This window comes from Engystomops pustulosus, chromosome 6 (assembly GCF_040894005.1).
Source record: "Engystomops pustulosus chromosome 6, aEngPut4.maternal, whole genome shotgun sequence".
Taxonomy (NCBI): Eukaryota; Metazoa; Chordata; class Amphibia; order Anura; family Leptodactylidae; genus Engystomops; species Engystomops pustulosus.
Genome location: NC_092416.1, coordinates 19857579 through 19929667, shown reverse-complemented (window position 1 = coordinate 19929667; position 72089 = coordinate 19857579). Strand labels below are relative to the sequence as shown.

Here is a 72089-nt window from a genome sequence, read left to right as displayed (position 1 = left end):
TGCCAGAGACAGACAGTCACTCAAAGAGACTGCCAGAGTGGACAGTCACTTAAAGAGACTGCCAGAGTGAACAGTCACTCAAAGAGATGGTCAGTGACAGAGACGGTCAGTGACAGAGACAGTCTGGGACTATCCCAGGCATTGCCAGGAGCTACAGCTAGTAAATATATTATATATAATACACAGGTATACCTGTTATATAATAGTAACCCATAAGTATGTATGGAGGCTATACAGAGGAATCTACTACCAGCCTGTCCCCATTCCGGAGGGATTACTCATCTCCCATGTGCATTACTCTCTAGGAATAAGCGACGGCTCAGGATTTTATGAGTGATACATAAATGGTAGAAGCACGCTGCGGGCTGGACATGACGGGACACGCTGACATACATAAAAGTGTCACCTCTCATCCTCCTAACTACACATAGCAACGACTGCACCAAACAGCAATCTACTACAACAGCAGCATCATACAACGCGTGAGAAAAGAACACGTAACACACCATACATCTGACATCCAGCGCGTGGGAACCTTCTATCTATATATCATCTTATATCTATATCTATCTATCTATCTCATATCTATCTATCTATCTATCTATCTATCTATCTATCTATCTCCTATCTATCTATCTATCTATCTATCTATCTATCTATCTCCTATCTATCTATCTATCTATCTATCTATCTCCTATCTATCTATCTATCTATCTATCTATCTATCTATCTATCTATCTATCTCCTATCTATCTATCTATCTATCTATCTATCTATCTATCTATCTATCTACATGTATCTATCTATCTATCTATCTATCTAGGAATGAAAAAACGGCAGCACTCCATATAGTGAAAAGAAATGTGGTTTTTATTCCACCTCGTGCGACGTTTCGGCTGTTTCCCAGCCTTTGTCAAGCCAATTGTGTCATGTTATACAGAGATATTTATAGTCACATAGTGATGACATCATAGTATTAGTAAACAAACATAAGTGATCAGTATATACATATAATACAGTGCATATTCTGTTGTGATCCAATGTATAAGTACAGCATATAAATTCACCTTAGTGCAGCGGTATTGCTCATAAGCGATCATATAATCATTACATAAAAATTACAGATAATATCAGGAAAGTGCTCTAATGGTTCACCTGTATGGGTACCTCCTCCTGGTGTAGTCTAACACATGGACGCTATTCGCGTCTATAAGGCGCTACTGCGCATGTCTGTGAAAAGTCAAGGAGAGCAGATGCTGTAATGCGCATGTCGCGCATGCGCACAAGCATAACGGCATATGGAGACGCCATCTTAGAAAAGGGTATGTGCCAGCACAGCCAATAGTTCTCATAAAACATAGGAAAAACCTGACTAGCATAGGATAAACAGATCACTGCTTGTTCACCTAATGGCTGTCTTTGTAGCGAACTAAAGATGAGTGTGACAATAACATTATATCGCAGCAGACCGAATCGTGGGTCATAATTAGGTATGTTCTGTATGGCAACGGTACCGTAGTCATAGTACCAGGCTAGTAACTTGCTAACCACAGAGTGTGGGCTACCTAGACATGTCAAAAAAAAGTAAAAAAAAAGTCTATAGAGAATACCACCAAAGTATGTGGGTTACAAGCCTCAGGCACTACCCATGGATGGGCAGAACCCAGGTTCGTATGGAGTATATGCAGGTCCTAAGTGGAAATGTATCCATCCCCTACCAAGGGCACTGCGAGTGACTCCCCCACTAGTGGAGAAACTGAAAAAAGCCCTAGCAGTTATACAAGTACCTATATATAATCAGAACTGTAGTGCTGCTATAAGTGAGTATTATCACTAGAAGAAAACGATCTGTGCGGCATCGAAGAATATGTATGTCTCCAAGGAAAATACTGCATCTCCATTGTACTTAACACAAAAAATATGGTTTATTGGACTAAATATCATACACAAATAGTCAAACGACAAAAGAAATATTGAGATTCCAGGAGGGGTCCTCAAGAGGTGTCCAATGCAAGGTGATTAAGTGATATGGTGACATGATGTGATCTAAAAGAAAATAGGAGAAACATAATTAATATCTTTTGGTAAAAGACACCATAACCAACACAGAGAATCATAGTCACAAGGAATGCGAGTTGCACATTGTTAGGAGTCACTATTCAAAAGATGCCACTCGTTTTGAAGTCAACATTGAGACCTCCTGGTTTCAATGTATTTAATTTATAAATCCATTCCAGTTCTCTTTTTTTCAATAATTTGGTCCTGTCACCCCCTCTCCTTAGTGGTTACTAGCCTGGTACTATGACTACGGTACCGTTGCCATACAGAACATACCTAATTATGACCCACGATTCGGTCTGCTGCGATATAATGTTATTGTCACACTCATCTCTAGTTCGCTACAAAGACAGCCATTAGGTGAACAAGCAGTGATCTGTTTATCCTATGCTAGTCAGGTTTTTCCTATGTTTTATGAGAACTATTGGCTGTGCTGGCACATACCCTTTTCTAAGATGGCGTCTCCATATGCCGTTATGCTTGTGCGCATGCGCGACATGCGCATTACAGCATCTGCTCTCCTTGACTTTTCACAGACATGCGCAGTAGCGCCTTATAGACGCGAATAGCGTCCATGTGTTAGACTACACCAGGAGGAGGTACCCATACAGGTGAACCATTAGAGCACTTTCCTGATATTATCTGTAATTTTTATGTAATGATTATATGTTCGCTTATGAGCAATACCGCTGCACTAAGGTGAATGTATATGCTGTACTTATACATTGGATCACAACAGAATATGCACTGTATTATATGTATATACTGATCACTTATGTTTGTTTACTAATACTATGATGTCATCACTATGTGACTATAAATATCTCTGTATAACATGACACAATTGGCTTGACAAAGGCTGGGAAACAGCCGAAACGTCGCACGAGGTGGAATAAAAACCACATTTCTTTTCACTATATGGAGTGCTGCCGTTTTTTCATTCCTATATTTCGTGGACTCTGCATGGGGAGAGTGCAGGATAGCACCCATAGTTCAATCTTCTCAAAGTGACTGTGCTGCTATTTTTTCTTGAATTTTATCTATCTATCTATCTATCTATCTATCTATCTATCTATCTCCTATCTATCTATCTATCTATCTATCTATCTATCTCCTATCTATCTATCTATCTATCTATCTATCTACATGTATCTATCTATCTATCTATCTCCTATCTATCTATCTATCTATCTACATGTATCTATCTATCTATCTATCTATCTATCTATCTATCTATCTATCTATCCCATATCTATCTATCTATCTATCTATCTATCTCATATCTATCTATCTATCTCATATCTATCTATCTATCTATCTATCTATCTATCTATCTATCTATCTATCTATCTATCTATCTATCTATCTCCTATCTATCTATCTATCTATCTACATGTATCTATCTATCTATCTATCTCATATCTATCTATCTATCTCATATCTATCTATCTATCTATCTATCTATCTATCTATCTATCTACTTTCAGATAATTCAAACAGCACACGTTTTTTGGATAGTGGAGAAGACCGGGCTCCAGGTCCTCCAAGTAAATAGTAGCACTCCAAGGCGTAGATGGTAAAGTTGAAAAATTAGTGTTTTATTCCATGTTTTTAAGAGTACAAATACATGTACAGAAGCAACGTTTCGACTCCTAAGAGTCTTTGTCAAGCCTAGTGACATGGGTGAACAGCAATCTTATATGGCAAACAAATGTGATCACATGATCAAGATGATCCCACCCCTTTAAATTAACATATTTCATCCTATCGTAAAAAAGAACAATGTGATAATACAAAATGGAAATTTCATTATATATATGCATACAATTAAAGTGCCAGTGCTTTACAGTATGTTTACATGACATTATTGGGAAAGTTAAACATAAAGACAAAGTGACGAGTGCTTACAATATTTGTATGTGCCCAAATCTACATTAAGTCCATTGGGTCTTAGAGTGTTTAGGGTGTATAAGACCCAATGGACTTAATGTAGATTTTAAATTACACAATGTATAAATGTAAGAAATGCCTCTGCGTTACTCCGGCTACTGTCGATTCTCTCTACCTCCCACAGACGCATAGGTTTATAGTGATATACTTTTGTTTAACATATCTTATGATTAATACACTATCTCTTTTCTGCTCCGCAGACTCATCATTATATACCGAAGCCGAATCCGGACTGCTCTCACCATCTTTTCCATCCGTCCTTCACACCGACGCTTCTCTTTTTGACCGGATTTTGTTTACATGAACGCTCTTTTTCTTCACATTTTCAGTACCCTGTATATGGTTTGACTTTGACAATGCACGATCACATTTTGTGCCATGGGAGTGGTTGTTAATGCTAGTATACATGTTTGGTGGGGACCAGAGGTTATACTTTACTATTCCTACATTGACCATTTGAGGTTATACTTTAACAATCCTGCACTGACCATTTTTGGCCATAGGGATACAACTTCTTTATAATTAAGCTACTATGTTTCCCCTGACTCGTAGGGGTTAATATTGATTGATCCTCCTACGTCCCCCCACTCGACATAAACCTCTCTATATCAATTCAGTCAGCTATATACATACCCTCCGCTGTGCCAGTGATCGACCATGCTTATCTCTCCCTACTACGATCATCTTGCCGTTTCTACCTGAGAAGAGTACGCTATGCATCCTGGTGACGTACCTTTGTGTATCTGTAACGCGACTGTTGCCATGGACACTCAACTCTTTCCGGTACATGCGCAGTATGCCATTACTCCGCTTGCGTTCCACGTGCGGGTCACCCCCGCGATCGGTCAGCGTCTGCCGCTTACAAGCTCATTTTTGTGCGGGACCGTTGGATTAGGGTGGTGAGACTCCAGTCATGTTGTTTTTAACCTTAACACATCACATTTGGGCACATACAAATATTGTAAGCACTCGTCACTTTGTCTTTATGTTTAACTTTCCCAATAATGTCATGTAAACATATTGTAAAGCACCGGCACTTTAATTGTATGCATATATATAATGAAATTTCCATTTTGTATTATCACATTGTTCTTTTTTACGATAGGATGAAATATGTTAATTTAAAGGGGTGGGATCATCTTGATCATGTGATCACATTTGTTTGCCATATAAGATTGCTGTTCACCCATGTCACTAGGCTTGACAAAGACTCTTAGGAGTCGAAACGTTGCTTCTGTACATGTATTTGTACTCTTAAAAACATGGAATAAAACACTAATTTTTCAACTTGACCATCTACGCCTTGGAGTGCTGCTTATCTTCTACTATCTATCTATCTATCTATCTATCTATCTATCTATCTCCTATCTATCTCCTATCTATCTATCTCATATCTATCTATCTATCTATCTATCTCCTATCTATCTATCTATCTATCTATCTATCTATCAATCTCATATCTATCTATCTCATATCTATCTATCTATCTCCTATCTATCTATCTATCTATCTATCTATCTATCTATCTATCTATCTATCTATCTATCTCCTATCTATCTATCTATCTCATATCTATCTATCTCATATCTATCTCATATCTATCTATCTATCTATCTATCTATCTATCTATCTATATATCTCATATCTATCTATCTATCTATCTATCTATCTACCTCCTATCTATCTATCTATCTATCTCATATCTATCTATCTATCTCCTATCTATCTATCTATCTATCTATATATCTCATATCTATCTATCTATCTATCTATCTATCTATCTATCTATCTATCTATCTATCTATCTACCTCCTATCTATCTATCTCCTATCTATCTATCTATCTATCTATCTATCTATCTATCTACCTCCTATCTATCTATCTATCTCCTCTCTATCTCATATCTATCTATCTCCTATCTCTCTATCTCCTATCTATCTATCTACCACCTACGCCTTGGAGTGCTGCTTATCTTCTACTATCTATCTATCTATCTATCTATCTATCTATCTATCTATCTATCTATCTATCTATCTACCTCCTATCTATCTATCTCCTATCTATCTATCTATCTATCTACCTCCTATCTATCTATCTATCTATCTATCTCATATCTATCTATCTATCTATCTATCTATCTATCTATCTCCTATCTATCTAATATCTATCTATCTATCTATCTATCTATCTATCTATCTCATATCTATCTCATATCTATCTATCTATCTATCTATCTATCTATCTATCTATCCCATATCTATCTATCTATCTATCTATCTATCTATCTATCTATCTCATATCTATCTATCTCATATCTATCTATCTATCTATCTATCTATCTATCTATCTATCTATCTATCTCCTATCTATCTCATATCTATCTATCCCATATCTATCTATCTCATATCTATCTATCTATCTATCTATCTATCTCCTATCTATCTATCTATCTATCTATCTATCTATCTCATATCTATCTATCTATCTATCTAACTATCTATCTATCTATCTATCTATCTATCCATCCATCTATCTCCTATCTATCTATCTATCTATCTATCTATCTATCTATCGGGAAAACGCGAGTAGGGCCTTTAGTAAATGACCTCCATTAAGTGTTATCTAAAGTGTAACTAAATATCTAAGTGTTTGGAAAGGGGTCATGGGTGCTAAAGGTAAACATGCTTCTTCTTAGATAATCATGTCCTGACCTACCAGCCAACTTTGTATTATTTTATGTCTACTATTAACTTATAACCAGTTCCAACTCAAAAAACTGTAACCCACATATGGCTTGTCTTCCTTGTGGACCTATGTGATTTTTCTGGAACCAGAATTGATGTACTGTATGGATTCCACAGAACATACACTAGAACCTTCTAGACATTGGTCATAGTTACATCACCCATGAGATACAAACTGAACTACTCACCATGAGCAATGTGAAATGTAATAATTAAAGTGGGTGTCTTCCCAAGTCTTTGTGGTGCCGGAGAAGAGCTATTTTTAGTTTGGTCCCATCTCTCATTACTTGAGTAATTCATGTCTAGGAAGACTCATAGTTATAGTTTTCATGATTGGTTCCACTACTACTGCTCATTCCTAGAAATAAGGGAAGAAAATACAGAGTTGTGAATGAGAATGACATCTTTAAATGATAGGAAGAGAAAGTTAGTAATGAGTTTGAAGAAAAGTGACGTGGGAATCTTTGACGAGATGAGCTGTAGAGCAGGGGCGTAACTACAGTGGTAGCAGCCATAGCGGCCGCTATGGGGCCCACAGTGTCAGGGGGCCCCATCATCCAAGCTAACACTTAAGAATGGAGGATGTGCACCATACACATTGTACAGCATAATATGTATATAACATATATGTGATGTATATATGCTGTAAGTCTGTATATGTGTAATATGCATATTTTAAAGTGGGAAGGGGAGCCCCATTCAGGAGTCTGCTGTGGGGCCCTGTCTTTTTCTAGTTACGCCCATGCTGTAGATTCAATACGCGAAGGTGTCCATAGAAGTTCTCAGATGTTTCGTTTCTGATTTGATTCTGGAACAAGAGGTATCCTAAACCAAATCATTGGTGGGAGTTAGAGGGAAGTGAAACATCCATGATTCTCATTGCTAAATATGCGCCAACTTTTCTAAAGACTAGTTTGGGATCTGAAACTCTTGGGTCCAAACCGACTTTGTTTCTGTTATCCTGGAAATTGAAAGAAAAGATTAAGCTCCAATTTAGTGTCTTAGAATTGGCAGATTCAAGCCTAGATGTGTTGCTCATAGTTGGGGTCTTGAGTATTTGACACCCACTGATGTCCAGTGTGGCACACACTGACTGCTATTTCTTTCGAAATTGTTCTAATTTTAGGTTCTCTTCTTCAAACGAAGAAGATGTGACATCCAAAGCCCAATATATTTTAGTTGAGGATCACTCATTCACAATTATTTATGCTGTTTACCCAATCTACCCAATTGAAAAACCCAAAGTCAATGACACAGTTGTTGATACTAGACATTAGGCTCAAAAAATTCCACTTTCATGCCCATGACCGCTTTCATTCCAGACTCTTAAAAGAATGTAGTAAGAGGTTGTTTCCTATTATGTTGGAGAAAACCCAACCAAAACTGTTCTTCGAGGAGCAAAGGATATGGATTTCCAAATATTCTAATTTATTTATTACATTTTAAGGCCAGAATCTTTTGAGGCTTAATAAAACGGATTACCATATATACTCGAGTATAAGCCTAGTTTTTCAGCACAAAATTTGTGCTCAAAAACCCTAACTCGGCTTATTCCAAAGTCAACTAAAAAAATAAAGTCAAAACTCACCTTTCTGACGTCACCCGTAGGTCCTCTTCGGTCTCCGATGCTCAGGTGCCAACTCGAGCATCAGAGATAGAAGAGGACCTACTGGGGACGTCTGAAAGGGGAGTACAGTGTTATTTTTTTCCCCTACTACTGGGGCTGGGCAGGATATATGCTACAGGAGATGGCAGACTATATAGTACAGGGGCTGGCAGACTATATACTACAGGGGCTGGCAGACTATATACTGGGAGGCTGTGAACAATGCATTTCCCACCCTTGGCTTATACTCGATTCAATAGGTTTTCCCATTTTTTGTGTTGAAATTAGGGGTCTCGGCTTATACTCGGGTCGGCTTATACTTGAGTATATACAGTAAATCTTTCAAATTGTACCATAACTTGTACAATTAAAAGAAGATATTGCATCAGGTTCTTTCAAGATAACTTCATCAACTGCACATGTTATCTCGAAGGTTCCAGTTGTATCTCCAATTGTCTTTAACGCAGGTTGACTTGGTTATGCAACTTGACATCCAATTAACTTGCAATTTCTATACGTCAGAAACATCAAAACTTTGATCACAAGTAGTTTGATCCTCCCTGTTCTCCGGAACATACCAGTTCCCGAGAAGATTCATTGAAAGGATTTCACTAAGTTCATCATGATGACATTCAGTCCTCAAGTATGTGTCTGCTTTGTCCCTGGGGTTTACTCATCCTACTCAAAGGGAATCCCTCCCAAATACTAGGGTAATGCCAAAAATGTTGTCACATGTTCTGAATGAAGCGGCCCATTCAGCTTCACGTGTCTCAAGTATGTATTGTTTACTTATACTAGCAAAATGGTCAGCCATATGGATTTACTAAAAGGTCACACGTCTCAGTGTGTAGATGGGAATCTATCCAAAAATGTTGTATTGTGTTTTATCATTATGCATGGTACATCTTTTAAGAATCACTTTATCTCACAGTTGACCTGTGTTTGGTCAACCATTATTATAAATATTAGATAACAGTATCACAATGGTTGTTCACTCACTATCACACCTTACTTATTTGGCTTTGGGCTATTGCCAAGATGGTTTTAGCCCCTGTTCAGGGATATAAACTCCACTGCCATAAGGTCTGTCTCCAGCAAAGTGTAGATAATAGTTGACCAGGGCAAAGCAACATGGTGTAGATAATAGATGAATAACGCAAAGCAACATGGCAGTAGTAGTCAGAAACAAGCAAGGGTCAGGGGAGCCAGCAATGAACCGTAGTAAAAAAACAGCCTAAGGTCAGGGCAGGCAGCAGGGGGTTATATTTAGGACCAGTCACAGTCATCACAGCAAAACAATAATTAATTTATAATCAATTTGGCATGATAAGTTGTCACTTGGATCATATCACCCTTGTTCAGACTCGAGATTCAGCCAGCTCTCACCGGAGTCGGTTGTTAAATTTACACCCAAATTTGTGTGCTGGGGAGAAGCCAAGCTGCAATCCAACTCCATACCCCAAGTGGGGCGCAGATCATAGAAGTCTGTAGTTCACTGCTCTACCGCTTCCTACTATTCAAGCTGAAGTTTGCTTATGACCTGGGGAGCTGTCAACCTCTGCCTGCACAGTCGGTGCAATCTAATCATGTGACTATAGAGCCTATCGTCAGAGGCTTGTTACTATATTGGCTAATGTGGGGGCATTGTTGGAGACTGAAACTTCATTGGCTACAGTGGGGCACTATGACTTGGCTAATGCAGGGCACTGTGACTACTGACTACTGCAGAGAACATGACTATATTGGCGACTTTGAGGTTCATTGTTACTGTATTAATTACTGTGAGAGCAATGTTACTATACTGGCTACTATCTTTCTATTAAAGTGTTAACAATTATTATTGCCACAATATAGTGGCTTCTCTGGGGCACTGTTACTATATTGGCTACTGTGGGTTACTAGTATTTGACTACATAGGCTAATGTGGAGTTACGGTTATTATATTGGCTACTGTATAGGACCTGCTACTTTACTGACTACAGTGGGGAATCTGTCCCTTTATTGCATACTGTGGTGCCCTACTGCTATATTGGCTACAAAGGATGCTCCGTGACTATACTGGCTACTGTTTTTGACTATATTTGCAACTGTTGGGGAATTGTTACTATATTGGCTACTGTGGGGTTCTATGACCATATCAGCTACTGTGGGATACTAGTTTGTGACTATACAGGCGGTCCCCTACTTAAGAACACCCGACTTACAGACGACCCCTAGTTACAAACGGACCTCTGGATTTTGGTAATTACTGTGCTTTAGTCCTAGGCTACAATAAACAGCTATAACAGTTATCACAGGTGTCTGCAATGAAGCTTTAGTGTTAATCTTGGTTCTTATGACAATCCAACATTTTTAAAATACAATTGTGACAGGGACTCAAAACATTTTGGCTGGGGCTACAATTATAAAATATACAGTTCTGACTTACATACAAATTCAACTTGAGAACAAACCTACAGACCCTATCTTGTATGTAACCTGGGGACTGCCTGTATTGGCAACTGATGTGGAACTGTTACTATATTGGCTACTGGGGGAGCACTGTTACTATATTGGCTACAGTGAGGTCCCTGTTAGTTTATTGGACACTGTTTGGGCGTTTTTACAATTTTTTTTACTATGGGAGAACCATTACTATATTGGCTATTGTCAGGGTGGGTCATGCCAATCAAACTCAACATCTGTGTACAAGCATATGGTAGGTGCCTGTACTACCCATGAGCTCACAATTCTGCTGCATCTCCCCTATGTAGTGGTGTTGTTTGTTATATATTTTTATGTTTGTTATATTTTTTAGCTACCGTCAGGTTGTTTCATGGCCAGAAGAAGCTGACATGGTGGTCTAGGTCTTAGAAGAAGATGAAAGAGACTCTCCCAATAAAACCCAACATCTGTGATGTTCACCCGATTTACAGCAAGGTCTTGTATTACACATGAGCTCACAATTCTGCTGCATCTTCTATATGTAGTGATTTACTCTATTGTGGTGGGGGAGGAGTTGTCTGGAGACTTTTGTAATACATTTTTCTTGGTTTTGTCACACTAAGGGGGGTGATTTATCCTATTTTTTTCTATTTTGCGTTTTTATTCAAACCTATTGGACCAGATGTATCACTGTTCTGTGCATAAGTGAAGTTGTTCTGCCCTAATTCTGGTGCATTATCACAAGCTACAACCATCTGTGATGAGCTGAGTTTTTTCCTCTTACTAATCACTTTACATTATGCACAACTTTAGATTTGGGCAGGTACATGTGAGCCTCCTACAAGCTCCTCTCTGCTTCTCTCCTGCACCCCAGCATGAGAATGACTCTCACAGCAGCACACAGGTGTGTGACACCCAGCACCCAGTGACCTCCTCAGCAGGGGCTTCTCCTGGAGGGGATCCCCCAGTGCTGGTCTCCTGCTACACCCCTGTAATTCTGGTCAGTATCCTCCTCAGACACCAGTGTGGTCATCCTGCTACACGGGGGACACTTATCTGTACTATCTGCATCTCTTGCACACTTCTCTTCTATCCTGCTACACTGGGACACTTCTCTGTCCTGTCTGCAGCTCCTATACACTTCTCTTCTATCCTGCTACACGGAACACTTCTCAGTCCTATCTGCAGCTCCTAGACACTTCTCTTCTATCCTGCTACACGGAACACTTTTTGGTCCTGTCTGCAGCTCCTAGACACTTCTCTTCTATCCTGCTACACTGGGACACTTCTCGGTCCTGTCTGCAGCTCCTAGACACTTCTCTTCTATCCTGCTTGACTGGGACACTTCTCGGTCCTGTCTGCAGCTCCTTTACACTTCTCTTCTATCCTGATACACGGAACACTTCTCAGTCCTATCTGCAGGTCCTATACACTTCTCTTCTATCCTGCTACACGGAACACTTCTCAGTCCTATCTGCAGCTCCTATACACTTCTCTTCTATCCTGCTACACGGAACACTTCTCAGTCCTATCTGCAGCTCCTAGACACTTCTCTTCTATCCTGCTACACGGAACACTTCTTGGTCCTGTCTGCAGCTCCTAGACACTTCTCTTCTATCCTGCTACACTGGGACACTTCTCGGTCCTGTCTGCAGCTCCTAGACACTTCTCTTCTATCCTTCTACACTGGGACACTTCTCGGTCCTGTCTGCAGGTCCTAGACACTTCTCTTCTATCCTGCTACACTGGGACACTTCTCGGTCCTGTCTGCAGCTCCTTTACACTTCTCTTCTATCCTGATACACGGAACACTTCTCAGTCCTATCTGCAGCTCCTACACACTTCTCTTCTATCCTGCCTTGAGCTGCTGCTTTTGCAGATTGTTTGTAAATAGAAGCTCATGAACTGTAAACAGAGGCTGCAGATAGTGTAAACACTGGCTGAGCTCTGCTGCTGTATTATACAGAAGATACATTGCTCTACTGAGCTCTGCTGCTGGGGATAAGCTGTTCTGTAGAATAGATCAGTGTTTGCCTCCCTGTTTTTGCTCCTAAATTGCACCTAAATGAAGAAGTTGCTATAGATGAATGATTATTAGGAGCAGTAAAACAAGTGATACATCCGGCCCATTATCTCTGTTTTACACCATATTTATCTAATGTCAAAATTTGGTTAGATAGATGTGCTCGTTTTCGGTGGCTTATTTTTTAGACTTTTTCATCATTTTTGCAACTTTTTGAAGTCTTTTGAAGTTTTTGAAAAGTCTCAATGAGAAAAAATCCAATAAATAAGCTTCAGCTGACATCAATCTGCTGGCAACATATAATCATACAATCATTTAAGATTTCGGAACATTCTTCAGACTAATTGGGGGTCTTACTTGCCCCTTTCTCTGAGCTCTTTTTGCGCCTTTTGTGAGTCTATTTTTTGCATCTTTTTTGCAATTTTAGCAAATTTGTTGCGCAAATCATAGCATTGTCTTTCCTAAGCACGGTCAGGACTGGCCTGTTATTGCGCAATTATTTGTGCCCATATAGGGGCAATAGTATAAATAATTATATATAATATATAACAAACATCTGTAAAGAGACGGAATGTAATGACAAATAGGGCGCAACAACACGCAACGAATTGAGGTGTAACATTAAAAAAAAAAACGCAAAATAGGCGCAAAGCAGCCATTATGCATCAAAAAGGCGCACAGACACCAACGGCAAGGGAAAAAAAAAATGATAAATTACCCCCATAGTATTTGGGGGGGGGGGAGATTTGTGTACGCGATTTGGAAAAAGTCATGTAGACAATGGGGGTCATTTACTAAGGGCCCAATTCGTGTTTTCCCGACGAATATTTCCGATTTGCGCCGATTTTCCATGAATTGCCCTGGGTTTTTGGCGCACGCGATCGGATTGTAACGCATCGGCGCTGGCATGCACGCGATGGAAATCGGGGGGTGTGGCCGAATGAAAACCCGACGGATTCGGAAAAAACGCCGCATTTAAAACAAAAAATTGGTCGCACGGGCCATACTCACATGCACCAGAAAGAGATCAGTGAACTCTGATGCAACTCGGCGGACCTTGGCGCAGCAGCGACACCTGGTGGACATCGGGTGCAGGACCTTCATGAATCGCTGGAAGACGCGAACGCTCGTCAGAGAAGCCGCCGCTTGAACGCGAATGGACCGGGTAAGTAAATGTGCCCCAATGCGTTTTTTTCTCCTGGGAAATTGTGGATCGGTGCGGAAAATAAAATAATGATCCTGTTATTTTTCTTGTGCTTCCTTGCAGAGTTTTGCAGGATAATTTTTTTACATTGAAGTCTATGGGAGAGTGAAAATCTGCATCAATGTGCAATTTTAATGTAGAATCCGCTCAGCTAAGATGAATAGGGAAAAAAAAACAGAGGAAAAAAATGGATGCTAAAAAGCTGCATGAAAACTGCACATATTGGATGTGCAACATATTACAGATTATCTAACACACAGGAATTTTTTTTCCCCCTGGATTTTAATACCAAAAAAAAAAAAAAAAGTTGATTTATCAACTTTTTTTTTTAGACATTTTTAAAAAGTTGCATATCAAAAATTAGGAAAAAATTCATTTGAAAAGTCTCAAAAATGTCTCAAATTGTCTCATAATCCATTTACCATATGTCCAAAGTCTGTATTTTAACTGGAAATGCTGGATGTCGTCTTGTACGCAGGGATATACGCTATCTATTATTTAATAACCTGTGCAGGTAGGTACGTGAGGAATGTTATTCATACTTAGCTAAATGTTTCTTATAGATCCAAAAGGAAAAGTCCATTGAAATATATTATTATGAAAATCATTATAAATTTTGTAATTTCTTATTAGACGAGGTATTTTCCTTCCCACGCTGCATTACAGAGGAGGCTTCCCGCTCCCAGAGTAAGGAGCCACTTGTCAAAAATTTAACCCCCACTCCTGCCCTTGTTTCAACTCATCAATTGAGATTTCCAAAAAAAACCATGAAGGGGTCGTTCACTCTAAGCACATTCCAGCAAATGATTGATATTGTTTGTGTAATGAAAATATATGCAATTTTCCATTATACTTTCTATATTAATTCTTATTGGTTTTTCTAGATCTCTTGTTGCTCATGCAACAGGAAACGTGATTCTTTACTTCCTGTAGATAAACACCGCTCCACGGTCATGTGATGTCACACAGGTGCACGGCTCATTATATCCATGGTCATGTGATGTCACACAGGTGTACGGCTCATTATATCCCTGGTCATGTGATGTCACACAGTTGCACTGCTTGTTATATCCCAGGTCATGTGATGTCACACAGGTGCACAGCTTCTTATATCCCTGGACATGTGATGTCACACAGGTGCACGGCTTGTTATATCCCTGGTCATGTGATGTCACATAAGTGCACGGCTTCTTATATCCCTGGACATGTGATGTCACACTGGTGCACGGCTTGTTATATCCCTGGTCATGTGATGTCACACAGGTGCACGGCTCGTTATATCCCTGGTCATGTGATGTCACATAGGTGCACAGCTTGTTATATCCCTGGTCATGTGATGTCCCACCGGTGCACGGCTTGTTAGGATCACAGAGAGTAATCAGCGCTGTGTGATATGTATGACACGCGCACCTGACCATGGACCGGTGTTTATCTACAGGAAGTAAACAATAAGTTTCCTATTTCATGACAACAACATCTAAAACTCCGTAAATAATTGATACAGAAAGTATATAGGAAGTTTGTATAACTTTTCTGTATGCAAACAATTTCAATTATTTGCGGAAATGTGCCTTCAACTCCTTAAAGGGTTACCAGGTTTAGAAAACCGACTTTAAAAGATACATTAGGCCCCGTGCACATGGACATGTAGAGAATATATTAAAAGGGCTGTATATACAGCTGTATATAGGGCCGACATATGGCCCCATGCATTCCAATGGGCAATACGCCCATCCATATACATGGCCGTATTTTCCACCATACTGTACCGTACCATGAGCGGGACGTATAAAAATATAGAGCATGTCCCATTTTCCACCATATTTCCATTTCATACGGCCCATAGAAATAAATGGGAACATACAAAAATACGGGCTGTATACGTGCTGCATAAGTCTCAGCACCGGATGCTGCCGTATATATACATGGAGTAGCCAGAACCAGTGGGAGGAGCATTCTATCAGCAGAATAAAGCTGTATATATAGAACAGAAAAGATCATACAGTTGTGTGCATATATATAAGGTTCCATTCACATGACTGTATGGGGGGCGTATGTACGGCCGCAAGCTTGTGTCCCCCATAAATGTCAATGGCGCGGATCACTGGTTTGATGTATTCTGATTTGACTTCTTGTGCAGCCGCACAGGATACCTGAAAGCTGTGCAAGATAGAAGATCGCGCGCATGCATGACAATTCCAGACAGTCGGGTGACGTCACCAGCTGTCCGGCCGGGGAGAGCCATGGGAGCGGTGCATGACAATGAGGCGGGGGCATGGATCCATTAGGTATCGGAGGAGCCAGAAGGCACTCGTCCAAAGGGACCCTGAGCACCTCAGGCTCATTTGAACATTTTTAAAGGCTTATATTCTCTCTGTCATGGAGGCCCCAGCGGAAGCGAAAAGACGTTTGGTCATCCCCTACAGGTAATGAGGGTGCAAGAAAATGGTGGTAGATCTCCTTTAAGTTCAATTGAGTTTTGTTCTATTCATTTATTTATAGCATGATGGGTTTTTGTAGCAGGCGTTCATATTCCCAGAGTACCCCTTTAACGTTAATGCTCAGGGGAAACGTGCCATTTACAGCCATGGACTATAAAGGAAGGCCGGGAGAAATTATTACTATGGGCGCATAGAGCTTTTATAGGTGCAGATGGTTCTTAATTTTCTACGAGATAGCAGCCATGAACAGAGCAGCCAACCTAAATAGAGAAGTAAAAAACAGGTGGGTAGCCATCCCTGCAAGGTCCAACAGTGCTTGGCATGAACCATAGAATTGGTTGGGGCCTTAAACTTTTCCACTGGATAGGGGATGTCTGAATTGGGGGAGTCCAACTGTCGGGCATCTCCGCAATCAGCAGAATTGGAGACGGCAACTCTCTTTTATATATCTACAGGAATAACCATATGGCTTGCTGGTCGAGCCGAGATCGAAAGTTCATAATCAAATGTGTCATCAGTCCAGTGAATCTGTGCCTATTGTTAGACGGTTTGGGCAATAACCAAGGGCCCAAGCCTCCGAGGCTACCTGTGGTCACCAAAACCACTCACCAAATCTGATACTAAGTAGGACCTGCACCCATGTAATCCTGGAACATCTCTTCCTCCTCTCAGGACACAAGCTCTCAAAACACATGAAGGTCCTGAAACCAGAGAATGAAAGAGTCAGAAGGGACACATCCTCCATTCCCCAAGGGGCTCTAATATTCATACAGCCCAGGACCCATGGTCTTAATCCAATCCTACCTACTCTGCACCCAACTAGAGCCTGAGCTGCGTCCTTCAAGGTCCGGCCATAGTCTACTATAGCTTGTCAGCTGGGTTCTAAGAGTCACATTTTATCTGATCAACTACTAATGGCATTTCATAGGATTAAAAGTTTTTGGCTGGAAAAAAAAGTAAGTTGCTTTTATAGGATGCGAGGAGGCCGGTAGATGCTTCAGACGTTGCTTCCCAGCCTCCGGTTGCTGTGGACAAGCACGTAGTGTTTGTAAACTACACAAGTATTTATTGTCCTATAAAGACCTCCGAATAATCAGTCACCCAAGCTCCCATCATCTCGTCTCAGGCGTGTTCAGGATTCTTCTCGGATTCTCTAGGGCAAGATTTTTTTTTCATCTGTAGTAGTAAAGTCTTTGGGGATTGAACAGAACTGGAAGATGATGTCACCAGCCGCCTGCGTACTTAGACAAATCTTTGTCATTTAATGAGGTCCACCACCCACATCTCCTCAGACTATAAGTATCTGAGTCCTCCAAAGCCTTCAAACCTGAAACCAAAGCATCAATAGAGCTACAGACGACGGAGATCGAGGCTTCAGAGAAGGTGAGGTGTTACATAACCAGACACTTCCATCACCAGACGAAGAAGACGTTGTAACAAATCTTCTGCTTCACAGGTCAATATGATGAACCGAGTTGGAGTAAAGGTTTTCCTCCTACTGGGTAAGTAGACGACCTACATCAAATATCCATGAGACGTTGTGGTCTGCAGTTTTTAGCAGAGTGGAATTTGCTATCTATCATAACTTATGGTGATCTGGGAAATGTATGTAGACGTTGAGGGCAACATCTTGTATAATGAAGCCCCGTAGTGTCTCCGGTGGAGCTCGGTGGGAATTGGTGGTTGTGCATCGTAATAACTTACACTAGATAAGATTGTAAATCTGTAAGTATCTACGGCATCTGCCCCTTCATCTTTCTATCGTAAAAGTTATAACTTGGTTTATTTACATATTTTCAATTGTCCTTTCGACAATTCTTTAAAAATCTTGCATTTTCCATTGGAGATGAATCACATAATAATGATAATAGATGAAAAGTAATTTCCACATGTTTGTCATATTTGACAGCTGTAATTTAGCCCTGAGACAAGTCTAACAATGAGTCACCTGGGCGCGAGTCGGAGGGATCTGTCATCTTTGATGGGTTTAGCTTTAGGACTTCAACTCTTAAAGCACAAAAGAAATAAAGAAGATGATAGAATAGAAGGAGTTAATCTCATCTATCTACATGTATCTATCTCATATCTATCGATCTCATATCTATCTATCTACAAAAAGATAAACCAAGCAGCACAGAAATATAAAAAGAAAAAAATGGGTGCACACTAACCAGGGCCGGGCTTCTGGTCCTCCAGCTGCCGAAGGCTCCCACCTTGACCTGAAATGTTGCTTTGAAAATTGAATAAATCCACTTATCTTTTTGCACAATTATTATCTATCTATCTATCTACCGTATATACTCGTGTATAAGCCTCGGCTTATGCATTAGTCAATAAAAAAAAATTTACTACTTACCCTCCGCTGCCCAGATCCCTGGCAGTGGCTCCCAGCGGCTCCCGATTGTGAACCCGATGTTAAGCACATTAAAAAAATAATCTTAATACTCACCTCCCGGTGATAGTCAACCCGATCCTTGCGACTTCTATCTTCTTTCTTCTCTTGCCGGCGGAGTCGCGTCCATGCGATCTCCCCACATCCGCTCACTTTGATGCGGCGGTGTCGCCGCTTATATTTTTAATGTGCTTAACATACAGGGGGCAGGCTGGCTGTATACATAAGGGGGCTGGCTGTATACTACATGGGGCTGGCTGGCTGTATACCACTTGGGGATGGCTGTATACTACACCCTCGGCTTATACTCGAGTCAATAGGTTTTCCCAGTTTTGGTAGTAAAATTAGGGGTCTCTGCTTATACTTGGGTCGGCTTATACTATATTCTTTCTATCTATCTATCTATCTATCTATCTATCCATCTATATAATCTCATATGTATCTCCTATCTATCTCATAACTAACATAAGTATCTATGGGCCACATGTATCACTCGTTTTTTTATGTTGTTTTTGCGCCTTTTCATTCAAGTGTCCCCCATGTAATTCTGCACAGTATCTGAGGGGGATACTGTGCAGAATTAGATACTCTGCAGACACTAGTACAGATAATACAGACATTAGATACATTGCAGACAGGAGCTGCAGACTCTATTTACAGTTCATCACCTTCTATTTACATAACATTCTGCAGAATCCTCAGCTCAGAGGAGAACATTGCAGAATGTTGCAGATAGTACAGACAAGTGTCCCCCATGTAATTCTGCACAGTGTCTGAGGGGGATATTGTGCAGAATTACAGGGGTGCAGCAGGAGACCAGCACTGGGGGATCCCCTCCAGGAGAAGCCCCTGCTGAGGAGGTCACTGGGTGCTGGGTGTCAAACACCTGGGTGCTGCTGTGAGTATTATCTTCATTCTGGGCTGTGGGAGAAGCAGAGAGGAGCTTGTACCAGGATCACATGTAAGTGCCCGAATCTAACATTGCACCTAAACTGCGCCAAAATTGCACCTAAACTGTGTTAAAGTAAAGTGATTAATAAGAGGCAGAAAATATACTTATCACAGATGGTTGTAGCTTGTGATAAATCTGGCAAAACAGTGCGCCAGAATTTAGGCGCAACTACTACACTTAGGCGCACAAAAGTGATAAATGTGGCCCCTATGTGTCCTAATCTAATGTCAAATTGTCTATATGTTTCCTTTTATATCTTATCTACCGGTAACTACTGTATATATCTTCATTAACGTGAAATCTCTCCAAGTCCACTCACCTAGACTAAAGTTTTATGGATTTCAGATCCTTCTCTCAAGACCCTTTTGGGATGTCTCAGAAAAGCTTCACTGTAAACAATTTGAAAGTGTTAAAATTTTTAACCAAAATTTACTAATGCACTGAAATGAAAAAAGAATTGTGATTTTTTTGCAGAGCTTTGTGTTGTGTTTGGGTCTTCACAGGAGATAGCAGCTCTACAGCCAGGTAAGGATATTTTTGTTGATACTACATTGCTTCCATGTCCATAAAAATAACTACTATAATACTGCCCTCCATGTACAAGAACATAACATAACTACTATAATACTGCCCCCTATGTACAGGAATATAACTACTATAATACTGCCCCCTATGTACAGGAATATAACTACTATAATACTGTCCCCTATGTACAAGAATATAACTACTATAATACTGCCCCCTATGTACAGGAATATAACTACTGTAATACTGCTCCCTATGTACAAGAATATAACTACTATAATACTGCCCCCTATGTACAGGAATATAACTACTATAATACTGCCCCCTATGTACAGGAATATAACTACTATAATACTGCCCCCTATGTACAGGAATATAACTACTATAATACTGCCCCCTATGTACAGGAATATAACTACTATAATACTGCCCCCTATGTACAAGAATATAACTGCTATAATACTGCCCCTATGTACAAGAATATAACTACTATAATACTGCCCCCTATGTACAAAAATATAACTACTATAATACTGCCCCCTATGTACAGGAATATAACTACTATAATACTGCCGCCTATGTACAAGAATATAACTGCTATAATACTGCATCCTATGTACAAGAATATAACTACTATAATACTGCCCCCTGTGTACAGGAATATAACTACTATAATACTGCCCGCTATGTACAAGAATATAACTACTATAATACTGCTCCCTATGTACAAGAATATAACTACTATAACACTGTCCCCTATATTCAAGAATATAACTACTATAATACTGCCCCCTATGTACAAGAATATAACTACTATAATACTGCCCCCTATGTACAAAAATATAACTGCTATAATACTGCCCCCTATGTACAGGGATATAACTACTATAAAACTGCCCCCTTTGTACAAGAATATAACTACTATAATACTGCCCACTATGTACAGGAATATAACTACTATAATACTGCCCCCTATGTACAACAATATAACTACTATAATACTGCCCCCTATGTACAAGAATATAACTACTATAATACTGCCCCCTATGTACAAGAATATAACTACTATAATACTGCCCCCTATGTACAAGAATATAACTACTATAATACTGCCCCCTATGTACAAGAATAGAACTACTATAATACTGCCCCCTATGTACAAGAATATAACTACTATAATACTGCCCCCTATGTACAAGAATAGAACTACTATAATACTGCCCCCTATGTACAAGAATATAACTACTATAATACTGCCCCCTATGTACAAGAATATAACTACTATAATACTGCCCTCTATGTACAAGAATATAACTACTATAATACTGCCCCCTATGTACAAGAATATAACTACTATAATACTGCCCGCTATGTACAAGAATATAACTACTATAATACTACCCCCTATGTACAAGAATATAACTACTATAATACTGCCCCCTATGTACAAAAATATAACTGCTATAATACTGCCCCCTATGTACAGGGATATAACTACTATAATACTGCCTCCTATGTACAGGAATATAACTACTATAATACTGCCCCCTATGTACAAGAATAGAACTACTATAATACTGCCCCCTTTGTACAAGAATATAACCACTATAATACTGCCCCCTTTGTACAAGAATATAACTACTATAATACTGCCCCCTATGTACAAGAATATAACTACTATAACACTGCCCCCTTTGTACAAGAATATAACTACTATAATACTGCCCCCTATGTACAGGGATATAACTACTATAATACTGTCCCCTATGTACAAGAATATAACTACTATAATACTGCCCCGTATGTACAAGAATATAACTACTATAATACTGTCCCCTATGTACAAGAATATAACTACTATAATACTGCCTCCTATGTACAAGAATATAACTACTATAATACTGCCCCCTTTGTACAAGAATATAACTACTATAATACTGCCCCCTATGTACAAGAATATAACTACTATAATACTGCCCACTATGTACAAGAATATAACTACTATAATACTGCCCCCTATGTACAGGAATATAACTACTATAATACTGCCTCCTATGTACAGGAATATAACTACTATAATACTGCCCCCTATGTACAAGAATATAACTACTATAATACTGCCCCTATGTACAGGAATATAACTACTATAATACTGCCTCCATGTACAGGAATATAACTACTATAATACTGCCTCTATGTACAGGAATATAACTACTATAATACTGCCCCTATGTACAGGAATATAACTACTATAATACTGCCTCTATGTACAGGAATATAACTACTATAATACTGCCCCCTATGTACAGGAATTTAACTACTATAATACTGCCCCCTATGTACAAGAATATAACTACTATAATACTGCCCCCTATGTACAAGAATATAACTACTATAATACTGCCCCTATGTATAAGAATATAACTACTATAATACTGCCCCTATGTACAGGAATATAACTACTATAATACTGCCCCCTATGTACAGGAATATAACTACTATAATACTGCCCCCTATGTACAGGAATATAACTACTATAATACTGCCCTCTATGTACAGGAATATAACTACTATAATACTGCCCCCTATGTACAGGAATATAACTACTATAATACTGCCTCCCATGGTCAAGAATATAACTACTATAATACTGCCCCCTATGTACAGGAATATAACTACTATAATACTGCCCCCTATGTACAGGAATATAACTACTATAATGCTGCCCCCCTATGTACAAGAATATAACTACTATAATACTGCCCCCTATGTACAAGAATATAACTACTATAATACGGCCCCCTATGTACAGGAATATAACTACTATAATACTGCCTCCTATGTACAGGAATATAACTACTATAATACTGCCCATATGTACAGGAATATAACTACTATAATACTGCCTCCATGTACAGGAATATAACTACTATAATACTGCCTCTATGTACAGGAATATAAGTACTATAATACTGCCCCTATGTACAGGAATATAACTACTATAATACTGCCTCTATGTACAGGAATATAACTACTATAATACTGCCCCCTATGTACAGGAATATAACTACTATAATACTGCCCCCATGTACAAGAATATAACTACTATAATACTGCCCCCTATGTACAAGAATATAACTACTATAACTACTATAATACTGCCCCCTATGTACAAGAATATAACTACTATAATACTGCCCCCTATGTCCAAGAATATAACTACTATAATACTGCCCCCTATGTACAGGAATATAACTACTATAATACTGCCCCCTATGTACAGGAATATAACTACTATAATACTGCCCCCTATGTACAAGAATATAACTACTATACTACTGCCCCCTATGTACAAGAATATAACTGCTATAATACTGCCCCCTATGTACAGGAATATAACTACTATAGTACTGCCCCCTATGTACAAGAATATAACTACTATAATACTGCCCCCTATGTACAGGAATATAACTACTATAATACTGCCCTCTATGTACAGGAATATAACTACTATAACACTGCCCCCTATGTACAAGAATATAACTACTATAATACTGCTCCCTATGTACAAGAATATAACTACTATAATACTGCCCCCTATGTACAGCAATATAACTACTATAATACTGCCCCCTATGTACAAGAATATAACTACTATAATACTGCCCCCTATGTACAAGACTATAACAACTATAATACTGCCCCCTATGTACAAGAATATAACTACTATAATACTGCCCCCTATGTACAGGAATATAACTACTATAATACTGCCCTCTATGTACAGGAATATAACTACTATAACACTGCCCCCTATGTACAAGAATATAACTACTATAATACTGCCCCCTATGTACAGGAATATAACTACTATAATACTGCCCTCTATGTACAGGAATATAACTACTATAACACTGCCCCCTATGTACAAGAATATAACTACTATAATACTGCTCCCTATGTACAGGAATATAACTACTATAATACTGCCCCCTATGTACAGGAATATAACTACTATAATACTGCCCTCTATGTACAGGAATATAACTACTATAACACTGCCCCCTATGTACAAGAATATAACTACTATAATACTGCCCCCTATGTACAGGAATATAACTACTCTAATACTGCCCCCTATGTACAAGAATATAACTACTATAATACTGCCCCCTATGTACAAGAATATAACTACTATAATACCGCCCCCTATGTACAGGAATATAACTACTATAATACTGCCCCCTATGTACAAGAATATAACTACTATAATACTGCCCCCTATGTACAGGAATATAACTACTATAATACTGCTCCCTATGTACAAGAATATAACTACTATAATACTGCCCCCTATGTACAGGAATATAACTACTATAATACTGCCCCCTATGTACAGGGATATAACTACTATAATACTGCCCCCTATGTACAGGGATATAACTACTATAATACTGCCCCCTATGTACAAGAATATAACTACTATAATACTGCCCCCTATGTACAGGAATATAACTACTATAATACTGCCCCCTATGTACAAGAATATAACTACTATAATACTGCCCCCTATGTACAGGAATATAACTACTATAATACTGCCCCCTATGTACAAGAATATAACTACTATAATACTGCCCCCTATGTACAAGAATATAACTACTATAATACTGCCCCCTATGTACAAGAATATAACTACTATAATACTGCCCCCTATGTACAAGAATATAACTACCATAATACTGCCCCCTATGTACAGGAATATAACTACTATAATACTGCTCCTAAAATAACAATGTCAGTTGATTCTTGCAGATTCCTTCTGTGAGCCCAATAAGATATTCTATCCATGTAAGCCGTGCCCGAGGACATGCGGTAACCAGGAGGTTCCTTGTCTGAAGATTTGCCAGCCTGAGTGTTACTGCAAACCTGGCTACGTCCTGGCATCGCCCACCTCCAACAACTGCATCCCCGAGGCTCAGTGCACATCCTGCGGAGCCAATGCCAGGTTCACTGACTGCAACTCTCACTGCCAGGACACATGCGAGAACTACATGCAGATGGGCAGAGCCTGTGCCATGATGTGCCAGCCCGGCTGTGTCTGTGAGAAGGGTTACGTCATGCACAATAACCAATGCATTCGGCCTATTCTCTGCCCCAACCGGATACGATCTGTGAATCCAATACTAATTCCCCTATTAGCCGGCAGAGCTTCCAATGCCACCATCTGACCCCCCATCGCTCCTTTACTTCATTTAATATTTAAGTGCACTTTATATATATTTTTATTTACATGCTTTGAATAAAATGAAAGTATTTACGTTTTTTAATTTGTTTTTTGGAGTCTGGAACATTTGATCCCTACTACCTATGGTGGCATCTTAAGTCCACTTGTCTATGTCTCCTTCATTATCTTGGTCCCTCACGACCGTATTTAAAGCGGATCTTTACCATCTGTACTAGGTGCTCTCCCACCAATTACAGTCCTGATTTTTTTCCCCAGCCCCCTCCATTCCTGCGCAATCAGGGTCATTAGCAGGGGCATAATGATTGCGGTCTGCGGGATGTGACTGCGACCGGGCCCCGGGAAGGGGAGGGCCCGAGCCACAGCAGTCACATTTGCATTCCAGGCCCTCCTGCTAAAAGCACTACTGGCCGGCGATCACTGCTTGGGGAAGGAGGCTGTGACAGCTCCTGCGGCCTGGCCACCCGATGTGCGGCCCACCCACCCGACATGCATCCTGTCCTGCCAGACATGCCGCCATGCCCTGTCCGGCCATCCCCCTCACCTACGTCCACCCACCTCCACTGTGGCCTTTCCAGTCCACACACCTCACCTGCGGCCGGTCCATTCCACACACCTCCACTGCGGCCCGGTAACCTGCCCCCCTCTCCTGTGCTGTCACCCACCACCACGTTCCAGGATGAGTGACATCGATGAAGGTGGGTGAGTATAATTGAACTTATGTAAATGACTGTATACGTGTTTGTATATATGTGCTGTATATATTGTATATACTGGATGCATGTGTCTTTATGCTGTGTATGTGTGTGTATGCTGTATATGTCTGTATATGCTGTATATGTGTGTGTATGCTGTATATGTGTATATATGCTGTATATCTGTGTGTATGCTGTATATGTGTATATATGCTGTATATGTGTGTGTATGCTGTATATGTGTGTGTATGCTGTATATGTATGAATATGTTGTGTATATATTCTCTATATGTGTGTGTGTATGTGTGAATATGCTGTATATACTGGATGCGTATGTATATATGCTGTATATGTGTGTATGCTGTACTGGATAGATGTGTATATATGCTGTATATCGGTGTGTATGTGTGTGTATATGTATATACTAGATGCATGTGTATATATGCTGTATATGTGTGTGTATGCTGTATATACTGGTTGAATGTGTATATATGCTGTATATCGGTGTGTATGTTGTATATACTGGATATGTGTATATGTGCTGCATATGTTGTATATACTGGATGTGTGTGTGTGTATATATGCTGTTTATCTGTGTGTACGTTGCGTATATATGCTGTTTATCTGTGTGTACGTTGTGTATATATGCTGTATATGGGTGTATGTTGTATATGTTGTAAATTTTATGTGTATATACTGGATATGTGTATAAATGTATGAATGCATAGGAGTATAAAAATGATTGTGATAAATGTGTATATGTTTTAAGGGGAAGGGGGTTCCATTCAAAGATCTGCCATGGGGCCCAGCCTCTGCTGGTTACGCCCCTGTGTGTTATGCATATGTAGTGTATATGTGCTTATGTCTGTGGAGTGTATACATGAAATATGTGTATTCTGAAGAATAACATGCGTTATGGACTGGCAGCGAGGGTTTAGGTATATGGGGGGCCCCGTTTCTAAGTTTGCACCGGGGCCCACTGGGGTGAGTTACGCCACTGGTCATTAGACCCATTCTATATCTCCCTGCCGACCTGAAATAAAAAGGGTTTGGTCCTTATATGGACATAGATATTAATTAGCCGAAATAGTTGGCTCTTCCTTTGCAGTCCACTCAAGTTGTCCGAGGAGAACAAACAGTGGGGGTCATTTACTAAGGGCCCGATTCACGGTCATTCACGGTCATTAGTAGGGGCGTAATGATTGCGGTCGCAGGGGATGTGACCGCGACCGGGCCCCGGGAAGGGGAGGGCCCGAGCCACAGCAGTCACATTTGCATTCCAGGCCCTCCTGCTAAAAGCACTACTGGCCGGCGATCACTGCTTGGGGAAGGAGGCTGTGACAGCTCCTGCGGCCTGGCCACCCGATGTGCGGCCCACCCACCCGACATGCATCCTGTCCTGCCAGACATGCCACCATGCCATGTCCTGCCATCCCCCTCACCTACGTCCACCCACCTCCACTCTGGCCCGGCCGGTCCACCCACCTCCACTGTAGCCCATCCCGTCCACCCACCTCCACTGTGGCCCGGCCGGTCCCATCCACCCACCCTCGACGTGTTACCCGAATATTTCCGATTTGCGCTGATTTTCCCTGTATTGCTCCAGGATTTTGGCGCACGCGATCGGATTTTGACGCATCGGCGCCGGCATGCATGCGACGGAAATCGGGGGGCGTGGCCGAGCAAAAACCTGACGGATTCGGAAAAACTGCCGCAAAAAAGTGTTGCGGTACTTGCGCTTACCTTCAATTGGTCCGGCTTGGTGAAGATCAGTGCATTCTGGGGAACCTCAGCGCAGCAGCGCCACCTGGTGGACGTCGGAGGAACTGCCTTAGTGAATCGCCGGAAGACCTGAATCCACCGCAGAGAACGCGCCGCTGGATCGCGAATGGACCGGGTAAGTAAATATGCCCCAGTATCTTAAGTAAACTTGGTCATGCCTAGATGTTTGTAAGTTGTTAACAACATCAGTCTCCACCTTTACAGGACAGTGTTGCCAGCTCTTGACATATTTGCTGCCTCTGAATGTTCATCATCAGAAACACCATCATCAAGGAGCTCAGTCTATCGACAAATCTCTATGGTCTTTCCATCCTCTTTATTGGTTCGCTTGCGCTAGGTGCCTCCTCTGAAGATTGTCCTTATTGATTGTCCTATGTTCTGGAGGTACACAGAGCATTCCAGACATTTTATCGAGATCCCTCACTTATCACTTGTAGACGTCCTCCCCCAGTTTAGTAGACCCCCAGCTTTTTACACTGCAGATTGCCTTTAAACCACTTCAGCCATAGCCTAGGAAAAATATAGTTCTTGCCAAAAACCTCTTGACCATCTTGGTTTTATCTTCAACAAACACAAAGTTGTCTCATAACTTGGGGTCCTTCACTGGGAATAGACCCCTGCGCTCTTCTGCAATCACCGTTCTTCCTCTATGAGCTCCTCCTCAGCTGTCTACTGGAAAAACATCTCACTCCTGACTCATGCAGTTGTCATGATGTCTACCACAGCTCTATCTAGACCTGGTTCGGGGAACTGGAGATTGGGAACGTTCTTCTTTTCTGATGCCCAGAGACAGCTCCGGGGAGGAGAGAAGTCCCTTGGTGGAACGATATATTCCCCCATAAAAGATCAAGAACACAGAAGTAAGTAGACAGTGGACCAGTGGACCACCCCCTCAGCTGCACTCACCATCTATGTTCTTGACCACGTTCTAGTTACACTCCCATGAAAATGTTGTGTTACTTTTCCTTTGACCACATTACAGTCTCTATGACCTCGTTCCTGTTTTGGGGCTTTACCCCTCAGCTGTTGTTGTCTTGTTGTTTATGGATCACTTAGTTCTATTCTTTTTAGGCCACTTTTTCTGGAATCTTCTAGTTCCATCCAAGGCTTGTTTCAAGTCCTTATATACAAAAGGTTCCAGCTCAGGGTTCCCTTGCTGTTCCGGATTTGGGTCTTTCTTTTTTATTGTTCTTGCTATGGATTTCAGCTTTAGGTCCATCCCTTATCTATGTGTTGTAGCTTCAGCTCATGGACCATTCCACATGTTTGTTTTCTGGTTCTAGCTGCTGGTCCGTTACTTGTGTCCAAGTCTTGCTCATTGACTCGTGTTTAGTGTGAATTGCTGAGACATCTGATCTCTAGAACAAGTAGAGTTTATGAAGGGCCTGGGAACTGAATTTAGGGGTCCAAATGTGATTTAGTGTAATAAATGGGGGAGGGGTTTAGGATGAAATGTTGCCCTTGTCTCTCTAGTTATTCTGCTGATCCCTCAACCTTTGTGACCTTTTCTCCTCCGCATGTGATCGTCATTCAGATAATAAATGAAAATCCTCTATAATAAAATCTATTTATAACATTCACAATCTCATAAGCCTCCCCACCCTGTAATATCAGGTGTGCAGCGCTCAGGCTCTTATAATCTCCTATAAATAATATAAATCTCAGATACCACATCCATGACAGCTTCGCCAAACCCAAAATACCTTCGGCAAGCCACCAGGCAGGAACAACAACACCGGGTGCAAAGTGGGGGTTTACAAAACGACTAGTGTCCATGACTTATGCTTAAAGGAGATCTCCATAACATTGTTTCGGTTCTGAAGGAGAATCATGATGATCCGATCATAGACTCAAAGAGGTTTTCCAGAAATCCTGAAAAAAACCCAAAGTTAAGGCTGTGGTAACAGAATATTTTTGTTATTTATCTCTACCTGGAACTTTAAGGTATAGGTGGGAAAGTGGGTCGTAATGTAAATGATTCATTATTATTATTATTATTATTATTATTATTATTATGTTCTATTCTATTTAACTGATACAAATGATGGGAAAATGTAAGAAATTGTTGGAAAATATTTAGTAAAGATAAAAAAGTTTATTTACCCGGTTCCAGCTCAGGTTCCAGGGGTTTTCCCAGTCCTCTGTAAAGGGGTCTTGCTGAGCCCATTGCTTGGCCAAAGCAAGTCACATGATCCCTGGCACTTTCAGATGGGCTCAGTGGTTTTTAGCACAGCGGCTCAGTGGTTAGCATTACAGCCTTGCAGTTGGGACCTAGGGACCTGGGTTCAAGTCCCAGGGTCAACAACTACAAAGAGTTTGTATGTTCTCTCCATGTTTGCATGGGTTTCCTCCAAGTCCTCCGGTTTCCTCCCATTCTCCAAAACATACTGGTAGGTTGATTAGATTGTGAGCCCCATTGGGGACAGGGACTGATTTGGCAGCTCTGTGCAGCGCTGTGTAATCTGTGTGCGCTATATACATAAAGAATTATTATAATAGACAATTTATATCTGTTATATTTAGAATGATTTCTTATTATTTATTATTTAAGGATGCAAAGAACTTGGGTTGTTAGATCAGATGAAAGATCCCATTTAAATGAAAATGTCTAAAATATGTAAATGTCCTACTGCTTTAACCTGAACTTCCGTTTTTTCTTTTCTTTTACATTTTTTTATATTAATGCAAATTTATGGAGCAGTCATATGTATCAAATGGTCTGGATGATGTCCGGTGCAAATTGTTTCGATCTTAGCATTGTAAAGCAGAATCAAAATATTCAAGAGGTGCCTATAGAATGGGGTGAAGCAATGAACCCTAAATTTATCAGAAGCCCAATGTCACAAGATTTTACCCTATTAAACTTTCCCTATTAAAATTTCCTTTTTAAAATTTCCCCATTTGCCTATAAAATTAATCTCCTCCAAAGTCATGTCAAATTTGCACGAAATCAGTGATATTTACCTGCGATCAGGGCCGGATTATAGGCGGGGCTCCCGGGGCTCGAGCCCCGGGGCCCCCACCATCCTGCCCCCCCTAGGGGCCACCACCAGATTGCACCTCCCGTGCCCCCCCTCATGAGCCGAACGCCGGCCTCCGCCTCCGGGCATAGGTGAGCGCCTCCCGTCGATCCAGCCCCTGCATAAACTGCCCGCCCACTCATCCTGCTGCATGGGGAGCCGCCCCTCGCCACTCCGCCCCCTCCGGCACAGGTGACAAGCAACCCCGCTCGCTCCCCGCTCCGCTCAATCCCGGCTTAACACCGCCCCCGGCTCCCCGTCCCCTGCTCCGCTCACTCGCTCCCCGCTCCGCTCAATCCCGGCTTAACATCGCCTTTCCCCCCCCCCCGGCGAACAAGCACTGGCAAGACCTCCCAACCCGCCCGAACAAACAGGCACTCGGTCAACCCTAACAGGTAAGTATATACATATGTGTTTTTCTGTGTGTATATATGTATATACAGTGTATATATGTATATACAGTGTATATGTGTATATATGTATATACAGTGTATATGTGTATATATGTATATACAGTGTATATGTGTATATATGTATATACAGTGTATATGTGTATATATGTATATACAGTGTATATATGTATATACTGTATATACATTCATCTACTGTGTAAATGTGTATATATGTATATGCTGTGTATATATGCATCTACTGTGTATATGTGTATATATGTATATACTGTGTATATGTGTATATATGTATATACTGTGTATATATGCATCTACTGTGTATATGTGTATATACCATGTATTTATGCATCTACTGTGTATATATGTATATACTGTGTATATATTCATCTACTGTGTATATGTGTATATACTGTGTACCGGTATATATGCATCTACTGTGCATATATGTATATACTGTGTATTTATGCATCTACTGTGTATATACTGTGTATAGATGCATATACTGTGTTTATACACGCATACATTTATATAAGCATATATGTGTGTACATTTATATATATGTGAATGATGTGGTTTTTGTATATACTGTGTATATGGAATGTATGTATATACTCTATATATATATTCCAGGAAGAAGAAAATGATGTCCGCGCTTCAGGGATATGCAGGTAAAATTCAAATCTTGTATTTTGAAATCATGTAAAATCCACAATAGGCAAGATTACAAACGTGTGATGGCCCAGGTATGATAACCAACGCGTTTCGCCCTCTCTCAGGGCTTAGTCATGGTCTCTGTAGCTCAAATGACATACTGTCAATTTAAAGATCCCGCTCCGGTAATGGCGTGTGACGTCACGGTCACGTGACAGAAATCACATGATCGGACTGTGACACGCCTACCATGATGCAGCGAGGTATCGTAATACAATAAGAACTTCAAATGTTTAAAAACAACCACACTAAAAAGGTAAGGTGGGTAATGGAAAGACACTGATTATGTGACGCAAGATATTAGGATAAGGAAATTGATGTTTCACAATGAGTGTTCACGAAAACCTAAAAAAGCGGATAACAAACATGGTGATTCTATTAGCAGTGCAATGAAGTAAACATGGATATGACAAACCAGTAATTATAATACAATCTGTTTAGTAGCGATATAGTTTACGATGCTTAGAGAAGAGAAATAGACAGGAAACACTATATTCCAAGGCATGGTTAGATATAATAATGGTAAAGACTGTATGATGTTATTTATTAAACCCTAACGTAGCCTATGGAATATCCATTAAGGCAAAAAAGAAAAGATACATTGTATTCTTAATTAAACCTTGCACAGTCTACGGAATATTAAGTAAGGTAAAGAAAGGAAGAAAGCACATATTTCACGGCCATGATGATCCAACAATCTTATACATGTAATTAATTATAACATCATATCAAATCCTGTCTCAGATTCATTCCTAAAGGCTGGGTGGTTTTTAATACAAACATCCAATATGTCTCTCTGTTCATGAGCTTCTTCCTGTGGTCTCCCCCCCTTTTCGGTCTCTTGACTTTTTCTATACCCTGCCATCTAAAACTGTCACTGCTTCCATTATGAGTATCTCGAAAATGCCTCGAGGCTGCTGACATGTTTGTTAGGTTGATATTCTTGATGTCGGACAAATGTTTTCTGATACGCGTTTTCAAAGAATTTGTGGTGTTTCTGTTATGTCCAGAAAAGATTGTATGGACAAGTTCCAGGATCTAGTAGAAAAAGAATTGACCGTACTTAAGTCACAGTGTAATACCACTCGTTCTAAATCCAATATCACCTACTCGGAAAAGAAAGCTTTACAGGAACTTAAAAATAATCCTGAGTTAGTGATTAGGAATGCAGACAAGGGGGGAGCCATAGTATTACTTAATGCTTCTTTGTACAAAAAGATAAATGAAAATTTGTTGAATAATCCACTCACCTATCGTAAACTTTCTTCAGATCCAACCTCTAGTTGCCAAAAGAATTTGGCCAAACTTCTAGATGAAGGATTAGCTCTGGGGGTCATAGATCAAAAGCTAAAGGAGTTTCTGTTTAATCAATTTCCGGTCATGCCTGTCTTCCATTCTCTCCCCAAGTTGCATAAAGGAGTTTTTCCTCCTCCCTGTCGACCCATTGTCGCAGGTATTGGCAGTCTTGGGGAGCATTTGGGAGACTGGCTTGACAATTTTTTACAACCATTGACCATGATTACACCTACATTCCTCAGGGATACAAAACATTTACTTCAATTAATTGACAAAATGGAATGGAGGGAGGGTTTAAGTTGGACATCATGCGATGTAGTCGCTCTCTACTCCTCAATTCCTCATGAATTAGCATTATTATACCTTTCCAAGCATTTGAATGAGTTCAGTGTGTATTCTCCACAACTGAAAGAGTTCATTGTCATGACAACCCAATTTTTGTTGCAAAACAATTTTTTTATGTTTGATTCTCTTTTTTATTTGCAAGTGGAGGGGGCTCCTATGGGAGCGAAATTTTCCCCCTCCCTTGCTAACATTTTCATGATACAATGGGAGATCAGATATATCTTTTCCGAGTCTAACCCTTTTAGATCGTCTATATAGTGGTTTGGTCGTTTTATTGACGACTTGCTTTGGATATGGCAGGGCACCCATACAGAGTTCGATAATTTTGTTGACTATATCAATAATAAGACATGAATCTAAAATTTACTCACCATTTTGGAGGCAACAGCATCGACTATCTGGATGTGACAATACGAGGCAGTAACAAAGACATAACTGTGTCTCCATTTCGTAAACCCACAGCTGGAAACAGTATATTATTGTCCACCTCATGCCACCCCAGGCACGTAGTGGATAATATTCCCTACGGCGAACTAATTCGACTTCGCCGGAATAGCTCCTCTAGCCAGGTTTTTGACACCCATTAGCCAGATTGGGAGAAAAGATTTAAAGCAAGGAATTACAAACCAGAGATTTTATTTTCGGCACGCAAGAGAATAGAAAAAATAGACAGGAACACGCTCCTATCTAATAAATCACATACCAGTAACAAGCACAAACTTAACTCTAAACCCGTCACTTTTGTAACCACTTACAGTAATCAATTCCATCTAGTTAAAAGAGCTATTACCAAGTACTTACCCATATTAGAACAAAGCAAAGAACTCAAGGAATGTTTATCTGAAGGGGTTAGGTTCATATCTAAAAAAGCCCCCACTATAGGCTCTATGGTATCACCCAGTGATTTTACAAGTCCCACTACAGAGGACTAAGGTAAAAAATATACTTGGTTACATCACCCAGGTAACCACAAATGCGGCCATCTTAAATGTATTACCTGTGAACATCTCTTAACCACCAATAGTTTTTCTTCATGCGTGACCAATAACAAATATAAAATTAACACAAACTTAAATTGCAATACCACTTTTGTTATCTATTTAATATCTTGCACTATATGCAATATACAGTATGTGGGTTACACCACAAATTCTTTGAAAACGCGTATCAGAAAACATTTGTCCGACATCAAGAATATCAACCTAACAAACATGTCAGCAGCCTCGAGGCATTTTCGAGATACTCATAATGGAAGCAGTGACAGTTTTAGATGGCAGGGTATAGAAAAAGTCAAGAGACCGAAAAGGGGGGGAGACCACAGGAAGAAGCTCATGAACAGAGAGACATATTGGATGTTTGTATTAAAAACCACCCAGCCTTTAGGAATGAATCTGAGACAGGATTTGATATGATGTTATAATTAATTACATGTATAAGATTGTTGGATCATCATGGCCGTGAAATATGTGCTTTCTTCCTTTCTTTACCTTACTTAATATTCCGTAGACTGTGCAAGGTTTAATTAAGAATAAAATGTATCTTTTCTTTTTTGCCTTAATGGATATTCCGTAGGCTACGTTAGGGTTTAATAAATAACATCATACAGTCTTTACCATTATTATATCTAACCATGCCTTGGAATATAGTGTTTCCTGTCTATTTCTCTTCTCTAAGCATCATAAACTATATAGCTACTAAACAGATTGTATTATAATTACTGGTTTGTCATATCCATGTTTACTTCATTGCACTGCTAATAGAATCACCATGTTTGTTATCCGCTTTTTTAGGTTTTCGTGAACACTCATTGTGAAACATCAATTTCCTTATCCTAATATCTTGCGTCACATAATCAGTGTCTTTCCATTACCCACCTTACCTTTTTAGTGTGGTTGTTTTTAAACATTTGAAGTTCTTATTGTATTACGATACCTCGCTGCATCATGGTAGGCGTGTCGCAGTCCGATCATGTGATTTCTGTCACGTGACCGTGACGTCACACGCCATTACCGGAGCGGGATCTTTAAATTGACAGTATGTCATTTGAGCTACAGAGACCATGACTAAGCCCTGAGAGAGGGCGAAACGCGTTGGTTATCATACCTGGGCCATCACACGTTTGTAATCTTGCCTATTGTGGATTTTACATGATTTCAAAATACAAGATTTGAATTTTACCTGCATATCCCTGAAGCGCGGACATCATTTTCTTCTTCCTGGAATATGTGCCTGTGGTCCGTGGGGCTGTTTTGGATGTATTTCGCGCTGGGAACCAGTCAAGTTGGAAGGTGAGCAGGAACTTTTGCATCTGTCTTATTCACTCATATATATGTTTCGTGCTGTGTTACTGGGGGCGAGGTGGCTGTATGTAGCTGTGTTACTGGGGATGAGGCGGCTGTATGTAGCTGTGTTCCTGGGGATGAGGCAGCTGTATGTAGCGGTGTTACTGGGGGCGAGGCGGTTGTATGTAGTGGTGTTACTGGGGGCGAGGCAGCTGTATGTAGCTGTGTTACTGGGGACGAGGCGGCTGTATGTAGCTGTGTTACTGGGGATGAGGCAGCTGTATGTAGCAGTGTTACTGGGGATGAGGCGGCTGTATGTAGCTGTGTTACTGGGGATGAGGCGGCTGTATGTAGCTGTGTTACTGGGGATGAGGCGACTGTATGTAGCTGTGTTACTGGGAGCGAGGTGGCTGTATGTAGCTGTGTTACTGGGAGTGAGGCGGCTGTATGTAGCTGTGTTACTGGGGATGAGGCGGCTGTATGTAGCTGTGTTACTAGGGGTGAGGCGGCTGTATGTAGCTGTGTTACTGGGGATGAGGCGGCTTTATGTAGCTGTGTTACTGGGGATGAGGCGGCTGTATGTAGCTGTGTTACTGGGGATGAGGCGGCTGTATGTAGCGGTGTTGCTGGGGGCGAGGCGGCTGTATGTAGCGGTGTTACTGGGGGCGAAGCGGCTGTATGTAGCGGTGTTACTGGGGATGAGGCGGCTGTATGTAGCGGTGTTATTGGGGATGAGGCGGCTGTATGTAGCGGTGTTATTGGGGGCGAGGCGACTGTATGTAGCTGTGTTACTGGGGATGAGGCGGCTGTATGTAGCTGTGTTACTGGGAGCGAGGCGGCTGTATGTAGCTTAGTTACTTGGGGGCGAGGCGGCTGTATGTAGCTGTGTTACTGGGGGGGAGGCGGCTGTATGTAGCTGTGTTACTGGGGATGAAGCGGCTGTATGTAGCTTTGTTACTGGGGTGAGGCGGCTGTATGTAGCGGTGTTACTGGGGACGAGGCGACTGTATGTAGCTGTGTTACTGGGAGCGAGGCGGCTGTATGTAGCTGTGTTACTGGGAGTGAGGCGGCTGTATGTAGCTGTGTTACTGGGGATGAGGCGGCTGTATGTAGCTGTGTTACTGGGGTGAGGCGGCTGTATATAGCTGTGTTACTGGGGATGAGGCAGCTGTATGTAGCTGTGTTACTGGGGTGAGGCGGCTGTATGTAGCTGTGTTACTGGGGTGAGGCGGCTGTATGTAGCTGTGTTACTGGGGTGAGGCGGCTGTATGTAGCTGTGTTACTGGGGGCGAGGCGGCTGTATGTAGCTGTGTTACTGGGGGGGAGGCGGCTGTATGTAGCTGTGTTACTGGGGTGAGGCGGCTGTATGTAGCTGTGTTACTGGGGGCGAGGCGGCTGTATGTAGCTGTGTTACTGGGGGGGAGGCGGCTGTATGTAGCTGTGTTACAAGTACAGTAAACTTTTTTAGCAACTTTACTATAAATTGCTTTAAAGTTTATAAATGTGACAATATTAATTGATCATTGAATTGCAGAAATTCAAATTCTCTGACCCCTGACACCTCCAGCTCAACCCAGCAGGGTCAGAGAACATTATTTAAGGAACCAGACCATTTGATGTTTCCCAGGATTCATAAAAAACCAATCCTTCGGCTTTGGGGTATGGAGAGGGCTGATGGGTTTGCAGCAAACACACGTGATCAGTGCTAGCATGGATTATGCGTGTTAACCCTTTGATTGCCACCCTCTAGGCTGAGATTGTCGCTCCCTGTGATTGTTGCTCCTTGTGAGACCCGACACTGCATATTTGATTAAGATCTGTTACAATGTGCCAGTGGCAAATTGTAATGGATCATGTGTAAAATGTGTTAAATCCAAATACGCTGCCTTACTTTTATATGGCAGTATATGGCATCAATCAGACAGCCTAGGGTTAAAAAGTTTTTTTTTTTTTTAAATTCAAATAAAATAAATAAACAGTAAAAACAATAAGAAATTTAAATAGTAATGTGTTCCAAAATGTCCTATCAAAATATCATTTATTTAAAGGGGCATTCCAGGAATAAGCATAGTTCATATAAAAATGGGCACTCAAAATATAAGCTAATATGTAATTAGTAGTTATTTAAAATTTTGCTCCCCTTAGCAGAAAATGCTGATGACATAGACTGTAATGAAGAATTAAAATGCTACTGGCCCTTTAATCAGTCCGTTAATTTCCTCCGCGCGGTCCGTTGCAGGACAGAAGATGGCTGCTGGTCACATGTCCACATCAAATGTCCTGCACCTGCCTGGGCAGGTCATGTGATCACCACTATGTTTGGCTGTAGTCGGTTGGTTGCAGTGCATCCAGTACGGCCAGTGTTTTGGTGATGGCAGTTACACATCATTACTATGGTAACAGAGCAAGAAAAGCTGTTACATCATGACTGGGAGCAGAGCATAAGAGGGAGGAGGAGGAGTTACTGAGAACTAAAGGATCATGGAACTTGTAGTTTCCAGTGGCGGCCATCTTAGTGATAACTCCACCTACTTTAGAGAGGCTAAAAATGTTGTAAATCATAAAATAAAACTATTTAAGCTCCGTTTTGTGACTAATGACATTGAGTATTGTTGTATTCATTTATTTATATCATCATGGGTTTTTGTGTCAGACGTTCATATTCCCGGAATACCCCTTTAACAGTTATTGCCAGGGTTGAAATCATAACTAAAAATAGGGGCCACATTTCTAAAATGCCACATTTTCTCCCATTTTGCAACATATAAAATTGTAATAAAAAATTATCAAAAGGTCTTACAGTCCCCAAAATGGTAGCTAAGAAAACATCAGCTAGTTCTGCACAAAATTCCACTTCAAACATCTCAGTATGAAAAAGATATTTGTGCCAAAAAAATGGCCAAACTATAATTTTTTTTTTCTACAGAAGGTTTAAATTTTTAAAAAAATGTTTTAAAACACAATAAAACCAAAGAATAAAGGAGAAGTCATTTCTGGAGCAGAGTGAGAACTGTAAAAACCAAACCCACAAGAAAGTGGAACAAATGTGTATTTTCACAAATTTTACTCCATTAAACAAAAACATTTTCCCGTTTCCCAGTACACGGCAAGGAATATTAAACACCGTCACTGCGAGTTACAATTTGTTATGCAGAACACAAGCCCTCACACAGCGCTTTACCTGGTAAAATAAAAAATGTAGAGATTTTTTTTAAGGTGGGGAGAGAAAAATGAAAATGCAAAAATGAAAAAGGGCCAAATGAGGGGAACTATTTAGTTTTTGCTTCGTAGCAGACATTCACTTTTCTACATGAACTTTAGAATTGTGAGAACAAAAAAAAATCACTGGGGGGGGGGAAGGGGTCTATCATTACAATTTGGGGCTTATTTACTAAATGTCCGCGGAGGTCTTTGGGTTTTGCACGCCCGTGACAGGTATTTAACAGGGGATTGTGACGCACGCGATCAGATTTTGGCGCTGCTTCTATGCGACCGAAATGGGGAGAGGACGTGCCGTCGGACGATCTAACTGATTTGGACTGAGCGCAGGATTTAACTTTCAAATTGTGTTGCAAGACCAAGCACTTACATGCACCAGGAAGAAGAAGGTGACCTCCGGGGACCTGAGCGGGGAAGCGACACATGCAGGATATCGGATGCACGATCTTAGTGAATCGCGGCACAGGGCATTATACACGGACAATGCACTTTATGTGAACTCCTCTGGATGGGGAAGTAAATGTGCCCCAATGGTGGTCATTTACTAAGGGCCCGATTCGCGTTTTCCCAACGTGTTACCCGAATATTTCCGATTTACGCCGATTGTACCTGAATTGCCCCGGGATTTTGGCGCATCAGCGCCGGCATGCACGCAACGGAAATCGGGGGGCGTGGCCGAAGGAAAACCCGACCGCATTTAAAAACCAAAAATGTGTCGCTTGGGAAGCGCTTACCTTCACCTGGTCCAGCTCGGTGTATTCCGGCACGTTCAGATGATTTTCAGCACAGCAGCGCCACCTGGTGGACGGCGGAGGAACTACCTTCATAAATCCCGTCCGGACCCGAATCCTGTTCAGAGAACGCGCCGCTGGATTGCGAATGGACCGGGTAAGTAAATCTGCCCCATTGTCTTTGCCTTTTGTGGTGCAGCTGCGTTGGCTTCCATGCTACACAAATTACGGAAAGTAAAACATGTGCCCAAATAAAAATTTGCGCCAAATTGCATATCATGAATTTAGTTCAGTTGTGTGAAAACCAGTCTATGCAAATAACGAATTTGGCGCTATTTTAACCCCTTAAGGATGCAGGTTTTTTTCGCTCATTTCTCGCTCTCCACCTTCAAATATCCATAACTTTTTCATTTTTTCGTGTACAGAGCTGTGTGAGGGCTTATTTTGTGCGTAACAAATTTTACTTTCCCGTGATGTTATTTATTTTAACATGCCGTGTACTGTGAAGCTGGAAAAAAATTCCAAATATGGAAAAATTGAAAAAAAAACGTTCTTGTGGGCTCAGTTTTTTTACGACTTTGACTCTGCGCTCCAAATAACACGTCAGCTTTATTCTTTGGTTCGGTATGATCAATTTATACAGGTTTTATTGTGTTTTAATACATTTTCAAAAATTAAACGAATGTGTACAAAAAAGAATTTTTTTTTTTGCCATCTTCTGACGCTAATAACTTTTTCATACTTTGGCGCACGGAGATGTGTGAGGTGTCATTTTTTGAGAAAGGAGCCGCTGTTTTCATTGCTACCATTTTGAGGTCTGTGCGACATTTTGATCACTATTTATTCCATTTTTTATGTGATATAAAAAGGTGTAAAAGTCGCATTTCGGACATTTGGGCGCCATTTCCCGCCTCGGAGGTCACCACCGGCCGTAACTGTTTTTATATTTTGATAGATCGGGCATTTTGGGACGCGGCGATACCTAATGTGTCTGTGATTTTTACTGTTTATTACGTTTTATATTAGTTCTAGGGAAAGGGGGGTGATTTGAATTTTTAATAATTTATTTATTTATTTATTTTTTAAACTTTTTTTTTTCCTTTTTTTTTCACTATTTCTTAGACCATCTAGGGTACATTAACCCTAGATGGTCAGATCGCTCCTACCATATACTGCAATACTTCTGTATTGCAATATATGGCATTTTTGCAGCTCATTCATTACAATGAGTCACTGGCTCATTGTAACGATTCTGCAGATGCCAGATAGACCCGAGGCTACCATGCCAACCGGTCCCCACCGTCTTTTAAATGCCGGTGGCAACGGACGGGTTAATAGCCGTGATCGGTGCAAGCACCGACCGCGGTTATTATCGGTGGGGGTTTGCTGCAATATGCAACAACCCCCACCCTTGTATGAAGAGGACTCAGCCCGGGAGCCCTCTTCATACATTCCCTACACCTCTGCGCCGTAGAGCTACGGCGCAGAGCGTTAAGGGGTTAAAGTGATTTTTCACTGTCCTATGTTCATTTGGAGCAATGGAAAGTCGCAAAACAACATTTGTACCACAACTGCATCAAAACAACTCCAAAAATATACAAAAAACCCAATTATAAACCCCTTCCCCCCCACTGACTCCAGTTTTCTTTCTTTGAACCTGAAAGAACGTCTTTGGATCTTACACATGTATTTATAAAGTGTCTGCGCCAGTTTCGTATCGCGGCTGCTCTCTGTGTCCGACAAGACAGAAAAACGTGCAACTAAAGGAGCGTTTTAGGGCTTAGCGGAAGTTTGCGACACAATACAGCGATTCTACAGAATTGTGTCACACACTGTATAGTAAAGGTGTAACAAAAAAAAGATGGTGACACTTCCCGTGCAGAACAGAGGGCGCCAGATAGTATGAGACCGTGCGCCAGTTATCAATAATCTGCCGCTCTCTGCACATTCGTGACGAAAACTGCACTTAGTGCAGGATGTGAGAAACCCTTTCCAAAAATTCTGATGTCAAAGTATGTAATATCTTCTTTAAACACTAGGAGGCGCTCTGTCCATTCTGCTATCCATCCACTGTTAAACATAGATAAAGAAATAAAACAAAAAAAAATTTCTCTTGTGAAAAAATATAAGTAAAAAAAAAGCAACCCACAAAAAATAGACATAAACATTGTAATAAAAAATATATAAAAATGAAACAAACAAAAAAATGACTTTAAACATTGAAATAAAAAGAGAAATATAAAAATTACGCAATGCACAAAAAGTAAAACGAAAATTAAAAATAAAAAATTGTAATTCGAGCAAAGCAGTAAATAAAAATGTTCAAAAAACAGAAACAAAATTTTTTTTAAAAAAAGGACAATACAAAATTTGACCCAATGAATCTGCTTTCCCCGGTAACCACAGAGATGATAGGATTCCGGAGTGTGATCTGTTACATAAACAATCCGTTTCATCGCTAATCCTGGTAGAGATAGAAGATTTCATACAATAGGAGGAATTTTCTGCTCTCTTTTAAAAAATGTGAGCAATGTTTATAGCCTGAAGGGAGGGAAAAAAACTCACAGCGAGAACAATCAGTTACAAGTGAGATCCAAAAACTGTATAAGGGCGAGGTACTGTACGAATTATTAGCTCACAATACACGGAATATGTTAAGGTTTAAGGATTCCTATATTGTATTGTGTTACACTCATCACTGCGACAATTTTGACATCGCAGGATGAAGAAAATAGATGAGACACTGGCAGTACATAATAATAATAATAATAATAATAATAATCATAATAGTAATAATAATAATAATAATAATAATAATAATAATAATAATAATAAAAGCAATAAAGATAATAATAAAAATTTAATAATAGTAATAATCGTAATAATAATAATACAAATAATGATAATAATAATAATAATTCTAACAATATTAGAAACTAATAATAAACATAATTATTATTATTACAGTAAAATAATAATAATAATAATAATAATAATGGCATAAAGAAAATAATAAAGATAATAATAATAATAATAGTAATAATAATCATAAAAATAATGATAATAATAATAAACAAAATAACTATTACAATAATAGTAACAGTAATAATAAACATAATAATTACAATTATAATTTAAAAAAACAAAAAAATATATTATCATTATTATTACAAAGAAGCAGCAGAAGAAGAAGAAGCAATTAGAAACTATTATAATACTACTAATAAAAATAACAATAGTAGTAATAGTAAATAATAATAATAATTCCAACAATAATAGTAACAGTAATAATAAACATAATTATTACAGTAAAATAATAATAATAATAATAATGGCATAAAGAAAATAATAATGATAATAATAGTAATAATCGTAATCATAATCAAAAAAATAATGATAATAATAATAAACAAAATAATTATTACAATAATAGTAACAGTAATAATAAACATAATAATTACAATTATAATATAAAAAAACAATAAAAAATTATTATTATTATTATTATTATTATTAAGAAGAGGAAGCAGAGGAAGAAACAATAAGAAACTGTTATAATACTACTAATAAAAATAACAATAGTAGTAATAGTAAATAATAATAATAATAATAATAATAATATGATGCAGCTGGAGGTGTTGATCAGCATTGACTGGACCCGAACTGCAAAATTTATGTCTGTTCCGAACTTTGGCAGTTCAGGTGCCCCAAACCCAACCACCAACTGGATCAGAGGTCTGGGTTCAGGTCCAGCTTAACCCACAGGCAGCAATACAGGCACCGATAGTGGGGGTTCACATTTTGTTGTTCACAGTCGCTCTGGCCCCAGTTGTTACTTGGTGCTGCTACCGGAGGGTCATTGGTCCCAAATTTTCAAGTTCATCAGGACCAGAACTTTAGGTCCACTCATCATTAGAGTTGACATATTGGAGGGACGTGTTGTAAGACCTGAGGTTTCCAGTATAATCTGAGGACCTCCTGAAATTTTCCCAGGGGTCACTGGAGATCTGCAATAATCTTATCCTCCGGGTAGGGATCGTCCTGACCAGGATCGGTGATTATTATCTCTTTGTTGTTTGATGTTATTTTTTGCTTTGTTCTTCTACAAAATACATTCAGCAGCACAATGAGCAGATGATGTAACCTCCGAAGACCACGAAGGGATCCGACACAAAGGAACGAAACCTCTACACAGACAAGTCTTCAGTTTCATCCAGAGTCAAGATGCTGACGGGTCCCCTCTGTATCCTCCTGGCAGCGAGTAAGTAAAAAATACTCAAAGGAGAAAATTATCAATTGTATTGTTTTGTCAGTTGTATTAAAAACACATTTACAGATAAATTCCTAAAAGAACTGAATATTGTTCCTTTATTTCTGCATTAACAATATAATGTAACACATCACTGTCATGTTTTCTCAGTTCTGTCGTGTACATCAACTACTAATTCTGGCAGAGGCGGCTCTACATCTGGAGATTTCTTTGGTAAATATAGTATATCAGAAAAAGTTACATATTTTAATATGTTAAGAATTTAAAGGGGTATTCCAGGAATCAGCATAATTCATATACAAGTGGGCACTCAAAATATAAGCTAATGTGTAATTAGTTGTTATTTAAAATGTTGCTCCCCTTAGCAGAAAATGCTGGTGACATAGACTGTGATGGAGAATTAAAATGCTACTGGCCCTTTAATCAGTCCGTTAATTTCCTCCGCGCGGTCCGTCGCAGAAAAGAAGATGGCCGCTGGTCACATGTCCACATCACATGTCCTGTACCTGCCTGGGCAGGTCATGTGATCACCGCTATCTTTGGCTGTAGTCAGTTGGTTGCAGTGCATCCAGTATGGCCGGTGTTGTGGTGATGGCAGTTACACATCATTACTATGGGAACAGAGCAAGAAAACCTGTTACATCATCACTGGGAGCAGATCATAAGTGGTAGGAGGAGTTACTGAGAACTAAAGGATCATGGAACTTGTAGTTTCCAGTGGCGGCCATCTTGGTGATAACTCCACCTACTTAAGAGAGGCCATAAATTTTGTAAATCATAAAATCATATTATTTTAGCTCCGTTTTGTGACTAATGGCATTGAGTATTGTTGTATTCGTTTATTTATATCATCAAGGGTTTTTGTGTCAGGCGTTCATATTCCCGGAATACCCCTTTAAGCTTGTATATGATTGTACATAGCGGACAGTATTATAGTCAGGCCCGGCGCCAGCATTCGGCCAACCCGGGCAAGGGCCGGGGCCCCGGGGTACTGGGCCCCCGGATCAATTGTACCAGTGTCGCTATAAGACACTGGTACGATTAATCACCATCCGGATAGATCACTCTATGCTGCGGCGGTTTTTCCGAATCCATCGGGTTTTCGTTCGGCCACGCCCCCGATTTCCGTCGCGTGCATGCCAGCGCCGATGCGCCAAAATGCGATCGCGTGCGCCAAAATCCTGGGGCAATACAGGGGAAATAGGCGCAAATCGGAAATATTCGGGTAACACGTCGGGAAAACGCGAATCGGGCCCTTAGTAAATGACCCCCATTGTCTTAGGTGGATTCTCCTTGTGTTAAATTGCACCTGTGCCTGATAGTATAACATTGATCCCTGGTGTGGAGGATGTAACTGTATTTTTATAAAGTCGCAAATTTTTGCGCAAAAAAGTCTAAAACCAGCTGTCTGATAAATCTCCCCCTTTCTTTATATACCGCTTTTGGATATATTGGGGCTCATTTACTAAGGGTCCGAACGAGCATTTTCGTCAGGTTTCCCAATATTTCTGGTTTGCGTGGCCATCGGAAAACCCAACGGATTAGGAAAAACTGCAGAATTTAAAAAACTATTTGTGTTGCAAGATCACGCACTCACATGCACCGGGAAGAAGAAGATGAACTCCGGCGGACTTCAGTGCAGCAGCGACACATGTAGGATATCGGGCGCACGGATTGCAGCCAAAAATCTGTTTTTTTGTTTAAAAAAAAAATGTCTTTCCAGAAAAAAAATAAGAATTGCAATCAGCAGTTTTGTCCATGTGTCCAAATTTTCACAACTTTTGACGTATCTAAGTAAAGCATTTTAAAACCAATTTTTTTGTAATGCATTTTTACATTGCTGTCTAAAATGAACTTTTACATTTTTTTTTTTACACTGAAATTTCTTTCAAGGTGGTGAAGTTCAGACAGGTCAGAGCTGTCTAGTATTTGTGAGTTTTTTGCACTTTTTAGAAAAATCCCAGTTGGCAAATAAAATATTTGCTAAATACTACGAATCCATTAATAAACAGAAGACTGTGCGCCCGATTTCCTGAATGTGTCGCTTCCCCGCTCAGGTCCACTGGAGTTCACCTTCTTCTTCCTGGTGCATGTAAGTGCAATGTATGCGACACAAATTTAAAGAGGACCTGTCACCTAAATTTTCTGCACTAGGAGATGTTACTAAAGTAAGCAGCTCCTAGTGCTTGATCCAATGCCGCAGTGTTAGAATGATAGTGTTACCGGAAACATCCGGTAATGCTATCAAACACTGCGGCGGGGTACAGTGTAATCATCGGACAGCTTGCAAAGCTCTCCGAAGTATTCATGAGGGGGCGGTCCGAGGCGCTGCCTCTTCCCCGGACCGCCCAGCTCGCTCCATAGGCTGGCAGTGACTGCTGCGCGCTAGGCGGCAGTCACCGCCCCTAGCCAAGCTGTCCGACAATTACATCCTACCTCGCCGCAGTGTTTGATAGCGTTACCAGAGGTTTCCGGTAACGCTATCACTCTAACACTGCAGCGTTTGATCAAGCACTAGGAGCTGCTTACTTTAGTAAGCAGCTCCTAGTGCCGATAAATGGGGTGACAGGTCCTCTTTAAATGTTAAATCCCACACGGAGTCTGAATCCGTCGGATCGTCTGATGGCGCCCCCCTGATTTGTATCACAATCCCGGCGCAATCCCCGAAAGGTTGGAAAACCTGCCGAAAATGAGGCCGCAGGACCCTTAGTAAATAATTCCCCAAAAAGTCTCAGAACAAAAAAGTTGCAGATATTTGTACAAACATTTAGGAAAAAGATGGTGACAAATCTCCCCCATTTTCTCTAGTCGGCCATCTTTGTGGAGTATGTGTTGGAGTTTTCTTGAGGTTGTTCATAGTATTTCCAAATGTGGATTATAAGTCACCACCAGGGGCACACGATTGATATTTCCCTTTTTTTTTCTTTATTATTTTATTTTGATTTTTTTACAAACCGGAGCTTGGGAAATCCTCCTTTTTGCCTTCTTTAGTTATTATCAGAGTAAATGTTTTATCCTTTCCCTTTACTAATTTTGGCAGAGGACATAAAGAACTATTATAAGAAGACCATACAGTATAAGTAGTACATGAAAGTACATGGAAGTAATACATATAAGTAGTGCATATAAACAGTACATATACTTGTTTGCAGAGAGATTCTGTAGTAAGTCCTGTAGTTGTGCGGCGCCAATATCTCAATATTCATAGTCACTGTAATATTTTCTTGATACGTTGGGGGTCATTTACTAAGGACCTGATTCGCGTTTTCCCGACGTGTTACCCGAATATTTCCGATTTACGCCGATTTCCCCGGGATTTTGGCGCACGCGATCGGATTGTGGCACATCGGCGCTGGCATGCACGCAACGGAAACTGGGGGGCGTGGCCAAACGAAAACCCGACGGATTCGGAAAAACCGCCACATTTAAAACAAAAAATGTGTCGCGGAGCTTGCACTTACCTTCACTCAGCCCGGCTCGGTATACTCCAGTGCGTTCCGGGGAAATTCAGTGCAGCAGCCTTAATAAATCCCGGCCGGACCCGAATCCAGCGCAGAGAACGTGCCACTGGATCGCGAATGGACCGGGCAAGTAAATCTGTCCCATTCTTTTAACATTGCACTAATGTTCATTATCTTTGATTATCCTCAGATTGTGGAGTTAATGGAACTTTCTATCTGTGTAAGCCCTGCCCCGAGGATTGCAGATCCACCCCCAAACCCTGCTATGAGAAGTGTGGCTACGGCTGTTACTGTCTACCAGGCTATGTCCTGGAATCCCCCGCGTCTGATAGATGCATCCTTCCAAAAGATTGTGTGCGAAGGCGGCAATAAAGAAGTCATGAAATGTCCGAACCTTTCTTCATCATTTATCCTTGATCCGTTATTCCAGAATATTCCGGAATGTATTCTGGAGAGGATATCTCACGCTTATTGCTCACTTTAATAAAGATCTATACAAGAAATGTATCTCCTTGTATCCTTCATCGGGCGCTGTACCAACACCCTCCTATCATTATATTCCGGCTTCTATTGTCAGATGGGTGGAGCCAGGGTAAAAAAAATATGCAAATAAAATAGTTTCATTGGTTATACATTACCCAAACGAAGAATCCGAAAGGTATGAAGAATTCCTGATTAATTGGAAAGCAGGACTAAGCATTTCAGGAACATACCGTTTCCTTCTTCAGGTTCTCAACATATTATTCATTTACAAACAGACTCCCAGCACTTGTCCGCAAAGCCGTTGTTCTGCACGTGCACAGTAATTCCGGCTTTGCGCAACCGCTGGCCTGTGTTTTGTGCATGTGCAGGACTCCAGCTTCACGGACGAGTGCTGTAGAGGTCTGGGCAGGAGAATCAAAGATGCTACTGGGGTGTGGAGTAGCTGTGCAGTGTAGCCTCAGCTCCAGCTACTCCACGCCCCAGTAGCCTCTATGATCCTCCGACCCAGACATCTTCAGCGCGCAGCTACACTGAGCTGTGCACACTTGTAATAAATAATAATAAATAAATAATTCTTTATTTATATAGCGCACACAGATTACGCAGCGCTGCACAGGCATATCAAATTGGTCCCTGTCCCCATGGGGCTCACAATCTAAACAATCTGAAGTGTGGGAGGAAACCGGAGTACCCGGAGGAAACCCACGCAAACACGGAGAGAACATACAAACTCTTTACAGATGTTGACCTGGGTGGGATTCGAACCCAGGACCCCAGTGCTGCAAGGCAGATGTGCTACTCACTCAGCCACCATGCCGCCCCACTTGTGTGAAAATCCGTCGTTCTGCGCGTGCACAGTAACTCCGGCTTTGCGCAACCGCTGGCTTGTGTTTTCTGCATGTGCAGGACTCCAGCTTTGTGGCAAGTGCTGAAGTTGTCTGGGTAGGAGGATCAAAGAGGCTACTGGGGCATGGAGTAGCCGTGCCGTGTAGCCTCAGCTCCGGCTACTCCACGCCCCAGTAGCCTCTTTAGAAAATTTGCATATTACCCTGATTAAAGATTATAAAAGATAGAGGGGAGCAAAGGATTTACCCTAAAAAAGGGCTATCCTTACATAAGTTAGATGCACCTACCACCGGATCTACCGTAATAGGTAGATCCTTGGTGGTAGGTTTCCTTTAAGTAGACGGCACCTGTTTTTAAGCATAACATAACATAGAATTGGACATGCAACTTTGATAGGGCAAAAGTAACAAAAATTACCCCAATGCAGTTAATATTTTTTTTCAGGTTGTCTAACTTTATGGAAGATTTGAGTCGTGAAAAGTGCCAAAAATGAGCCTGGGCATGTTTTCTACCTCTGCAGATTATTCCTGAATAAACTTGTCTCTGAAGCCTCCACTTAGGTAATTGGACTCATAAATGACTCACTATATGCGCATCAGGAGGACGATCCATACGTTCCGCTCCCTCCCCGTTTCGCCTGGGAATGCGGCACTCGCTCTTCTGGTTTCCGGGTAGAAATACTGGAATGTGCAGCAGTGCAGGCGACGTCTAAGTGTAGACCGATCTCTGACGAGCGTAAGTAACAACAATCACTTTCTTCACTTTTTACGTCTTTTAGAAAATGATAGGTCTTAGTCATTAGGAAGAAAAGTTCTGCAATACTCTGACGTTACTGGGGAAGGAAATAGATCTGAGTAATAGTATGGTAAGTTATATCCAGCCTATTCAACAGAATCTTCAGGAGGACAACCCAAAAGCCAATGCCACGCCCAATAATCCTGGTCAAGGATTAGGATGATTATAACCTGATCTCTAAATCTAGACGTCTCCTGTTCCAAGGAGAAATCATTGGAGGTGTAGTATTTGGTTAGTAATGTCAGAAGAACCAATGGTTACCTTGGTACACCAGAGTCCAAACCTACCAGGCCAAAGTGGAAATAATGAGCTTGGAATTGTGGGTAAGGGGGTTGGGTGTCAATGTGGAACAGCTTTAGTCCAGGCTAATCCAACACAAGGACATTATTTTGAACAGGTAAGGTAGACAGCACCTTATAGGGTAGAAATGGGAATCATATTGGGTGGTTGGACCACTTACACTTATATGTTTGTCCGACAAAGTGGAGATTGTGTACTGTTCTTTTTATATTCAATTTGTAGAAAATATGTAAACGGGCCTGAGGGGCTCTCGGGGTCTCAACGGAGCCCCTACCCACTCTGCCGTCTTTTAAATTTGTTCATTCCTCCAGGATCATGAAGAATGCCATGATCCAATCCTACTTCATGCAGAGAGCCAACATCAGCCACAGTAGGGGCCGGATGAAATGTCCAGCCTCAACCTGGAGGAGGGAGAAAAGACAAAACAGCGGGTAGGGGCTCTGTTAATGGCCGGAGAGCCCCTCAGGTTCATTTACCTATATTCTAAAATGCTTGTCTCTACAAATTGCACATGACTGGACTCCAATTCATCGGATGAAGTGTTAGGAGTCGACAATCAGGAATTCTGATGATAGATTTTCTTTAAATATATTGAGACCCCAGACTAATAATAATAATAATAATAATAATAATAATAATATTAGTAATAATTTATAATATTAGACCCCAGACCAGACTCCTATATCTATAACAAACCTAGACCAGACCGTCATATTTATATCAGACCCCAGACCACTTATAATAATATTAGACCCCGGACCACCTATATTCATATCAGAGCTGAAAAAAAGACCCCAATTTATTACAACTCCTTAGAATACGCTCTGAACCCTTTTTTAATCAATTCCAGACCTCAAACCACCTTCTTATATTGATATTAGTTTCAAGACCTCTAAATAAAATTCTAACCCATAGAAAAGAGATCATTAATATGTTCAAATACCTCATAATAATGTGATATCCTGGACCATATCTGTAATGAACCTGTCCAGCAACAGCACAAGCACAACCAGGCTTGGCGCTAGCTGTCAGACTAGGTAAGTGGTGGTGAACTCACCTTGCGGGCTAAGGCCCTGCCTAAAGCAGATAAACTGCCCTGATAAGGGCAAACCCACTATCAGGAACCTAACTGATGGTCCCTGAGCGACCCTACAAGATGACAGGGAAGACTTACTTTGTCTGGCAGCTGCTGGATGGTGGAGAGGTAACAGGAATTTATGTATAGACCAGTGTTTGAGCTGGTACACACAAAAGTATAGAATCTTAAAGAAATGGAATGGTCTGTAAGTGTAGCAGAAGTCAAATACACAGAATAGTAAACAAAGCAATAGCACTAGATAATAAGAGATGACTGAATGACCAGCACCCTCTGAAGGAACTGGGCAGAATATGTAGGGAGTAATGGACACCACCCCCAGCACTGACTGGTTCAGCCGTCCATCACTGAAGCTGCAGACAAAACAAGCTCAAACATACATCTAGCTTTCCATAAAGAAAGATCCTGAAAGGGAGCTGTCACTCACAGGCAACTCTGGATGTGGTTTTCATGTACAGAAGCCCGAAACCTGATCCCATTCAGGGTTATTAGCGAGTTCTGACAATATCCCTTTAGAAAAGGTTCCAGTGATTTTGTGATGACATAACATGTGACTGCTACAGGCAATTACTTGCCTCACCAATAACGGTCGGCTTGGCAAGCCATTTCTGGAGCTTGTAAATCGGGAACATCTGGGATCCTGGGAAGAACTGGCATGGGAGTGGCAGGGATCATAAAATAAAATTACAATGTCACTTATGTTTTACAATCATCATCAGTTTTTAGGAGGTGTCAAGTGACGCAGGGGGAAAACATGATCGGTGACTGGGCACCGGAGTAATAAAATTGTGGTCAAATTGAAATTGAGTTTCTAGGTCAGTGGCGGCCATTAATGCTATTTACAAACTGACTATTATGGTGACCCGCTAGGGCAATATATAAATTAGCTTAAGCCAAAGGGAATCAGAGATAATAGTCACACTTTGCCCTGATACCCGAGAGGACCAAAAGTCCCTTCTACCCAATAAGAAGACCAATTACGGCACATGGTAAGAGGAGACTGTGTAATAGATTTAGTTTGATGAAAATAGTCCAATAGTCCAGCTGAGGGGGGAGGGGGGGGGGTTATCCAGCTCACATGTCTCATATCACAATGATCAGATCAAGACTAAGGCTTGTTGCCGAAACGCGTTGATCAGTACATTGCATTATATTGTATCCATGGGAGTGTGTTTTTCTAAAGAATAAATATTGGAGAAGATATTGAATCTCCGAGTGCTGGACCTATTTTCTTTTTGGCGTGAGATTTAGCTTGATGCCCCGTTTCTTCTACTCGTTGGATTATTTGGCCTTCTCATTGCCTCTCATGCTTGGCTTAGGCTGTCTCCATATTAGATCCTAGGACTTGCTGGACATTAAGGTGGCACAGATGTAGGAAAAGACAGTCAATGTTATATCAGATGCAGAGATGAAACAATGGGGCTTGACTGAGGGTGGACATAATCAGGTGGCCTTCCGATAACTCAATACTGGACCATATATTTCCAGTAGTAGACAACTCTGTTTAGAGGCTACTAGGGTCTTTTCATAGAGGTTTATGGATGGAGGGCCCAAAGGACATTTTTATCTAATGGTCTATGCTCACCAACCACCAGTACCTTGAGGGCTCACCAAACACCACTACTTACAGAGCTCACCAGTACCTTCAGAGCTCACCAACCACCACTACTTACAGAGCTCACCAGTACCTTCAGAGCTCACCAACCACCACTACCTTCAGAGCTCACCAGTACCTTCAGAGCTCACCAACCACCACTACCTTCAGAGCTCACCAGTACCTTCAGACCTCACCAACCACCACTACCTTCAGAGCTCACCAGTACCTTCAGAGCTCACCAACCACCACTACCTTGAGTGCTCACCAACCACCACTACCTTGAGGGCTCACCAGCCACCACTACCTTGAGTGCTCACCAACCACCACTACCTTGAGAGCTCACCAACCACCACTACCTTGAAAGCTCACCAACCACCACTACCGTGAGGGTTCACCAGCCACCAATACCTTGAGTGCACACCAACCACCACTACCTTGAGTGCACACCAACCACCACTACCTTGAGTGCTCACCAACCACCAGTACCTTGAGTGCTCACCAACCACCACTACCTTGATTGATCACAGACAACGAGTGCCTTGAGTGCTTACAGACTGACACTGGATGGGGTTTAGATCTCCCTATGTTAGAAGGACATGGCTGAATAGAAATGTTCTGGAGAACCATCAACGCTTTTCCATCTCTTGACAATCCCAACATTTTCAGAATGGTTCTCTCCATTCCTTACACCTCAAATAATATTTGTTATTTCTTATCTTTATTTTTATTTTTGTTACAGTTCACAGAAAATTTTAAAAAATGCTTAAACCCATCACAATCCTGTTCATCGCTCTGGGTAAGTTCTATAAACAGATACTGAAAGCTAAAAGCAAAACCTATAGGACATTTACCACAAGGAGAATGAATCAAGCACACTTACATGAAAGTGAGTGCCTCAGGATTAGCTCTTTTTTTAGCTTCTTATGTTCTTGTTTTTACATAAAAAAGGATTTGAAAATTATGCAAATGATCTTCAGGGGTTCTGGGCTCCATAGATATAAATTGAGCCTTTTTTTGTAAAAACAAGGGCATACAAAGCTAAATTTGAGTAAATCCCCTTGTCTGTTCTCTCCGTGTTTTAGTGGGTTTCCTCCAGGTCCTCTGGTTTCCTCCCACACTCCAAAACATACTGGTAGGTTGATTAGATTGTGAGCCCCATTGGGGACAGGGACCGATTTGGCAAACTCTGTTTAGCGCTGCGTAATCTGTGTGTGCTATATAAATAAAGAATTATCATTATTATTGGGGGGCACACACTTGCATGTAAGTGTGCTTGGTTTACAATCCTTGATCCTGGTGGTAGATTTCTTTTAATATAATATGTAACATTTGATGTAATGGGGGCAAGTCATGAACTGCACCCTATCACTTCCCAAATTACTGCTGTGTTATTTTTATTAATTATGCTTTTTTTTTTTTAAAGTGCTGAGTTCTATGTGTGTCCTGAATCATGGGAAACATGGAAAAGCAAGTAAGTAATTAGTATTAAATGATAGTATGACTGTGAATATAATAACTGGAGCCATAGTAGCAGTTCCTATAATTCAAGTATTTGGCATAAGTTTAGTGTGTGTGCTGGAAAAGTTCCCTGTGTATATGCTAAACGTGTCCATAGGCTTATAGTGGCCTTTTTGCCTACATTTGCGCAGTATACATCACATTTAGCAAACAAAACACTAGATGCAAAAAGTCTGCACTATATGATCCTGCTACTGCAGGAGAGAGCGCAGTGTACACTCAGCAGAAACCATAATTACCTATGGTGGACGGATGTGATAGTATGGCCTCCATCACCAGCCTCCACTGGGCATATGCTGTGATGGAACAGTCTATATAAGAACAGTTACATCATTTGGGAAACACCGTGAACCTTAAGTGATTCACTGCTGTCAATGTTCAGGGTGTATCCCAAATGATTCAACTGTTGAAACTGTCCTTATATAGACTGTTACATCACTGGGGAAACACCCACAGTGGAGGCTGGTGATGGAGGCCATACTGTCACTTCCGTCCCCCATAGGCTGTTATGTTCTCGGCTGAGTGTACACTTCACTCTCCTTCAGGAGAAGGATGATATAGTGCAGACTTTTTGCTTCTAGTGTTTTCGGCTGGAGGCGACATATACTGAGCCAATTGGGTCAAAAAGGAGTCCCCTATCTGCTGTTATAAGTCGATGCCATGCCCCCTTCTATCAGGAAGTTGATGCACTGGTGTCACCCCTTTTATATAGTCATTTGGCATTGTGTACACATATCTACATAAACCCATTTCAATCTTTCTGTTTCTCATAGATGAGAGGTGCCATTTGCAGCACCAAGTTCGGCAAGAATGTGGAAGCTCCTGCCCAAGGAACTGCGAGAACTATGGGAAGGCTCAAGGCTTCTGCCCCATGAAATGTGTATCCGGCTGCTTCTGCCGCATTCCCTACATATTTTATAGAGGCTCAACTGGAATCTGCGTCCTCCCAAAAAATTGCTGAGATTGTCACTAGTGAGGTGTAATACATGATGTGGTGTCTATGGAGGTGCAATGTCTACTAAGCTTTTGGAGGAACATTGGGGCACATTTAGTAAGAGCAGTCTGTACTATGTGCAGTGTCCTATGTATAATGCAGGGGGCGCCAGATTCAGGATTCCGGATGAATGTTCTTCATGAATCTGGAGCCCCCTGCACTGCCCCGACAGAGTGCACCACTTTTTTTTTTTGGTGCACTTTTAACATGGAGCGTGTAACACAATTCTGTCCGACTTTACATGGAGACTAGTGCAGCGGCTCCACAAAATGGTGACACGCGACACAATTGTGGGGCGGACACTTCTTAAATACCTGTGCAAGCAGTTTGTACCTAAAAGAACGTGCAAAGCCCGACAAAAAACTGGTGCATAAATGACTGTTTACGGGGCACATTTACTTAGGGTCTTGTACTGCACTATCGTTGGATATTCCGATGCCGGCTTGGAATTGGGGGGGGGGGGGGGAGGCGTCGGACTAAGCGCAGGATTTAACATTTAAATTGTGTCGCAAGCCCAAATACACCGGGAAGAAGCAGGTGAACTCCGGGGGACCTGAGCGGGGAAGCGGCACATGCAGGATATTGGCTGCACAATCTTAGTGAATCGCAGCAGAGTGCATGATTGTCGGACATTCCGGATCGGGGATCGCGACGTGGACGGGTAAGTAAATGTGCCCCTTAGTGTCTGCTGAGGAACAATGGCCCATATTCATGAAGATCGGAGTTCGGACTCAAACATGAATGCACATTATTGTGCAGCAGCGACACAATACTAGCCCAAACACTTCATAAATACATGTGCAACCCGTTTGCCACAAAGCCTGAATCTAGCGCCCCCTGCGCTATACAAAGGTAGCTGCACATAGTACACACTGCACTGTTCTTAGTAAATGTGCCCCAATGCTTACTGAGGAACAATGTCTGCTGATGGGCAATGTCTGCTGCTGGGCAATGTCTGCTGATGGGCAATGTCTGCTGAGGAGCTACCTCTACTAAGGTGCAATGTCTGCTTATGAGCAATTTCTGCAGACAAGCATTATCTGCTGACAAGCAATGTATACTGCGCTTATCAACCCCTCAGCAACTCATGGATCTGAGAACCCATTCAGTCTGGTGATGAGCGCTGTATAAAGGTCGGGTCACTGTGACTTTCCTATTGTATTTACACAGCAAACAAATGTCTGATTAACATGAAAAACTCTATTTGGATTTCTATTAGTTACTCGCTTTTCCATGCACCTTGTCCTCTGACATCATTGTGCCCACCAAGACTCTATGGGGGTCATTTATCTTTTTCTTCCGTTGGTGCTTTTGCGCCTTTTTGCTGCGTAATGGCTGTTGTGCAGCGATTTTGCGTTTTTTTTTGTTACGCCTCAATTCGCTGTGTTTTGTTGCGTCCTATTTGTCATTACATTGCGCCTTTTTACAGATGTTTATTTACTATTGCGCCTATATTGGTGCAAATAATTGCGCAATAACACGCCAGTCCTCACCAATGCTTAGTAAAGGCAATGGTATGATTTGCGCAACAAACTCCGCCTTTTGCAAAAATTTGCGCCTAATAAGGCTAATAAAAAATAGAAGGGGGAAATAAGATAAATGACCCCCTATATGTGTCACATGCTAAAGGGGCAGATTTTCCCCCAAATAACTTTACATTTTCTTAAAGTTTTGCAAAAGTTTTATAATAAAAATGCTAATTAAAATGTAGTAACCTTTGTACATGTGTACCCAGGTGTATCTGGTATCTTCAGTAATTGTACTGTAATACCGTCATATAGTGTATGCAGAATACCTGCACACAGGACCCAAAGACTGCAAATCATTTTATAAATATATGTTTAGAATATCTTAGTGTAGTCACATAATACCGTTATACGATAAGTGATGTCACAGTACAGGGATCATACACACAGTCAGGGGCGTAACAATTGGGCCCGTTAGGGGGGGCCCGCACCAGCACACTGCAGCACAGCAGTAACAGGGGCAATTTAATGGAGCCCCATTTGCTGTGCTGACTAGGCCCATCCACTTACTTGTCCTGCCCGCCTGACTCCTGGACAAGCTGCCTGTGCTCCACCATTGACACCTGTCCTGCCTGTCGGCAGTAACGGCCAGCCAGCCTGCTCCCATGTCCCACCCCCAAGACCCGTCCACTCGCACTGCCCGCCCCCCATGACCCGCCCACCCCCATAGCCCGCTCCCAAGGCCCACCAGCCTGCTCCCACAGGCCCACCCACGGCCATGTCCTACCGCCTGCTGCCACGGCCGCTGACCGTGTTTCTATTAAACAACAAAAGTTAGAGGCTTCTAAAGTTACATTCTACCTGCAACCACTAAACTTGACTCATTTCATATGAAAATGAGGGGAGAAGAATCATAATTGCATGAATTTGGAGGAGATTTTTTTTAGGTAAACAGTTGGGATTTCACATAAAGGAGGAAATTCTAGGAAGAACATTTTATCCCGTGAGGATACGAGTAGTAAACAGGTTCCCTTTAAGACTGAAACTGCTAACTATTCGGTGGAAACGCCTTTGTGCCTTGAAGATATTTCTGGATGATGAAAACTATACTGAGACTGCCCCTTTCAGATATTGCTGAACTATGTCGAAATTGAAAACCATATGGAGACCGCCCCGTTCAGATTTTGCTGGAACAGATACTCATCCATCATGTAAGTGAAAGCCTCCGGATACAATGTGCTGCATCCAATGGTGCTGGAGGATGCAGAGAATTTTACATGGCGTTCCACATTATTGACACGCTAACCCTCCATCTGAGGTGGTGCTGGTGCCGCTGCTACGTTGGTGACTTCTTCCTCCTCAGCCTCGTACTGCCTATAAGCCCTCAATGTCAGATGAGAACTCTCCCAGTAGTGTCTCTACATTTTTCTACCACGCTCCACATTTTCTTTTCTATTCAATACAATACAATACAATACGATAGAATACAATACGATACAATACAATACAATACGATACGATACAATACGATACAATACAATACAATACAATACAATACAATACAATACAATACGATACAATACAATACAATACAATACAATACGATAGAATACAATACGATACGATAGAATACGATACAATACAATACGATAGAATACAATACGATACGATAGAATACGATACAATACAATACAATACGATACGATACAATACAATACAATACGATAGAATACAATACAATACGATACAATACGATACAATACAATACAATACGATAGAATACAATACAATACGATACGATAGAATACGATACAATACAATACAATACGATACGATAGAATACAATACAATACAATACAATACGATAGAATACAATGCAATACGATACGATAGAATACAATACGATACAATACAATGCAATACGATACGATAGAATACGATACAATACAATAAAATACGATACAATACGATACGATAGAATACAATACGATACGATAGAATACGATACAATACAATACAATACGATACAATACAATACAATATGATACAACACGATACAATACGATAGAACTTTATTCATCCCCTGGGGGGGGGGGGGATTGTTTTGTACATTGTGTTCCCGCACTTGTTACACACAGGCTTTATGTTACAGTTACATACATACACTATGAGAGGCGCGTTCTTACATGTTGCTAGTTCCTTAGTTACAAACAGTTACAGGACAGGACAGGTTATTAAGATTACATAAGGTAAACCAATTACAGTATGAAATACAGAAGTATCATAGTTTATACGACGGAAAAAAAGACACATGTTCTCCACGTTCAAACAAGGAAGGGAAAAGATTGGATGAGGAAGGGATTTAGGGGAAACAATTCTATATAACATAACCATTAGAGATGAGCGAGCACTAAAATGCTCGGGTGCTCGTTATTCGAGACGAACTTTTCCAGATGCTCGAGTGCTCGTCTCAAATAACGAGCCCCATTGAAGTCAATGGGAGACTCGAGCATTTCTTAATAAAACTGAACAGTAAAAGAACAGTGTAAAAAAAAAAAATCCAGATGTTTGCAGATGTTTTCCTTGTAAGAACACATTGAAATAACACTATTCTTCACTTTCCAGGTGTGCGCACGTGTCTCCCGCTAAGTTAGGAGATGTGCACGAACATCTGGAATGTGAAGAATAGTTTTCTTTCAATGTGTTCTGCACTTAAATGCTCCTGTGTTCACTGTTTTTAATGTTTTAATTCTATTCTTCACTTTGCAGGTGTGCGCGCGTGTCTCCCGATAGGTTCGGAGATACGCCCGCACATCTGCAAAGTGAAGAATAGTGTTATTTCAACGTGTTCTTACAAGTAAAACATATGGAAACATGTGTAATATTTTTTTTTTACAATAAAAATACTTTTATTCAATTTATTTTATTAATTTACTGCTCGATCTCGAGCCGGCGAGATACTCGTCCGAGTAACGAGCCGGTCCGAGTATGCTAATACTCGACCGAGCAGTATACTCGCTCATCTCTAATAACCATCAATGTTATTTAGGTGTAAAAAGGCATCTAGACCCTTCTTGAAGCTCTCTGCTGTCCCTGCTGTGACCAGCGCCTGAGCTCGGCTATTCCACAGATTGACGGTTCTCATAGTAAAAAAGCCCTGTCGCCTCTGGTGATTAAACCTTGTTTTCTCCAGACGGAGACAGTGCCCCCTCGTCTTTTGATTTGATTTAATCTGAAACAACTTTCCCCCATATTTTTTGTATGGACCATTCATATATTTATATAAATTAATCATGTCCCCTCATAGTCGTCTCTTTTCCACACTAAATAAATCTAGTTGTATTAATCTTTCCTCATAACTGAAACCCTCCATACCCCTTATCATTCTTATGGCTCTAGTGACTATAACAGATAGACACGTATCTTTTTGTTGGTTTTATAGCTGACAACGAAGCAATCAAAATGAAAACCGTATAGAAAAACAGAAGGCAAATAATAATAGTGACACGCATCTGCAAACATGCAATAATCTGGGAGAGTGTAGAATGAGTAAAACATAACAATTGCATAAACCATATAAAGAAAAACGGTCACAGGATCAAAATAATGTTCGAGGGATAAATTTGAGATGGAGGGTGGGGTACGAGATACATGGGATATCCAGGGGGACCAGGTTCTAAGGAGTTTGCTATGCAGCGTATTTGGAGTTCCTCGGAGACACCTCTTCCAATCAGTGTTGGACTGGCCCACCGGAGAATCAGAGGATCCTCTGGTGGGCCCAGACTCTAACCCCATACAGGACCCCAGAGGTCTGGCAGAAGACATCCAAATTTGAAGGCTACTAGGGTTTATTTTTTAGGATTGATGAACAGTGCGCCCCCAGGATAATTTTATCTGATGGGTCCAAGGACCTTCAGTCCTACATCTCTTCCAACCATTGGTGAACTGGTGGTTAGTCGATCTCCAGTGCAGGGGTATTAATGTTTTAGCTGCGATTGGTAGGTAAGACCAGAGTGGTTTATCATAACTCCAGCCAGGGATAGTAGGGGGTGGGTTCAGTATCACAGTTTTGGGGTGAAGGGATGGGACATCCGGAAAAATTTGTGTCGCACAGTTTCCACAGATTTCCAGAATGGGCAGATAAACTTGCAATCCCACCAGATGCATTTGAAGGTTCCCTTATGTTGTAGGCAGCTCCAGCAGGTATCGGGGATGTGGTGTAAGATGGACGGTGTCCTGTACCAGATTATAACGTGTTTGATGGAATCAGGAATTTTATGTTATCCTTATAGTGGGGATCTATCAGGGTGGCCATCCGGTAATTAGTGGCTGTGCGGACACTGGAGCTTGTAGCGGCTCATCTGAGTCAGGTGTCAGGTGACAAGGTCGAGCTCCTCCTCCACATCACCCCAGCCATGCTCCAGTGACACCCCTAATCTGCTGTAAGTGGCACCCTACTCCTCCTCTTCCTCTAAGTGCTTGACTGTCCCTATCTCAGGTCACAGCCTCTCCTTGTGTGGCCTACCAAGCTGCAATGACACTGCGGCACATGACCCTGCCCGGCCAATCCAGACATGTCCATACTGGATGCTTGGGGCTTAAATCTGGTTGATGGGCTACTCAGAAGCCCCTCAACCAGCTTTACCCATGAGATGAATACTAAACTCGAATACAGATGAACACAGAACACAAATCTTTGCTTGGGTGCAGGGACCCTCAATCCGTGATGCTGGGCACGTACCCATACCATGTGGTTCAGGTCCAATCATCAAAAGTAGCAACACCTAAACCATGAACACCCATAATGCAGCGAAAACCCACCTTAAGGTGCATTCACACCAACGTGTGCCTGCCCCGCCTTAGCTGGATGGCCATACGGCGGTGCACTGGAGAAGAGGAGGGGTGAGCTCTCACCTCTCCATAGAATATAATGCTGTGCGGCCGTTCTCACGGCATAAGATCGAGTTGCTATATCTAATTTGTGGTTTCGGCTCACCGCACCAAGCCCGGGCGCCATAGCCGTCTAAGGGGGACGTATATCATGCGGCTGGATGTACGTTCCCCTGGTGGTCGTGTGAATGCTCCCTTATATTGAGAGCGCTCAGCCCGTGAGTCCTCTCTATACTCCCCCAATGCTCCCTATCCCGAGTTGGGTCCCTGAGGGGATAAGGAGTGATACAAAGGGGCTCATTTACTTACCCGGTCCTGTCGCGATCCCGGTGCACATTCTCCGGCATGGATTTGGGTTCTGCAGGGATTCACTAAGATCGTGCGCCCGATATCCAGTAGGTGTCACTGCTGCGGTGAGGTCCGCCGGAGTTCACCTGCTACTTCCCGATGCTTGATCTTGCGACACATTTCATTTTTTCAAATTCCGCGGTTTTTCCTAATCTGTCGGGTTGTCCGACGGCCCCACCCCCCGATTTCTGTCTCGTGAAAGCCGGTGCGATTGCACCAAAATCCGGTCGCGTGCACCAAAATCCTGGCGGAATTCGGCGCAAAACTGAGAAATTTGGGAAACCCAACGAAAGTGCGGCCTTAGTAAATGAGCCCCAGAGTCTTCTCACTCTTATGTTAAGCCCATAATAATATAATATAAGCCGAATATATTATTCCTTCTCTTCCCTCCGAGACACGTGATGCACATTATAAACAGCAGGAGAAGTTTCACAGTCGATCAGTGATCGGGTCGCGGTCACTCCGTATCCCATGTAAAATCATTAACCATTTCTATTATGTTTGTCCTCTGGGCAGACACCCAGGTCAGGAGAGGTTACAAAGACTTTCCACATTACAGGGGTAACAATCACAAATGTCTTTCTCAATGGTGGTCAAAAAGAACTGCCCTGCAAGTACATTATCTCCAAATAAATATATGGCAGCGTGGTGGCTCAGTGGTTAGCATTACAGCCTTGCAGCGCTGGGGACCTGGGTTCAAGTCCCATCCAGGTCAGCATCTGCAAAGAGTTTGTATGTTCTCTCCGAGTTTTGTGGGTTTCCTCCGGGTCCTCTGGTTTCCTCCCACACTCCAAAACATATTGGTAGGTTGATTAGATTGTGAGCCCCATAGTCCCCCCCCCCAACTGGCGCTATCTGTGTTTCTCATTGGTTGTTGGAGGCAAGCTGCTACAATGTCTCTCATTCCTGTGCACAAAAATTAGAGGAGAAAGTATAAAACATTACAGCAAAGTCCTGACTGATGGGAGATGATGGGAGTATTCCTGCCATCACTAGAATACAAGGATTTCTTTTTGTCGATTTTGTTTTCTTTATCTCCCAACAAATGTATTTATGATAATAAACTGATATTATTTTTACCCCCCCCCCCCCAGTGGGATAATTGCTATGTACTAGCCCCAGGTGTCGTATATACTGGCCCTCAAGTGGAGTATTTGTATATGTCCCAAATACCTTTTTTACCTCTGAACTCTGGTTATAAAAAAATTCAAATAATTTACTTCCCTCTGCTGGACCTGCGTCCTCACTTACTTTTATCTGCTGCCAGGACCACACAGTGATGTCACAGTACAGGGGTAATACACACAGTGATGTCACAGTACAGGGGTAATACACACAGTGATGTCACAGTACAGGGGTAATACACACAGTGATGTCATAGTACAGGGATAATACACACAGTGATGTCACAGTACAGAGATAATACACACAGTTATGTCACAGTACAGGGGTAATACACACAGTGATGTCACAGTACAGGAATAATACACACAGTGATGTCACAGTACAGGGATAATACACACAGTGATGTCACAGTACAGGGATAATACACACAGTGATGTCACAGTAAAGGGATAATACACACAGTGATGTCACAGTACAGGGATAATACACACAGTGATGTCACAGTACAGGCATAATACACACAGTGATGTCACAGTACAGGCATAATACACAGTGATGTCACAGTACAGGGATAATACACACAGTGATGTCACAGTAAAGGGATAATACACACAGTGATGTCACAGTACAGGGGTAATACACACAGTGATGTCACAGTACAGGGGTAATACACACAGTGATGTCATAGTACAGGGGTAATACACACAGTGATGTCACAGTACAGAGATAATACACACAGTGATGTCACAGTACAGGGGTAATACACACAGTGATGTCACAGTACAGGAATAATACACACAGTGATGTCACAGTACAGGGATAATACACACAGTGATGTCACAGTAAAGGGATAATACACACAGTGATGTCACAGTAAAGGGATAATACACACAGTGATGTCACAGTACAGGGATAATACACACAGTGATGTCACAGTACAGGCATAATACACACAGTGATGTCACAGTACAGGCATGATACACAGTGATGTCACAGTACAGGGATAATACACACAGTGATGTCACAGTAAAGGGATAATACACACAGTGATGTCACAGTACAGGGATAATACACACAGTGATGTCACAGTAAAGGGATAATACACACAGTGATGTCACAGTACAGGGATAATATACACAGTGATGTCACAGTACAGGGATAATACACACAGTGATGTCACAGTACAGGGATAATATACACAGTGATGTCACAGTACAGGGATAATACACACAGTGATGTCTCAGTACAGGGATAATACACACAGTGATGTCACAGTACAAGAATAATACACACAGTGATGTCATAGTACAGAGATAATACACACAGTGATGTCACAGTACAGGGATAATACACACAGTGATGTCACAGTACAGGGATAATACACACAGTGATGTCACAGTACAGGGATAATACACACAGTGATGTCACAGTACAGGGATAATACACACAGTGATGTCTCAGTACAGGGATAATACACACAGTGATGTCACAGTACAGGGATAATACACACAGTGATGTCACAGTACAGGAGATAATACACACAGTGATGTCACAGTACAGGGATAATACACACAGTGATGTCACAGTACAGGGGTAATACACACAGTGATGTCACAGTACAGGGGTAATACACACAGTGATGTCACAGTACAGGGATAATACACACAGTGGTGTCACAGTACAGAGATAATACACACAGTGATGTCACAGTACAGAGATAATACACACAGTGATGTCACAGTACAGGAGATAATACACACAGTGATGTCACAGTACAGGGATAATACACACAGTGATGTCACAGTACATGGATAATACACAGTGATATCACAGTACAGAGATAATACATACAGTGATATCACAGTACAGAGATAATACACACAGTGATATCACAGTACAGGGATAATACACACAGTGATGTCACAGTACAGGGATAATACACACAGTGATGTCACAGTACAGGGATAATACACACAGTGATGTCACAGTACAGGGATAATATACACAGTGATGTCACAGTACAGGGATAATACACACAGTGATGTCTCAGTACAGGGATAATACACACAGTGATGTCACAGTACAGGAATAATACACACAGTGATGTCATAGTACAGAGATAATACACACAGTGATGTCACAGTACAGGGATAATACACACAGTGAAATCACAGTACAGAGATAATACACACATTAATATCACAGTACAGGGATAATACACACAGTGATGTCACAGAACAGGGATAATACACACAGTGATGTCACAGTACAGAGATAATATACACAGTGATGTCACAGTACAGGGATGATACACAGTGATGTCACAGTACAGGGATAATACACACAGTGATGTCACAGTACAGGGATAATACACACAGTGATGTCACAGTATAGGTGAAATATACACAGTGATATCACAGTACAGGGATAATACACACAGTGATGTCACAGTACAGATATAATACACACAGTAATATCACAGTACAGGGATGATACACAGTGATGTCACAGTACAGGGATAATACACACAGTGATGTCACAGTACAGGGATAAGACACAGTGATATCACAGTACAGAGATAATACATACAGTGATATCACAGTACAGAGATAATACACACAGTGATATCACAGTACAGGGATAATACACACAGTGATGTCACAGTACATGGATAATACACAGTGATATCACAGTACAGAGATAATACATACAGTGATATCACAGTACAGAGATAATACACACAGTGATATCACAGTACAGGGACAATACACACAGTGATGTCACAGTACAGGGATAATACACACAGTGATGTCACAGTACAGGGATAATACACACAGTAACATCAAAGTACAGAGATAATACACAGTGTGATATCACAGTACAGGGATAATACACACAGTGATGTCACAGTACAGGGATAATACACAGTGATATCACAGTACAGAGATAATACATACAGTGATATCACAGTACAGAGATAATACACACAGTGATATCACAGTACAGGGATAATACACACAGTAATATCACAGTACAGAGATAATACACACAGTGATGTCACAGTACAGTGATAATACACACAGTGATGTCACAGTACAGGGATAATACACACAGTGATGTCACAGTACAGGGATAATACACACAGTGATGTCACAGTACAGTGATAATACACACAGTGATGTCACAGTACAGGGATAATACACACGGTGTTGTCACAGTACAGGGATAATACACACAGTGTTGTCACAGTACAGGGATAATGCACACAGTGTTGTCACAGTACAGGGACGATACACACAGTGATGTCACAGTACAGGGATGATACACACAGTGATGTCACAGTACAGGGACGATACACACAGTGATGTCACAGTACAGGGACGATACACACAGTGATGTCACAGTACAGGGATAATACACACAGTGATGTCACAGTGCAGGGATAATACACACAGTGATGTCACAGTGCAGGGATAATGCACACAGTGATGTCACAGTACAGGGATAATACACACAGTGATGCCACAGTATAGGGATAAAGCACACAGTGATGTCACAGTACAGGGATAATACACATAGTGATGTCACAGTACAGGGATAATACACATAGTGATGTCACAGTACAGGGATAATACACATAGTGATGTCACAGTACAGGGATAATGCACGCAGTGATGTCACAGTACAGGGATAATACACACAGTGATGTCACAGTACAGAGATAATACACACAGTGATGTCACAGTACAGGGATAATACACACAGTGATATCACAGTACAGAGATAATACACACAGTGATGTCACAGTACAGGGATAATACACACAGTGATATCACAGTACAGAGATAATACACACAGTGATGTCACAGTACAGGGATAATACACACAGTGATGCCACAGTACAGAGATAATACACACAGTGATGCCACAGTACAGGGATAATGCACACAGTGATGTCACGGTACAGGGATAATACACACAGTGATGTCACAGTACAGGGATGATACACACAGTGATGTCACAGTACAGAGATAATACACACAGTGATGTCATAGTACAGGGATAATACACACAGTGATGTCACAGTACAGAGATAATACACACAGTGATGTCACAGTACAGGGATAATACACACAGTGATGCCACAGTACAGGGATAATACACATAGCGATGTCACAGTACAGAGATAATACACACAGTGATGTCACAGTACAGGGATAATACACACAGTGATGTCACAGTACAGGGATAATACACACAGTGATGATACAGTACAGGGATAATACACACAGTGATGTCACAGTACAGGGATAATACACACAGTGATGTCACAGTACAGAGATAATACACAGAGTGATGTCACAGTACAGAGATAATACACACTGTGATGTCACAGTACAGGGATAATACACACAGTGATGTCACAGTACAGGGATAATACACACAGTGATGCCACAGTACAGGGATAATGCACACAGTGATGTCACAGTACAGGGATAATGCACACAGTGATGTCACAGTACAGGGATAATACACACAGTGATGTCACAGTACAGGGATAATACACACAGTGATGTCACAGGACAGGGATAATACACACAGTGATGTCACAGGACAGAGATAATGCACACAGTGATGTCACAGTACAGGGATAATGCACACAGTGATGTCACAGTACAGGAATAATACACACAGTGATGTCACAGGACAGGGATAATACACACAGTGATGTCACAGTACAGGCATAATACACACAGTGATGTCACAGTACAGGGATAATGCACACAGTGATGTCACAGTACAGGGATAATGCACACAGTGATGTCACAGTACAGGCAGCCGGCCGCATCCTGACTCCTCCATGTATTGGCAGTGGTTGCTGTCTCCAATGTGTGTGATTGACCCTGTATTGGACTTACCTTGCAGATCTCCAGCTCCCCCTAATGGGGGGAGTTGGTAACAAAAGTTTTCTTATTTAAAAAAGTTTTCCACATTTTCTACATGTAATCAGTAATCAGTGCTATAGGTGCAGGGGCAGCTCCTGTATGGATTGATGTCATTGTTATAGAACATTTTCCTATGTTTTTCACCACATAATAACATTTCTTCTCCCTGACATGTGATGCAGATGATACAGAGCAGGAGAAATGATCGGGTCGCGGTCACCTCGGATCCGGGTCACATCATTAATCATTTCTATTGTGTTTGTCCTCTGGGCAGAAGAGATTACAAAGACTTTCCACATTAAAGGGGAAGTCTAACACACGTTCTGTATATGTACTTACCTCTATGTCTACCTATAGGGGGGTGTTCCAAAAATAAACAGATAAACAATGTAACTATCCCTCTATTATTCTTCCGCTCAGTAACTCTCACTATTAGAATGTTGATGGGATTTACTGTTCTCTTTATTCTAAATCTTGGAAAATACCTTTAAATGTGTCATCATAGACACATCATAGGGGAGGAGATAAGTGTATGATCAATGGGGGTCCCGCAACTGCTGGACGGGGGGGACCTCAAGTTCTGGGGGCTCCTGGATGGTGACAGTTCTCCTGCCATATTTATAAGGGAAAGGAACAAAAACAAACAAAATTCTGAAAGCAGAGCAAATGCATGGAAAATTAAAAAATGCTAAATATAAGTTAAAAATAAACAAAAAAAACTATATACCATATATACTCGAGTATAAGCCTAGTTTTTCAGCACAAAAAAATGTGCTGAAAACCCAAACTCGGCTTAAACTCGAGTAAAAGAAATATAGGTTTTACCAGGTTTTTGGGGTAACATTAGGGGCCTCAGCTTATACTTGGGTCGGCTTATACTTGAGTGTATACGGTACATACTGCAGGAAATCTACTATCAAAATCCATCATGATAAACCAGTCATATTACTCATAGATGCAGGCACCGTGACTGTGGTAATCTACTTATATTTCTTATCCATGGCCTCCTTCTTTGTAACATCAACTTGTAAAATTATGCTAATGAGCCAGAAGGGCTTTGGGGGTGTTACCAGAGTCCCTCCGTGATGCAGCTTTATAATCTGTTACACAGTTATTCCCTCTTCCTGCTCACTCACCTCTTTTACACCTCTTTTGCCTGATGTGAGAGGGAAGTGCTCCTGTACAGTGTAACAGCCTGTGAAGCTATAACACATGGGGCTCTGGTAACATCCCCCAGAACCCCTCACGTTCATTAGCATAAATGAAGAAGTTGATTTTAGAAGGCAGGAGGCCATGGATAATAAATATAGAAAGATTATCACAGTCACGGTGTAAGTGTCCCCGGTTTATCAGGATATATGGTCAGCCATATACCCCAAAAATCCTTCAATATATACTGTATATATAGAATATAGGCAAAAGTCTAAAATATAAAAGTATCATCATTTATTGTTTCTTAGTTTGACCTTTTTGTATTATGTTATTTTTTTCTCTGCATTTCTCCGGTTTTGGCTCATTTGATACAAACTGATTTCCAAAATTGATCAACCCAATGACCTAGGGAACAAGTGTCCTCATCAGGGCCAGGCCAATACGGTGGGCTCTCGCTCATCTCCACCCCCTAGAATCCAGTCCAATAAATAGTGCAGTTCTGAAGGTTCTGACTCGCTGTATCTACTGCTGAGGATTGTCCCTCTACATACATGTGAGTAACAACAATGCCCACTGCATACAATATGCTCTATAACATGCTGCCTGTATACCTGACACTATGTACAATCTGCTCAGCTCCTCCTGCTCTATAACATGCTGCCTCTATACCTGACACTATGTACAATCTGCTCAGCTCCTCCTGCTCTATAACATGCTGCCTCTATACCTGACACTATGTACAATCTGCTCAGCTCCTCCTGCTCTATAACATGCTGCCTGCAGATAGGACACTATGTACAATCTGTTCAGCTCCTTCTGCTGTATAACATGCTACCTGCAGATAGGACACTATGCAGCTCCTCCTGCTCTATAACATGATGCTAGCAGATAGGACATTATGTACAATCTGCTTAGCCCCTCCTGATGTATAACATGTTGCCTGCAGATAGGACACTATGTAAAATCTGCTCAGCTCTTCCTGCTCTATAACATGCTGCCTGCAGATAGGAATCTATGTATAATTTGCTCAGCACCTCCTGCTTCATAACATGCTGCCTGCAGATAAGACACTGGGGGTCATTTATTAAGGGCCCGATTCGCGTTTTCCCGACGTGTTACCCGAATATTTCCGTTTTGCGCCGCTTGTACTTAAATTGCCCCGGGATTTTGGCGCACGCGATCGGATTGTGGCGCATCGGCGCTGGCATGCGCGCGACGGAAATCGGGGGGCGTGGCCGAACGAAAACCCGACGTATTCGGAAAAACCGCCGCATTTAAAAACCGAAAATGTGTCGCATAAGGACCGCTTACCTTCACCTGGTCCAGCTCGGTGCATTCCGGCGCGATGAGTTTACTTTCAGCGCAGCAGCGCCACCTGGTGGACGGCGGAAGAACTACCTTATTAAATCCCGGCCGGACCCGAATCCAGAGCGGAGAAGCCGCCGCTGGAACGCGAATGGACCGGGTAAGTAAATTTGCCCCACTATGTACAATCGGCTCAACTCATCCTGCTCTATAACATGCTGCCTGCAGATAGGACTCTATGTTGGATTGGATTGCTTATCCAATATAACATAAAATCACAGGAAAAATGTGAAATACAATGATATTTTGTCACTTTGTAGAATTGTCTTTACTTTTCTATATTATTTATTATTAATATTTTGTTTTTAGACAACCCAAAGCATAAAGATGTGGAAAGTTTGCACTTTGCTGCTCTTCTGCTCCCTGGGTAAGTGTCCTAAATAATATTTAGATGTAGCAGAGCCGAGTTTGCCAGTGAATGTTTTTCAGGATCTTCTAGAACAACTGAGCTCAGATGGTGCAGACTTGTACTACAACGTAACATCGCACTGTGAAATCCCTGCAGGGGAGGGGGATTAGTGACTCAGCTCTGCTACATCAGTTGTGTTATACATATTTAGTCTGGATCAAATGTAACAAGGAAAAACAAGTAGAAATTCCAACGTTCTGCTCCGCTGTGATTAGACTTAGCAGCAGATAGTGGTAGTTATTGTCCCTGTGCTGTGTGTGTGAGGCCTGTGATAGTAGCAGCAGGACTGTGAAGGACAGTATGAAGTTATGTGCACTAATGGCTTGTCCTCTCACTGCTGTGCACTGAGCTCTCTGTATATAGCTGCTCTTTAGGTCCTGTCATTTGAGTAAAAAACTACAGCAGGCTCCTGGCTAAATATTACAGAGCAGAGAAGGGACCATGGCCCAGAGCACAGAGCACAGCAGTGTAAGGAGATGCCAAGTCCAGCTACAATCCTGAAATATAAATTCATTTTTAATAGTCCTGCTTCTACTAACAACATAAGTATAATGACTCACATTGTCACTGAGTGACAATTAACCAAATTTGGGCACATTTCCTTTCAAGTGATCCAAGAAATGTTCCATTTTTTTCCTCCCGTATTTCTCCATGTAACTGATGTCCCGTTTTATCCACAGTCCTGCAATCCATGGCCAGCAGTGACAAGCATGGTAAGTAACCTGGAGAGGACGGGGTGATAGGGGAATCCCAGGAATTCTCTCATGGAATGTGCTTCATCCCTATCAATGTCCACTTATATAAGATGCGCTGGTCATGTCCGAATAATGTGACGTCTCATATTCTAGTCCAGTAATTCTCTGCCTTCCTAATGACTGCGCCCCTATAATACAGATCCTTCATGTTGTGGTGACCCCCAATCATTACATTATTTTCCTTGCTACTTCATAGGTGTAATTTTGCTACTGTTATG

General features: G+C 41.2%; 3 protein-coding genes and 1 long non-coding RNA gene across 5 annotated transcripts in view; all 4 read left to right on the top strand.

The window, feature by feature from the left end:
* Positions 1-15394: 15394 nt before the first annotated feature.
* LOC140065566 (zonadhesin-like) lies at positions 15395-25600 on the top strand. Of its 2 annotated transcripts, XM_072113158.1 has the most exons (4): positions 15395-17833; positions 17907-17952; positions 20269-20319; positions 25135-25600. In XM_072113158.1, the coding sequence occupies exons 2-4, from the start codon at positions 17913-17915 to the stop codon at positions 25548-25550; spliced, it is 507 nt and encodes a 168-aa protein (XP_071969259.1). In that variant the 5' UTR covers positions 15395-17833; positions 17907-17912; the 3' UTR covers positions 25551-25600. The 2 variants fall into 2 exon arrangements, with proteins under 2 accessions (XP_071969259.1, XP_071969258.1); XM_072113157.1 differs by having other exon boundaries at positions 15395-17952.
* An 18567-nt stretch (positions 25601-44167) lies between these two features.
* On the top strand, positions 44168-48243 carry LOC140065565 (uncharacterized). Its single transcript, XR_011847954.1, has 3 exons — positions 44168-44316; positions 44476-44538; positions 47977-48243. It is a non-coding gene; the product is annotated as an uncharacterized lncRNA (long non-coding RNA).
* Positions 48244-49711: 1468 nt separating this feature from the next.
* On the top strand, positions 49712-57125 carry LOC140134621 (venom peptide SjAPI-2-like). Its single transcript, XM_072155067.1, has 4 exons — positions 49712-49850; positions 53643-53699; positions 54327-54374; positions 55195-57125. Exons 2-4 carry the CDS (start codon positions 53663-53665, stop codon positions 55380-55382), a joined length of 273 nt encoding a protein of 90 aa, XP_072011168.1. The 5' UTR covers positions 49712-49850; positions 53643-53662; the 3' UTR covers positions 55383-57125.
* Positions 57126-69765: 12640 nt separating this feature from the next.
* The window catches only part of LOC140134620 (chymotrypsin-elastase inhibitor ixodidin-like), a 6279-nt gene continuing 3955 nt past the window's right edge, over positions 69766-72089 (top strand). Inside the window, exons 1-3 of the mRNA XM_072155066.1 lie at positions 69766-69895; positions 71017-71074; positions 71797-71829. Coding sequence (XP_072011167.1) covers positions 71035-71074; positions 71797-71829 — 73 coding nt within the window. The 5' untranslated portion in view covers positions 69766-69895; positions 71017-71034. The remainder of the gene's footprint in view (positions 69896-71016; positions 71075-71796; positions 71830-72089) is intronic.

Excerpts from the sequence above, each read along its gene's own strand:
- LOC140065566 (XM_072113158.1), top strand. The coding sequence starts at position 17,913 with ATGATGAACCGAGTTGGAGTAAAGGTTTTCCTCCTACTGG. Across the intron at positions 17,953-20,268 it reads AAAGGTTTTCCTCCTACTGG|AGCTTTGTGTTGTGTTTGGG; the intron begins GTAAGTAGACGA and ends ATTTTTTTGCAG. Across the intron at positions 20,320-25,134 it reads GATAGCAGCTCTACAGCCAG|ATTCCTTCTGTGAGCCCAAT; the intron begins GTAAGGATATTT and ends TGATTCTTGCAG.
- LOC140134621 (XM_072155067.1), top strand. The coding sequence starts at position 53,663 with ATGCTTAAACCCATCACAATCCTGTTCATCGCTCTGG. Across the intron at positions 53,700-54,326 it reads AATCCTGTTCATCGCTCTGG|TGCTGAGTTCTATGTGTGTC; the intron begins GTAAGTTCTATA and ends TTTTTTTTAAAG. Across the intron at positions 54,375-55,194 it reads TGGGAAACATGGAAAAGCAA|ATGAGAGGTGCCATTTGCAG; the intron begins GTAAGTAATTAG and ends TGTTTCTCATAG.